The sequence below is a fragment of the Nicotiana tabacum genome, chromosome 23 (genome assembly GCF_000715075.1).
Source record: "Nicotiana tabacum cultivar K326 chromosome 23, ASM71507v2, whole genome shotgun sequence".
Taxonomy (NCBI): domain Eukaryota; kingdom Viridiplantae; phylum Streptophyta; class Magnoliopsida; order Solanales; family Solanaceae; genus Nicotiana; species Nicotiana tabacum.
In genome coordinates, this window is record NC_134102.1 from 145,639,995 (window position 1) to 145,712,083 (window position 72,089).

The following is a 72,089-nucleotide window of genomic DNA, read 5'->3' on the forward strand; positions in this document are numbered from 1 at the left end:
CAAAGTGGAAGGAAATTGCACGCCTAATATTTTGTTGTATTCAAATGGTTGTATTAATTGCATATTTTATATTGATAATACATGTTGCTATAGCTGTATTTCATTAGTTTAATTCAATGGTTTCATTTTGTATAGATAAACTTCACTGTATTTCATTGTTTTTCACATATAAATGTATTAATCTATTCACCTACTGCCTGCCTTTTTTATAGTAATACTAGTGCATGTATTCAGTTGTATCAAACGGCTGTTTTTAATGCATATTATATATTGATAATACATGTTGCTACAGCTGTATTTCATTGGTTATATTCAATGGTTTTATTTTTGTATTGACAGTATTTTAGTGTATTTCATTGTATTGCACAAATATATGTATCACTTTAATATTCTATCAGATAAATAGCATTTTTATTTAGTGTATTTTAAATAATTTTTTCTCGTATACATGTATAGTGTATTTAATACGTTTAGTCATTGACAGATACACGACTTGTACCAATGTCCACAACCTATATTTCTCTATTTAATATAGGTTGTACCATCGACTGAACACTTGCACATGGTGAATGATGAAGGAAGGCATTACACCGTTTGCCTCCTACAAAAAATTTCCAGTTGTGGACGATTCCAAGTTGACGAATTACCATGCCCACATACTTGGGCTGTCTTGAAAAGTAAGTTTCTAATGCTGGAAGATTATTGCTTGGACTATGTGTAACGACCCGGTCGGTCGTTTTGAGAGTAAAAGTCCCGATCCCCTATTAACTACTTTTCCCAAATCTTTTTCTGCTATTGTGACTTGCCGGGATGATTGGATTTGAGTTTCGGAGTGTTTTGGGACACTTAGTCCCTAAATGAGACCTTAAGCCTTAGGATTTGGATCGTAGTCGAAACTTTGTGAAGACGACTCCGGAATGGAATTCTGTCAGTTTCATTAGCTCCGTTAGGTGATTTTGGGTTTAGCAGCGTATCCGGATTGTATTTTGGAGGTTCGTAGCTCATTTAGGCTTGAAATGATAAAAGTCAAATTTTTGGAATTTTGTGCCGGTAGTGGAATTTTTGATATCGGGGTCGTTTTCTGATTCCAAAAGTTGGAGTAGGTCCGTAATGTTGATTATGACTTGTGCGCAAACTTTGAGGTCAATCAGACGTGATTTGATAGGTTTCAGCATCGGTTGTAGAATTTTGAAGTTTCAAGTTCTTTAAGTTTGAATTGGAGGGTGATTCGTGATTTTAGCATTGTTTGATGGGATTTGAGAGCTCGACTAAGATCGTATGGTATTTTAGGATTGGTTGGTATGTTTGGTCGAGGTCCCGGGGGCCTCGGGTGTGTTTCGGATGCTCAACGAGTCATCTTTGGACTTAGAGAAGTGGCAGATTTCTGGTGTTTTATTGCAGAAAAATCCTTCATCGTGTTCGCGAGAGGTGCCTCGCGATCGCATAGTGCATCTGGGAAAGGCAGCGAAGTTGTTCTTCGCGTTCGCGATGTTGTTCCCACATTCGCGAAGGTGTGGGACCTTAAGCCTACGCGTTCGCGATATGGTCCTCACGTTCGCGTAGAGGAACGAGGCAGAGGAAGCTTCGGGCATTAAGCCTACGCGTTCGCGAAGAGGTTCCCGCATTCGCGAAGGGTCCGTCAGTGGAAGGTATGCATTCGCGAGAGTCCCCTCGCATTTGCGAAGGAGGAATTTTTGGCCAGTGGAAGATTGTTCATCGCGTTCGCGATCGTGATGTCGCGTTCGCGAAGAAGAACGCACCTGGGCATAATTTAAGGTTCAAAAACGAGGGTTGAGTTCATAACATAAACATTTAATTGAGAGATCGGTAGAAGGCGAAATTTGGAGAGATTTTCGGAGGAAGTTTTTGGGTAATGATTCCTAACTCCTTTATGGTTATATTCCACTAATCTATGGTTGATTTCATTGTTTAATTTCGGATTTGGGGTGAGAAATTGAGAAAGATTCTTAGGCCAAATTTTGGGGTTTTGATCGAGATTTTGGTATCGGATTTGAGCAATTTTGGTACGAGTAAACTCGTGAGTGAATATATGTTCATATTTTGCGATTTTTATCCGATTCCGAGACGTGGGCCCGGGGTGACTTTTTAGGCGTTTTTCCTAATTTCACTCTTTAGCTTTGAATTAATTAGCTAAATTAGTTACTCATAGTTATATTTACATTATGCAATTTATTTGAATAGATTCGGGCCATTTGGAGTCGGATACTCGTGGCAAGAACGTGTTATCGAGGTGATTTGAGCGGTTCGAGGTAAGTGGTTTGCCTAACCTTGTGTTGGGAACTTCCCCTTTAGGATATCTTGATATTATTTGGTGTGTGGGCACCGTGTACGTGATGTGACGAGTATGTACATGGGCTATTATTGCAAAAATCCTGTTTAACCTTTTTAAATCATAAATTGCTTCTCTTATTAAGTTGTACTAATATGTTTAATTGTGTAGTTTAGACTTAGAAAAGCATGTTTACGTTTTTTAACTGCCTAATTGACATTCTGTGTGTCATGTTTAGCTAAGTCCTTATTTGCCTTATCTATGTCCAGTATAAATTGTATAACTCGATGTCATACCTGTCATTTCATCTTGCATTATATATTTTGTTAGAAATATCTTGAATCAATAAGCTATTCGAGTTTGAATTAGTCAAAAGTTAATCATAAGTCTTCGTGGGAACGATACTTTATTCACTACTTTATTACTTGACGACCACGTATACTTGCGTGAGTGTGTTTGGACCCGACAAGTTTTTGGCGCCGTTGCCGGGGACTTAGAAATTAGCTACTTGACTAAGTTAAGCTTTTATTAGATATTTGTTCAAGTTTTAATTTTCAGTTTGCCTTGTTTATGTTAACGCAGGATCTTCTCTTGAGTGCGGAGGAGTAGAAGTGCAAACAACCTCATTCCTGTTGATCCAGAAATCGAACGAACACTACATAGAGTGAGAAGGGAACTCGAAGCTAGAACGAGAGTAGAAAGAGAGTTGGACATTGTAGTTCAACCACAGCCAATAGAGATGGTAGGTAATGAAGAGCGTCCGGTGATTGAAGCCGCAAGGCCCAATCTTGCGAATATGACTCAGGCTATTGTGAAGCCTGATATCACTGGGCATTTTGAACTCAAACAGTACATGGTACAGCTGATTCAGTCCACAGGACAATATGTGGGTCTATCTCATGAGGACCCGCAGAGGCACATTCAGAACTTCTTGGAAATTACGGACACTTACAATTATCCGAACGTTTCCAAGGACTATGTCAGGCTGACACTATTTCCCTTTTCACTGTTGGGGGAAGCTAAGGAGTGGTTGCAAAAGGAGCCCGCGAACTCAATCCACACTTGGGATGATCTAGCAAGGAAATTCTTAATCAAGTTTTTTCCAACTAAGAAGACAAAGTCCCTGAGGAGCCAAATTCTTGGGTTCCAACAACGGGATGGCGAGACACTTCGTCAAGCTTGGGAAAGATACAAGAAGCTACTCAGAGACTGCCCGCATCATTGTCAGACTGATGAGGTATTGGGTCACACTTTTGTTGATGGGTTAGATGAAGCATCAAAAATGAATCTTGACTCAGCTTGTGGGGGTAGTTGCATGGCGAGGCCGTATAGTGAAATACAACTCTTGCTAAATAACTTCACTGCCAATGACCATAATTGGCAAGGAGAGGGAGATTCAAGAAGGGCAATTAAACAGAAGGCAGCCGGGTTGATTGAGCTTGATGATTTCTCCGCCATGAGAGCCGATATAGCAAAATTGGAAAATCAGATGAATAGAATGACAACGCAACAAACACAACAAATGCAACATGTACAGCAGATGTCTATTTGTTGCGAACTATGTGGTGACAGTCATATGACATGTGCCCCACGAATCCCGAGTCTATATACTATGTGGGACAACAGAGCAGGGGTCCAATGAATCAACATGTGCAATATGGGAATACCTACAATCCAAATTGGAAGAATCATCCTAACTTCTCATTGGGAGGAAATCAACAGAATCAGAACCAGTATAGGCCCCAAGGAAATTTCAATCAACCTCAGAGACCACCCCTACAAATAGAAGAAAGTACGAATGACTTACTGAAGAAGTTTTTGCTTGATAATTAACAACTCAGGACCGATTTCAGAAATCTTGAGAGGCAAATGGGACAGTTAGCAGCAACTCAAAATACTAGACCTGCAGGCGCGCTTCCCAGTGATACAGAGAAGAACCCTCAAGTTAATGCAGTTACACTCAGAAACGGGAGGGAACTAGAAGAAGTGCCAAAGAAGAGAAAGAACAGTCCTATACCTGAGAGGGAACTAATCCCTAAGGCAATACACGAGTCAAAGAAAAATGATGCAAGTTCAGAGCCAGTGGAGGCTGCAAGGCCACCACCACCTTTCCCTCAGAGATTGCAGAAAAAGAATGATGATCGCATGTTCAATAAATTTCTCTCCATGTTAAGCCAAGTGCAATTGAATATTCCGTTGGTGGATGTACTTCGTGAAATACCAAAATATGCTAAGTACATAAAAGATATAGTGGCTCACAAGAGGAAATTGACTGAGTTCGAAATAGTTGCACTTACTGAGGAGTGCACTTCAAGGGTCCAAAACAAGCTTCCTCAAAAGCTTAAGGATCCTGGCAGCTTCACCATCCCTGTACAAATAGGTAATATTAACGTGGGTCGTGCCCTTTGTGATTTGGGGGCAAGCATAAATTTAATGCCCTTGTCATTATGTAAGCAATTGGGTCTGGGAGCTCCAAGACCAACCACTGTGATGTTGCAATTAGCTGATAGGTCCATAGCCTACCCTGAAGGAGTAATTGAAGATGTATTGCTGCAAATTGGGAAATTTATCTTCCCAGCTGACTTCATTATTCTTGATTTTGAGGCTGATGAACAAGTTCCAATCATATTGGGACGACCTCTCTTGGCTACTGGTGATGCAATAATTAAAGTGCGAGAGGGAAAAATGATTATGAGGGTGGACAATGAGGAAGCAGTTTTTAATGTATACAAAGCGATCCAACTTCCCCGCCACTATGAGGAGCTCTCTATGATATCTGTTGTGGAGGTGGATGAGAAACTTCTTGACACGATTGTATATCTAGAAGATTCTCTAGAAAAAGCAATCATGATGTTTGATAGCTTGGAGATTGATGATGAGGTTGAGGATATGATGCATATCCTAAATGCATCATGTGCTTGCATGCAAGGAATAAACCCGTTCGAGCCCCTGAATAGGCCAAGTGGCCCCCTTCCAAAGCCGTCAATTGAAGAAGCTCCAAAATTGGAGCTTAAACCCCTACCCCCTCACCTTCAATATGCTTATTTGGGAAGTTCTGACACTTTACCTGTTATTGTTTCTTCTGACTTGTCTAAATTGCAGGAAGAAAAGTTGTTGAGAGTGCTACGTGAGCACAAGCGAGCAATTGGGTGGACGATGTCTGACATCAAAGGCATTAGTCCAGCTTTCTGCATGCATAAAATCCTCATGGAGGATGGACACAAGCAAAGTGTAGAGCAACAACGCCGCCTAAATCCAATCATGAAAGAGGTGGTAAGAAAAGAAGTGATTAAGTGGCTTGATGCAGGTATTGTATTCCCAATCTCTGATAGCAAATGGGTAAGCCCCGTTCAATGTGTGCCAAAGAAAGGGGGGATGACTGTAGTGGTTAATGAAAATAATAACTTAATTCCTACAAGAACTGTCACTGGGTGGAGAGTTTGCATAGATTATAGAAAATTGAACAAAGCCACCCGAAAGGACCACTTCCCCCTCCCCTTTATTGACCAAATGCTTGATAGGTTAGCAGGAAAGGAATACTACTGTTTCCTAGATGTTTATTCGGGGTATAATCAGATTACTATAGCCCCAGAGGACCAAGAGAAAACCACATTTACATGTTTCTATGGCACGTATGCGTTCAAAAGAATGCCCTTTGGTCTCTGTAATGCACCTGCGACTTTTCAAAGGTGTATGATGGCTATTTTTACTGACATGGTTGAAAGATTTGTAGAAGTATTCATGGATGATTTCTGTGTTTGGATGTTCTTTTGATAATTGTTTAACGAACCTTGATAAAGTGCTAGCTAGGTGTGAAGAGACAAACCTGGTACTCAACTGGGAAAAGTGCCATTTCATGGTACGTGAAGGTATAGTTTTGGGGCACAAGGTGTCAAAAGATGGTTTACAGGTGGACAAAGCAAAGGTGGAGGCAATTGAAAAATTGCCCCCACCGACATCCGTCAAAGGCATTCGCCGTTTCTTGGGCCATGCAGGTTTTTATCGTCGATTCATTAAAGATTTTTCAAAAATTTCTTCTCCATTATGCAGGCTTCTAGAGAAAGATGTCACCTTCATGTTTGATGATGCATGTCTGAAAGCATTTGAGGAGCTGAAGGAGAGGTTGGTGACTGCACCAATTATCATCGCCCCAGATTGGGGACTGCCATATGAGTTGATGTGCGATGCAAGTGACATAGCAATCGGAGCTGTTTTGGGGCAAAGAAGGGATAAAATATTTCACTCCATTTATTATGCGAGCAAAACTATGAATCCAGCTCAGATGAATTATACAGTTACTGAAAAAGAGTTGCTTGCAGTGGTATGGGCGTTTGACAAGTTCAGATCTTATCTAGTGGGAACCAAAGTTGTCGTCTACACAGATCATTCAGCTATCAGGTACTTGTTCGAAAAGAAAGATGCCAAGCCGAGGCTGATTCGTTGGGTCCTCCTCTTGCAAGAATTTGACTTAGAGATCCGAGATCGAAAAGGGATAGAAAATCAAGTGGCTGATCACTTGTCCAGATTAGAAAGTCAGAACCATATAGCTGAAAGAGAGTCAATCAAAGAAACATTTCCTGATTAGCAGCTATTAGCAATCACCTCAGGTGAAGCCCCATGGTATGCGGATTATGTAAATTTTATTGCAAGTGGGGTGACACCACTAGAATTAACACCTGATAATAGAAGAAGATTCTTACATGATGTGAGGCTCTACATATGGGATGAGCCATTCTTATATAGGCAATGCGTAGATCAGTTGGTGCGAAGGTGTGTTCCTGAAGAAGAGATGAATGCAATATTGCATGGCTGTCATGCTTCGCCATATGGAGGTCATCACGGTGGGGATAGAACCGCCCAAAAAGTGCTACAATCAGGTTTCTATTGGCCAAAATTATTTAAGGATGCACATGCCTTTGTTAAAAATTATGACAGATGCCAAAGAACCGGAACTATCACAAGGAAGCACGAGATGCCCTTGCAAAATATTCTGACAGTAGAGCTTCTTGATGTTTGGGGGATTGATTTCATGGGACCGTTCCCATACTCTAATGGTCACAGGTACATTTTGATGGCGGTCGACTATGTTTCTAAGTGGGCGGAGGCCATTGCTATGCCTACTAATAACGCAAAGGTAGTGGTAAGTTTTGTAAAGAAGCACATCTTCACGCACTTTGGGACTCCAAGAGTGTTGATAAGCGACGGAGGAACTCACTTTTGTAACAAATTGCTGAATAATATTCTTGCAAAATATGGAGTTAAGCACAAAGTTTCCACTGCTTATCACCCCCAAACGAGTGGTCAAGTAGAAGTTTCAAACAGAGAAGTAAAGTAGATTCTGGAGAAAACAGTAAGTGGAAATAGAAAAGACTGGGCAGGAAAGCTGGACGATGCATTATGGGCATATCGAACTGCATACAAGACTCCCATAGGTACTTCTCCGTACAGGTTAGTTTATGGGAAAGCATGTCACTTGCCAGTCGAGCTTGAACATAAAGCTTATTGGGCGATCAAAAAGCTAAATATGGATATGGACTCAGCTGGTGAGAATAGGCTGCTGCAACTCAACGAGCTTGATGAGTTTCGATTGCATGCATATGAAAATGCCAAATTATATAAAGAAAAGACGAAGAGGTGGCATGACAAACACATTCAACATCGAGAGTTTGAGCCGGGTCAAGAAGTTCTTTTGTTCAATTCAAGGTTGAAGCTATTCCCTAGAAAGCTTAAGTCCCGTTGGGCAGGTCCTTTTGTTGTGGTAAGTGTGAGGCCTCACGGAGCGGTGGAACTACGTGATAAGAGCTCAAGTGGTACCTTCTTGGTAAATGGCCAGAGAATAAAACATTATTGGGGTGGTGACATTGCACGTCACAAGACCTCAGTGAACTTAGCTGATGCTTAAACATGTGTTGAGTCGTGCCGCGACATTAAATTAGGCGCTTGTTGGGAGGCAACCCAAGTTTTTTTACCGCTTTAGCAGCATAGTTTTTTTTTTAAAAAAAAAAAAAAAATTCGCCGAAGTGAGCGCCTAGGCCAGCGCCCCACGCTGCCTGGGGCACACTTTATAGTGTCCTCAATGCTCCAGCGCCAGCCCCAGCGTGGGGCGCTGGGCTGGCGGTCCAGGTAAATTTTATTTTATTTTATTTTTCGTTTTCTTTATTTAATTAAAAATACCCTACCCAATTACCCAATTACCCATATACACTAACATCCCAACCCATACCCAATAACCCAAACCCACTCCCCCACCTAAATACACACTCACAACCGAAAAACAAACCCCATTCTTCAGCACTCACGCTTTCACCTTCTTCTTCTCCTTTTCTCTCAAAAATTTCAATATTCTTCAATAAATCTTGCTCAATTCCATCTCAAGAATCTAAGGTATGTTCTTCTTCTTATCTCTTTTCTTGTATTTTGGAAGTTCTTAGAGTAGTGTAGTCTTATCTCTCTCCCCCCCTTTCTTCCAACACCCTAAGTTCTTAAACATATTTGGATGGTATGGTAGGTGGAATGATTATACACGAAAAATTGGTGCAAAACGTTGGTTGAGCATTTGTGATTGAAGTAGTAAACTATAATTCCCTCTACTTCATGTAAATTTGGGAGGCCCACCTTTTCCCACCATTGTTGAAATAGAAGAGCAAAATTAATGCCCACAAGGTGTTTGCTAAAAAGCTTAAGAGAGTAAATTTGAACACCGGTGAAGTCTAAGTAGCCGAGTGTAGTTATATATGAGTTTGGGTGAAGTGTGGGGTGTTGTGGGGGTATTGTCTCTTGTTGTAAACTTTTGTAAGTGTAGTTAGTGTAGTAATGTAGATTTTAACTTTGTTATGTTTGCACTATAGTTAAGTTACGGCCATGATAAGCTAATTGAATTTTATGGCATAGGGAAGTCTAATTACCTATAGTCTTGTGATGACACAATGGTGCACATTGGATCAATATTATGATTCGCTTATACATAACCTTCGGTTTTAAGTGTGGGGTCATCTTTCCTCTCACGATGACCTTAGGCAATGTCTCTTGATTCATTCTCATCTTTGTGTTTATCATGTGTAGGTTGCTATGGCTCGTGACGATGCCGCTAAAGGAAAAGGGGTAGGGAAATCCTCCACTACTACTCCCCCTCAAAAGAAACGCAGGCAAGGCGAGAGCTCCTCCCGACAAGCCAAAGGAAAGCAACAGGCTAGTGGGTCTGAAAGGCCACCACGACCTCGAGTGGAACTTGTTCGGGAGGACGCCATCAAATGGCATGATACTTTTGTTCCATATGGGCGATATGTATCTGAAATGGGGATAAATGTGAAAGCTTTAGAACGGAACTTCCCAGATATACTTTCTACATTGATTGCAAAGAAGATGGATAAGCTCCTCGAATGTCCGGGCCCGGCAAATCTCAGCATGGTAAGAGAGTTGTATGCTAACTGGAACGAGAAAAATGACATATCGTGGGTCAGAGGTCAGGAAATTCCAATGGATAGGGAAGCCTTATGTCAATTTTTGGGAATGGATAGTCCTAATCCACGAAGGTTTCGAAAGTTCGTCAAAAGTCCAAACTACCAAGCAATATGGGACCAATGGCTTTGGTACCCTTTGGGGATGATGATGCGCACATTGCCGCCGCTGGTTGGCATCCTGATGAGGCAGACTCCGACTAACAGGGAGTTCTTTCTTTCCACCTTACTTTATTTTTGAATTTATTTAGCATTGGGGACTATGCTTTTTTTTAAGTGTGGGGTGGAAGATTCTCTATTCTTTCTATAGTATTATATTAGTATATTGTTAGTTTCTTATCTTTTTATAGTTAGCTAGCTTCTTATTTTTAATAGCATAGTTAGTAGAATTAATGGTGTAGATAGTAGTAGTAGTAATTAAAAATAAAAAATAAAAAAACAGAAAAAAATTGAGAAAAAAAATTGAAATTTTGTTTTGGACTTTTCCCGACGATGGATCTGTTGGACAATTTTCTTGAGGGATTAAAGTCCGTTTTATTTTTGATAGTTAGGTAGTATCCCTTGGTTTTTCTTTGGACGCCGGTTCTTTTCCAAAGGTGTAGCTCGAACCGGGTGTTCTGTTTTATTTCTTTTTAGAAGTAGGATAAGGGAGAAAACTGAGATTGATCTGAGGTACCCGTTGACATCTTTGGTGTTGGTAAATTAAGTTAGGGCATGCGCTCTGTCTTCCTGCGTATATGATTTGAATTGTAATGCCCAAGTAAATTAAAGTAGCTTACTCTTTGACGGCGTTTTCTCAGTTGATTGACTTGTATACCACCTAGCGCAGTGTTGCTTAAAGATCCTCAACTTGATATGCTTGCTTGACTTGAGAGTCGCACAAAACCATCTTGAGTGAGTCAAGTGCCATGTGTGTGTAAGGATTGTTAATATTCTGTGCTACCCTGTGTAGTTTAGAACTTGCCCTGTGTGTTAATCAATGCGAAATCATTAAGTTGTGCTAGTCTAGGAGATGACATAGGCATTTCTTGCTTGACCATAAAAGTGCTTGTCACTGACAGATAAAATCTTCCCATTGCTAGCCCCTTTGAGCCTATAGACCGTTTCCTTGGCAACCACATTACAAGCCGTAATCCTAATTGTTCTTAAGGTGAGATTGTTGAACCTTAACCTCCTAAGGCACTTAGTCGCTAAAAGTAGTAAGGTGAGAGATTAGGAAGTGGCTTCCGAGTGGAACCATGAAAGGGTCCCTAAGGTGCACTAAAATTGTGAATAAAGGTCACTAGTTTATGAACTTCAATGTATGGAGTGTGTTATTTAAATAAAAAAAAAAGGGGTTCAAATAATGAAGAAAGATACACACCTCCTAATCTCTCTCACTAGTGCTAGTGAATCTATAGAGATGCCTGATGGAAAAGAGGCTATGTTATTTATGGTGTATGACAAGTGAATGGGTTGAGAAGATATGGCGCTTGAATTATGAGTATAGTGTATTAAAGTGCTTAGGAGGGTTAGTCACTACTCCCAAATATATCCTACCCGTCCCTTAGCCTACATTACAACCTTAAAGTCCTAATTGATCCTAGAGTTAGCTAACTTAGATTAGTAGAGATGTACACTACGGGCAAGCTTATGGTACGACCACGGGATGCACATGAATTCTTTGGGAGAGTGAGTGAATGTTGTTCAATTGTGTGATGTCCTTAATTTATGTTCAATGACATATTTAAATTTGTGGACTACTTTGATATTCACTATTTTGCTTGTGGTGAGGGCACTTGATCTCATGACGGATTGGTGATATTGTACACTTTCTTGTGTTGGGTGAGTGCGTGAGTTGAGGATGCTTAGTGGTAACGATTCATCTCTTGAGGTAAGGTGGTTGTGGAGAGGTTGCTTGAGTTGATTGAGTTGGTTGAAAAACATTGAGTATATTTGGGCTATTTAAAAACGGGAAGAATGTAAAATTTGTGTGTTCATGCTTAATTGCCGAAATCGATCATAGTCAAAAGGTAGGGTGTTTGATTGAATTAATTGTGAAGTCCTCTTTCATAGTGCTAAGTACGTTTTGGGGGTGCTAATATAGTTCCATTGCTCGAGGACGAGCAAGAGTCTAAGTGTGGGGTGTTGATAATCGGCTTAATGTATGCATATTTTGATATATACCGCCTCACATTTTGCTCATGTCTCGACGATTTGAGGTGTTTAATATGATTGTTTGTGCTAAATTTTGGTATTTCTATGTGTAGGAATCATTCGGATGCAATTTGGGACGAAAGGGCGCGAATTGGAGCGAAATCGGAACAAAATTGCAGAAATGGAAGTTGAGCGCCACAGCCAGCGTGGGGCGCTCGCTGTGGCGCACTTTACAGAAGCAAAGAAGTTTGAGCGCCAGGTCCAGCGCCCCACGCTGGCCTGGACGCTCACAACGGGAATTCTCCTTTTTGACTAGGACTCGGTTATTTCGACCCCTAGACGCCCCCAACTCATATAAAAGCCAACCTAAACCTATTTTGAAGGGGAGAAACGGATTTAAAGGAAGAGGAGAGGCACAAAACACTAAAAAAGCGAGGATTTGATCAATTCTTCCATCCCTTTCCTAGTATTCATTGATTTCATGTTTGAAAATACAATTTTTGATGATTGTATGAACATGAATGGCTAAGAACCCTATTGTTCTAGAGTCATGGGTATACATAAATGTTGATGTTTGAAGTTTAAATTGACGAAGTTGATTTTATCATATTGGGTTGTTTATTTAATTCTATTTTAAATTATTTTGCTGAGTAGCTAACAGTGAAATACTATCTACGAATCTAGAGTTGAACTCGAAAGTGGGAACTATAGATTGCATATAGAATTAAATAGAGTAAGTTCTTAAACCCGGGCATCGGGGAATGGATTCGCAATTAGGATAGACATATACCTAATTGCCTTACTCGGTTGCAATACAGGAATTGTAAATGCGTTCTTGTTAAACTTAATTCCATAGACATATAGGTATTAAGTTAGCTTGAATAGGCGAGTAAGGACTCGACAGATGCTTACGAGCAATATCAACCCTGTGAATCAACAATCCAGATAAATCAATTAGTTACTTTAACTTAAGAATGCAACATGATTGTTAGATAACCCGTGACCCTGGAATATTATACCCTATTGATTTTTATTCAAAACTATTTACGTGTTGTGTTTGATTCTTAGCAATTCATTACTTGATAGCCTTTAGGTAGTAATTTAGAAAATTATATATTTTGTCAGAAATATTTTGAATCGATAAGCTATTCGAGTTTGAATTAGTCAAAAGTTAATCATAAGTCTTCGTGGGAACGATACTTTATTCACTACTTTATTACTTGACGACCACGTATACTTGCGTGAGTGTGTTTGGACCCGACACCCCCTTGTATTGCATATTTATTTTGGGACTACAGACGTATTCCGGGAGATCCCCATGTACTACATATTTACTTTGGGACTACAGATGTATTCCGGGAGATCCCCATGTACTGCATATTCATTTGAAACTACGGGACGGTATCCCAAGAGATTTCCCACTATGTGTTACCTTGTTTTGAGCCGAGGGCTCCCTTAACTGTTAAATTTTCGAGAATTTCTTTGACTGTGTTACCGTAAATTCTACTTATATCTTTTACTGTTTAATTTATTACATTTACTCCGGTAGGTCCTTGACCTGACCTCGTCACTACTCGACCGAGGTTAGACTTGGCACTTACTGGGTACCATTGTGGTGTACTCATGCCCTTCCTTGCACATGTTTTTGTGTGCAGATCCCGGTGCGAGCTATCAGCCTCGGGGTTAGTACGTGCTGCTGATTTTAGGAGACTTCAAGGTACTACTGCTTGCGTCCGAATATCTTCGGAGTCCCCTTCTACTCCCTCGCCTAGAGACTTTCTTTATTATCTTCAGACTTTTGTATAGATCTACATAGATTATAGCAGCTTGTGACTTAGTGATATTCTGGGTCTTGAAAAATTATTTTGTATATGCCGAGTGGTACTACTCTTGGCTATTTATAATATGTTGTTCATCTTTAAAATGTTGTGTCTCTTTATAGTTTTCGTAATATTAGGCTTACCTAGTCGTAAAGACTAGGTACCATCACGACACTTTACGGAGAGATAATTTGGGTTGTGATATGTTGGTATCATAACACTAGGTTCATAGGAGTCGCGAGTCACAAGATGGTTTATTAGAGTCTCACGGATCGGTGCGGAGACGTCCGTACTTATCTTCGGGAGGCTATGTAACTGTTAAGAACAATCATATTTCTTTGATTTCCTTGTCATGCGAGTTATTGACAACAAAAAAAAAATTCTAAGATTCTATTCTATTCTTTCTCATAGATGGTGAGGACCCGCAATGGGAGGACCAAGGCACCCGAGCTCCCTGCCAGAGCCGCCAGAGGCCGGGGTCGGGGTAGAGGACGACCACGTGGTGCAACCCGAGCACCTACGAGACCTGCGTCAGAGAAGCCCCCAACAGCTCTAGCTGGAGGGCCAGCACCGGAGATCCCTATTCCTACCCCAGCTCTCCAGGAGACTTTAGCTCAGTTTTTGAGCATATTCAGCACTTTGGCTCAGGCTGGACTATTTTTGATAGCTCCCGCTACATCTCAGGCCGGGGGAGGGGCACAGATTCCTGCAGCCCGCACCCCTGAGCAGAGGGTCCAGGTTGATCAGGCCCAAAAGTATATTCCTATGCCCCTAGTGGTTCAGGTTCAGCATGAGATCAGGGTAGCTGCTTCTGAGGCAGAGCAGCTCAAACTTGAGAGGTACACGAAATACCACCCACCTACTTTCAACAGACTAGCTTCAGATGATGCTCTGGGTTTTCTTGAGGAGTGTCATCGTATTCTCTGCACTATGGGCATTGTGGAGATGAGTGGGGTTTCTTTCATCGCTTTCTAGCTGAGGGGAGCAGCATATTAGTGGTGGCATGCCTATGAGTTGAGTAGTCCGGACGAGGCAGCCTCACTCACTTTGACTTAATTTTCAGAGATGTTCTTGCGTGAGTATGTTTCTTAGAGCCTCAGGGATGCTTGGAGTAGAGTTCGAGTAGTTGCGTCAGGGTTCTATGACTGTGTTGGAGTATGCAGTCCGTTTTAGTGGGTTAGCTCGCCATGCACCGACTCTGGTTGCTACAGTCAAAGAGAGGGTTCGTCACTTCATTGAGGGACTCCACCCCAGTATTCGGACCAATATGGCCAGGGAGTTGGAGATGGACATCGCTTATCAGCAGGCAGTGAGCATTGCCAGGAGGGTTGAGGGCATGTTTGCCCGGGATAGAGAGGAGAGAGATGCCAAGAGGTCTCGAGAGACTGGTCATTATTCAGGAGCTCGTGCACCAGCAACACGCAATGGTAGGGGTTTTGTGAGTCTCCCTATTCATTCAGCTCTTCCAGCAGCCAGCGGTGTTCTAGCTCCTCCTAGACCTCAGGAGCCCTATTATGCACCGCTAGTATCCAGTATGCCTCCTACTCGAGGTGCTATTACCGGCGAGTCCAGCAGGGCAGGTCCGAGTCAGTCTCAGCCGCCGCATCCTCCGAGAGGTTATTTTGAGTGTGGTGACACTCGTCACCTGGTTAGCAATTGCCCCAGAGCCAGGAGGGGTGCACCTCTATAGACTTATCAGTCTCCACATGCTCTACCGGGTCCTATGGCCATTCTTCCAACACCAGCTGCTACCCCACCTCCTCAGCCAGCTCGAGGTGGAGGTTAGGGAGGTCGAGGTCACCCTAGAGGGGGAGGCTAGGCCAGGTACTATGCCCTTCCAGCCCGTTCAGAGGTTTTTGCTTTAGATTCAGTCATCACAAGTATTGTCCTTGTCTGTCATAGGAATGCATCATTATTATTTGACCCAGGCTCTACGTATTCATATGTGTTTTCTTATTTTGCTCCACATTTGGGGATATCTCGGGATTCTTTGAGTTCCCTTGTTTATGTATCTACTCCTGTGGGAGATTCTCTCATTGTGGACCGCGTATATCGGTCGTGTTTGATTGCTCTTAGTGGTTTTGAGACCAGATCAGATTTGTTATTACTCAGTATGGTAGATTTTGATATTATCTTGGGCATGGACTGGTTGTCGCCTCGTTATGCTATTCTTGATTATCACGCTAAGACCGTGACGCTGGCTATGCCAGGTTTGCCGAGATTAGAGTGGAGAGGTACCTTAGAGTATACTCCCCGCAGGGTCATTTCATTTCTTAAGGCTCATTGAATGGTTGAGAAGGGGTGTGATGTGTATTTGTCCTATGTGAGAGACGTCAGTATTGATACCCCTACAGTCGAGTCAGTTCCAGTAGTGAGGGACTTCCCAGATGTGTTTCCAGCTGATCTTTCGGGCATGCCGCCCGATAGAGATATTGATTTTGGCATTGATTTTTTGCCGGGCACTCAGCCCATCTCTATTCCTCCATATCGTATGGCTCTTCCTGAATTAAAGGAGTTGAAGGAGCAGTTGTAGGAGTTGCTTGATAAGGGCTTCATTCGGCCCAGTGTGTCACCTTCGGGTGCTCCGGTCTTATTTGTGAAGAAGAAGGATGGTTCTATGCGTATGTGTATTGATTATCGGCAGCTGAACAAGGTTACAGTGAAGAACAAGTATCCTTTGTCTCGCATTGATGATTTATTTGATCAGTTACAGGGTGCCAGGGTGTTTTTCAAGATTGACTTGCATTCTGGCTATCATCAGTTGAAGATTCGGGAGCCGGATATCCCGTAGACTGCTTTCAGGACCAGAACTATGAGTTTCTTGTCATGTTATTTGGGCTAACCAATGCCCCAGCAGTCTTCATGCATTTGATGCATAGTGTATTATGGCCTTATCTTGATTCCTTCGTCATTGTGTTTATTGACGACATCCTGGTATATTCCCGGTCTCGGGAAGATCATGAGCAGTACCTGAGGACCGTGCTTCAGACTTTGAGGGAGAAGAGGTTACATGCAAAATTTTCTAAGTGTGAATTCTGGCTTGATTCAATGACATTCTTGGGCCACATAGTGTCTTGTGATGGGATCAAGGTGTATCCGAAGAAGGTGGAGGTAGTGCAGAGTTAGCCTAGACCGTCATCAGCTACGGAGATCCACAGTTTCCTTGGTTTGGCAGGGTATTACCATCGCTTTGTGGAGGGATTTTCATCCATTGCAGCACCTATGACCAAGCTGACCCAGAAGGGCACTCCGTTCAGGTGGACCGAGGAGTGTGAGCAGAGCTTTCAGAAGCTCAAGACAACTTTGACTACAACCCCAATTTTAGTATTGCCTATAGGTTCAGGGTCCTACACTGTCTATTGTGATGCCTCGAGGATTGGCCTTGGAGCAGTATTGATGCAGGATGGTAGGGTGATTGCCTACGCGTCTAGACAGTTGAAGGTGCATGAGAATAATTATCCAGTTCATGATCTCGAGTTAGCAGCTATTGTTCACGCCCTGAAGATCTGGCATCATTATTTGTACGGTGTTCCCTGTGAGATTTACACTGACCACCAGAGTTTGCAGTACTTGTCCAGGCAGAAGGACCTTAATTTGCATCAGCGGAGGTGGTTGGAGCTACTTAAAGACTATGATATCAAACATTATACCACCCGGGGAAGGCCAACGTAGTGGCCAATGCCTTGAGTCACCGGGCAGAGAGTTTGGGGAGTTTGGCATATCTTCCGGTAGCTGAGAGGCCCTTAGCCTTGGATGTTCAGGCCTTAGCCAACCAGTTCGTGAGATTGGATATTTCAGAGCCTAACCGGGTATTAGCTTTTATGGTTGCTCGGTCTTATCTTTATAACCGTATCACGGAGAGCCAATATGATGATCCTCATCTTCTAGTTCTTCAGGACAGGGTTCGGCGAGGTGATGCCAGAGATGTAACTATTGGTGATGATGGTGTGATGAGGATGCAGGGCCAGATTTGTGTGCCCAATGTAGATAGGCTTCGGGAGTTGATTCTCGAGGAGGCCCACAGCTCGCGGTACTCCATTTATCCCGGTGCCGCGAAGATGTACCAGGATTTGAGACAGCACTACTGGTGGAGGAGGATGAAGAAGGATATAGTTGGGTTTGTGGCCAAGTGTCTCAACTGTCAGCAGGTCAAATATGAGCACCAGAGGCCGGGTGGATTACTTCAGAGGTTAGATATCCCAGAGTGGAAGTGGGAGCGGATCACCATGGACTTTGTAGTTGGACTTCCACGGACTTTGAGAAGGTTCGATGCTATCTGGGTGATCGTGGATCGGCTGACCAAGTCAGCTCATTTTATTCCAGTGTTGACCAATTATTATTCTGAGAGGTTGGCTGAGATTTATATCAGAGAGATTGTCTGCCTTCATGGTATTCCAGTATCCATCATTTCAGACAGAGGTACATAGTTCACATCACGGTTTTGGAGAGCCGTACAGCAGGAGTTGGGTACTAGGGTGGAGTTGAGCACATCCTTTTACCCTCAGACGGACGGGCAGTCCGAGCGCAAGATTCAGATTCTTGGTGATATTCTTTGTGCCTGTGTGATGGAGTTCGGAGGGTCATGGGACCAATACTTGCCACTTGCAGAGTTCTCTTACAATAACAGTTACCAGTCCAGTATTCAGATGGCACCGTATGGGGCATTGTATGGTAGGCGGTGTCGGTCCCTAGTGGGATGGTTTGAGCCGGGCGAGGCTCGATTGTTAGGTACAGATTTGGTCCAGGATGCCCTGGATAAGGTGAAGGTGATTCAGGAGAGACTTCGCACAGTCCAGTCCAGGCAGAAGAGTTATGCAGACCGTAAGGTTCGTGATTTGGCATTTATGGTTGGTGAGCGGGTCTTGCTTTGGGTATCGCCTATGAAGGGTGTCATGAGGTTCGGGAAGAAGGGCAAGCTGAGCCCGAGGTTCATTGGTCCTTTTGAGATATTGCGGTGAGTTGGGGAGGTTGCTTATGAGCTTGCCTTGCCTCCCAGCCTAGCACGAGTTCACCCGGTATTCCACGTGTCTATGCTCCGGAAGTATCACAGTGATCTGACTCATGTATTGGATTTCAGCTCAGTCCAGTTGGACAAAGATCTATCTTATGTTGAGGAGCCAGTAGCCATTTTGGACAGGCAGGTCAGAAATCTCAGGTCAAAGAACATTGCTTCAGTAAAAGTCCAATGGAGGGGTCAGCCGGTCGAGGAGGCGACTTGGGAGACCGAGCAGGATATGCGCAGCCAGTACCCTCATCTTTTCACAGTTTCAAGTATGTCTTTATACTCGTTCGAGGACGAACGATTGTTTTAAGAGGGGGAAGATGTAACGACCTGGCCGGTCGTTTTGAGAGTAATATCCCTGATCCCCTATTAACTGCTTTCCCCAAATCTTTTTCTGCTATTGTGACTTGCCGGGATGATTGGTTTTGAGTTTCGGAGTGTTTTGGGATACTTAGTCCCTAAATGAGAGCTTAAGCCTTAGGATTTGGACCGTAGTCAGAACTTTGTGAAGACGACTCTGGAATAGAATTCTATCTATTCCGTTAGCTCTGTTAGGTGATTTTGGGTTTAGGAGCATGTCCGGATTGTGTTTTGGAGGTTCGTAGCTCATTTAGGCTTAAAATGGCGAAAGTCGAATTTTTGGAGTTTTGGGCCGGTAGTGGAATTTTTGATATCGGGGTCATTTTCCGATTCCGGAAGTTGAAGTAGGTCCGTAATGTTGATTATGACTAGTGCGCAAAATTTGAGGTCAATCGGACGTGATTTGATTGGTTTCGGTATCGGTTGTAGAGTTTTGAAGTTTCAAGTTCTTTAAGTTTGAATTGGAGGGTGATTCGTGATTTTAGCATTGTTTGATGGGATTTGAGAGCTCAACTAAGTTTGTATGGTGTTTTAGGATTGGTTGGTATGTTTGGTCGAGTTCCCGGGGGCCTCGGGTGTGTTTCGGATGCTCAACGAGTCATCTTTGGACTTAGAGAAGTGCAGATTTCTGGTGTTTTATTGCAGAAGAATCCTTCATCGCATTCGCGAGAGGTGCCTTGCGATCACGTAGAGCATCTGGGAAAGGCAGCAAAGTTGTTCTTCACGTTCGCAAAGGTGTGGGACCTTAAGCCTATGCGTTCACGATATGGTCCTCGTGTTCGCGTAAAGGAACGGGGCAGAGGAAGCTTCGGGCATTAAGCCTACGCATTCGCGAAGAGGTTCCCGCGTTCGCGAAGGGTCTGTCAGTGGAAGGTACGCATTCGCAAGAGTTCCCTCGCATTTGCGAAGGAGGAATTTTGGGCCAGTGGAAGATTGTTCATCGCGTTCGCGATCGCGATGTCGCGTTCGTGATCGCGATGTCACGTTCGCGAAGAAGAACGCACCTGGGAAGAATTTAAGGTTCAAAAACGAGGGTTAAGTTCATAACAAAAAAATTTGATTGAGAGCTCGGTAGAAGACGAAATTTGGAGAGATTTTTGGAGGAAGATTTTGGGCAATGATTCTTAACTCCTTTATGGTTATATTCCACTAATCTATGGTTGATTTCATCGTTTAATTTCGGATTTGGAGTGAGAAATTGAGAAAGATTCTTAGGCCAAATTTTGGGGTTTTGATCGAGATTTTGGTATCGGATTTGAGCAATTTTGGTACGAGTAAACTCGTGAGTGAATGGGTGTTCGTATTTTGTGACTTTTATCCGATTCCGAGACGTGAGCCCGGGGTGACTTTTTGGGCGTTTTTCCTAATTTTATGCTTTAGCTTCGAATTAATTAGCTAAATTAGTTACTCGTAGTTATATTTACATTATGTAATTTATTTGAATAGATTTGGGCCATTTGGAGTCGGATACTCGTGGCAAGAACGTGTTATCGAGGTGATTTGAGCGGTTCGAGGTAAGTGGCTTGCCTAACCTTGTGTTGGAGATTTCCCCCTTAGGATATCTTGATATTATTTGGTGTGTGGGCGCCGTGTACGTGAGGTGACGAGTACGTACATGAGCTATTATTGCAAAAATCCTATTTAACCATTTTAAATCATAAATTGCTTCTCTTATTAAGTTATACTAATATGTTTAATTGTGTAGTTTAGACTAGAAAAGCATGTTTACGTGTTTCAACTGCCTAATTGACATTCTGTGAGTCATGTTTAGCTAAGTCCTTATTTGCCTTATCTATGTCCAGTATAAACTATATAACTCGATGTCATACCTGTCATTTCATCTTGTGTTGCACATTTACTTTGGGACTACGGACGTATTCCGGGAGATCCCCCTGTAATGCATATTTACTTTGGGACTACGGACGTATTTCGGGAGATCCCCCAGCACTGCATATTTACTTTGGGACTACGGACGTATTTCGGGAGATCTCCCTGTACTGCATATTTATTTTGGGACTACGGACATATTCCGGGAGATCCCCCTGTACTGCATATTTACATTGGGATAATGGACGTATTCCGGAAGATCCCCATGTACTGCATATTTATTTGAAACTACGAGACGGTATCCCGAGAGATTTCCCACTATGTTTACCTTGTTTTGAGCCGAGGGCTCCCTTAACTGTTAATTTTTGAGAATTTCTTTAAATGTGTTACCGTAAATTCTACTTATATCTTTTACTGTTTAATTTATTATATTTACTCTGGTAGGGCCTTGACCTGACCTCATCACTACTCGACTGAGGTTAGGCTTGGCACTTACTGGGTACCATTGTGGTGTACTCATGCCCTTCCTTGCACATGTTTTCGTGTGCAGATCCAGGTGCCAGCTATCAGCCTCGGGGTTAGTACGTGCTGCTGATTTTAGGAGACTTCAAGGTACTACTGCTTGCGTCCGCAGATCTTCGGAGTCCCCTTGTACTCCCTCGCCTAGAGACTTTCTTTATTATCTTCAAACTTTTGTATAGAGCTACATAGATTATAGCAGCTTGTGACTTAGTGATATTCTGGGTCTTGGGAAATTATTTTGTATATGCCGAGTGGTACTACTCTTGGCTATTTATAATATGTTGTTTATCTTTAAAATGTTGTGTTTCTTTATAGTTTTCGCAATATTAGGCTTACCTAATCGTAAAGATTTGGTGCCATCACGACACCTTACGGAGGGATTATTTGGGTCGTGACACTATGACAAGCCAAAGTCTGTTGTAATGACATACGAGGTGCCGATGTATCCACTGCTTGACCGAAGTGAATGGAATATAGCAGCACATATATCAGAGGAAATTGTCTTACCACCCAAATGGAAAAGACCTCCTGGAAGGCCAAAGAAGAAGCGCGATAAGCCGTTAAGTGAATTGCTTCAGAAGAAAAATTAACATTCGTGTAGTATATGTGGGCAGGGAGGACATAATAAGCGTAGTTGTAGAAATGCTCCACGTAGGAATTAGTTCATGTTCTAATTTTAATTACTACAATAACTATATGTCATAGATTTGTTCAATATTTTCTATTACATATTGATTTATTGGTGTATTGGTTGCTTACTGGATGAATTTTTAAAGTTTAGATTACTAATTTGAATGCTATTATGTTTCGTGGTATCTTTACAAAATGATTCATATACAGGTATGTGGTATAACATTTCATGTAATCATAAAATACATGAATGTACATTCAAAAAGAATTGAATACATATGTAATTCAATTCCAAACAAACACTAAAAAAATAATACAACTATGTGGAAGATTATACTAATACATAAATACAGTAGAATACAAACGTTTGGAAATAAAAAAAATAGAATATAATCACTGAACATAGCTAAGTCTGAAAATATAATAAATACAGTAAAATACAATGAATACAACATAATGAATACAACACTGTCTATCATTTAAATACATTGAAATACAATAAAACAAAAATATGCAGTTAATACAACACTGACTGTCATTTAAATACACTGAAATCCAGTAAAACAAAAATACATACAAGTTAGATTAACATAAAATATGGTGTTTTGACTTTTTAATATAGCTTCAAATAAAACTATGTGGAAGATTATACTAATACGTAAATACAGTAGAATACAAACGTTAGGAAATAAAAACAGAATATGATGAATACAACATTGTCTATCATTTAAATACACTGAAATATAGTAAAATAAAAATACATACATGTTAGATTAACATTAAATATGATGTTTTGAGTTTTTAATATAGCTTGAATGATATTTTTTGTATCTGTATGCAATTGAATTATGCTGAATATAATAGAACATGTATATAAGAGGACACTTATACAACTATTGAATACAACACTGTCTATCATTGAAATTTAATAAATACAGTAAAATACAATTGAATACACTACTGCCTATCATTCAAATATTGCAGAATATAGCAGGGATTTAAAATTATTGAATTATGCTGAATATAGCAGGGATATGTATCAGCATAATATAACTATATATATACATAATAGAAGTATGTGGATGATTATTAATACATAAATACAACATAATATATGAATTAATAGCATAACTTAAAGGCTGTTATGGTTTCATTCATTAACACCTTAAAGACAAAATACATTCATGATGACCTAAAATATCATCTTTAAATTTAATAATTAATTATATGTTTTAAGACTTCGAAAAGTACTATTTATTATTTCTCGACTTGCGTGCGCAATCCGTAAAAGTTCATGGAAAGTTTTTATGTGAAAAATGGATTTAAAATGTGGATTAAAGCTTTAAAACTCAATTGAGTTGACTTTGGTCAACATTTTGAGCAAACAGACTCGGATCAGTGTTTTGACAGTTCTGGTAGGTCTATATCGTGATTTGGGATTTGGGCGTATGCCCGAAATCAAATTCCGAGGTCCCTAGCCCGAGATATGGAATTTTGAAGAAAAATTAAAATGTTTAAGTTCCAATAGTGACCGGATGCCTAATTATGTGAAAACGACCCCTGAATAGAATATTTGATGATTCCAACAGCTCCGTATGGTGATTTTGGACTTAGGAGCATGTTCGAAATTTTATTTGGAAGTCCGTAGTTAAATTAGGCTTGAAATGGCTAAAAATAAGAATTTAAGTTTGAAAGTTTGACCGATGAGTTGATATTTTGATACCGGAGTCGGAATCCAGTTTTGAAAATTTTCATAGCTCCATTATGTCATTTATGACTTGTGTGTAAAATTTGAGGTCAATTGGAGTTGATTTGATAGGTTCCGACATCAAATGTAGAAGTTGAAAACTCTTAGTTTCATTAAGCTTGAATTGGGGTATGATTCATGGTTTTAGCATTTGTTTGATGTGATTTAGAGGTTCGACTAAGTTCGTATGATACTTTAGGACTTATTGGTATATTTGGTTGAGGTCTCGAGGGCCTCGGGTGAGTTTCGGATGGTTAACGGATCAAAAATATTGGACTTAAAAGCTGCTGTAGTGTTGTTTCCTCTTCTATTGGATATTCTGTTTTGATATCTTGCCCAGATATCGAGCTCAGGGTTGACGAGGCTTAGGCTCGAGCTTGAGATCGAAGCCACGATCGAAGATCCAGCTCGAGGCCATGATCGAAGGTAAGGCTCGAGGGCTAGGATCGAGACCCATGCTCGATGCCCTAATCGAAGGCCCATGCTCGATGCCCTGATCGAAGGCACATGCTTGATGCCCTGATCGAAGGCCCAACCTCGAAGTCCTGATCGAGGTCCAGGCTCGAGCCTGTGATCGGAGCCGCGATCGAGGCCCAGTTCGAGAACCAGTTCCGAAGGCTGCTGGGCAGTTTTATAAAAATAGGGCATTCGTCCCATTCGCCATTTTTAATAAATTGGAGCTTGATCAGAGGCGATTTTTGATAGATTTTCAAGAAAAAGGCATTGGGGTAAGTGATTCTAACTTGGATTTGGTTTATAAACATAAATATATCATTATTTTCACAATTTAATTAGTGTTTTGAGATTGAAATTTGGAAAAGTTTAGAAATCTCATAGAAACAAAATTTTGAGATTTCGGTATCGATACAGAGTCGGATTTGAGTGAAACTGGTATGGTTGGACTCGTAATTGAATGGGTTGTCAGATTTCATAACTTTCGCCGGATTCTGAGATGTGGGCCCCGCGTAATTGATTCCATAAATTTCATAAATTTAATGGGTTGTCAGATTTCATAAATTTCATAACTCGTAATTGATTCCTATAATATTTAGTGATTGTATCAAATTATTTTGGCTAGATTCGAGCCAAACGGAGTTGGATAATCGTGGAAAAGACTTTATAGTGGATTAAATTGGAGCAAGACGAGGTAAGTCTCTTGTCTAATCTTGTGAGGGGAAAATTACCTCATAGGTGATTAAAATTAAATAATTGTTGCTAATTATGGGGGACTACGTACGCACGAGGTGACGAGAGTCCGTGCGTAGCTACTATTAATGCTAAAGTCCGGGTAGTTTAGGACTCAAAGCATGCCTTACTTGTGTAAATTATATTCTTTGATTTATTTATATTAATTGATATCTATATGAATATATTGTGAATTGTTAGATAAAGATATTAAAGGATGAAAATCTCATAGGCTTTATTGTCTGTTTAAATCAATTAATTATTAAAAGAAATTGTTCTCCTCCCGAATTTACCTTATAATAAATATACTCTCCTTCCGGAGGCACATAAAAAATATCCTCCTTTCTTGTGGAGCGGGCCGAACGCCTCGGCAGGATAGATGCATCTATGGATCGCGCCGCACGTCCCTCGGCAATATACACGACACTCTGGATCGGGCCGTACGTCCTCGGCAGAAATTGTGCTTAATAATAATAATTACACGATGCTTTAATAATTTATTTCAGCTTGTGAAGCTAATTAATAAATTAAAAAATCCTTGGAATTTAATGAATTATTATTCTTGTTTGTTAAGGAATTAATTGCTACTCCTGTAAATGAGGTTTAATCGATAAATTAAAAACTATTTGAATTGAAGGAATTTAATTAATATATTGAGAATTATTACATTTGAAGGAATTTGATTATTTCTACTGATTAAATAAATTATTATGAATTCTGTAAATCATGCTGATTTAAATATCCTAGTTTTATTTAAGTTATTATTATTGACCCGTAGTGAGTGTCAAAGTCGGCCATTTCGTCTCTACCACTTCGAGATTAGGCTTGATACATACTGGGTACACGTTGTTTACGTACTCATACTACACTTGCTGCACTTTTTGTGCAGGATCTGAGACAGGTACTAGTGGAGGACCTATCATCACATACCACGTCATCCCAAGGCATAGTGGTGAGCTGCCTTTCTGAGCTGTTCTGCAGCTACCAGTGTCTCTTCTTATATTTATATTCTATCTATTTCATTTCAGATAGTATTTGGAGTTTTGTATAATCTACTAGATGCTCATGCACTTGTGACACCGGGTCTTGGCACACACATTGGTAGAAATTGGTATTTTATTATTTTCTTGGAATAAAAGTTTAACCAATGTACGTTTGACTTATTAGTTGGCTTGCCTAGCTGTAGTGTTGGGCGCCATCATGACCTATAGGTGAAATTGGGTCGTGACAACATGATCCCAAAAAGATTGAGGCAGTTCAGAATTGGCATTGTCCCACTTCGGCGACGGAGATTAGGAGTTTTCTGGGTTTGGCAGGTTATTATCGTCGGTTCGTGGAAGGTTTTTCATCTATTGCAGCACCTTTGACCAAATTAACCCAGAAGGGTGCTCCATTCCGATGGTCCGGTGATTGTGAGGTGAGCTTTCAGAAGCTCAAGACATCATTGACTACAACACCAGTGTTAGTGTTGCCTTCCGGTTCTGGGATGTATACAGTGTATTGCGACGCTTTGCGTGTTGGCTTGGGTTGTGTATTGATGCAGAAAGGACAAGTTATTGCATATGCTTCACGTCAGCTGAAGCCCCACGAAAAGAATTATCCGGTACATGATTTGGAGTTAGCTGTGATTGTTCACGCTCTTAAGATTTGGAGGCATTATCTTTATGGAGTGTCTTGTGAAGTTTACACTGATTATCGCAGTTTGCAGCATTTGTTCAAGCAGAGGGACCTAAATTTGAGATAACGCAGATGGCTGGAGTTACTAAAAGATTATGATATTACTATCCTGTATCATCCGGGCAAAGCAAATGTGGTTGCAGATGCCTTGAGCAGAAAGGCGGAGAGTATAGGTAGTTTGGCTTTCATTTCAGTAGAGGAAAGGCCATTAGCCTCAGATATTTAGTTCTTGGCTAACAGACTTGTGAGGATGGATATTTCAGAGCCCAGCCGAGTTCTTGCATGTGTTGTGGCCTAATCTTCACTATTTGAGCAGATCAAGGCTCGCTAGTATGATGACCCACACCTGGTGGTTCTTCGTGAAACGGTACTATGAGGTGGTGTCAAGGAAGTCACTATTGGTGTAGATGGTGTTCTACGACTCCAAGATCGTCTGTGTGTTCCTAATGTGGATGAACTGAGGAAAAAGATCCTGGAGGAGGCACAAAGTTCTCGATATTCTATTCATCCAGGTGCTACGAAGATGTATTGTGACTTGAGGCAGCATTATTGGTGGTGACGAATGAAAAAGGACATAGTTGAGTATGTAGCTCGGTGTCTAAATTGCCAGCAAGTTAAATATGAGCACCAGAGGCCAGGTGGCTTACTTCAGCAGATGACCATACCAGAGTGGAAATGGGAACGAATTACTATGGATTTTGTAGTTGGGTTGCCGCGGACCTTGAGGAAGTTTGATGCAGTTTGGGTGATTGTTGACAGGTTGACTAAGTCGGCACATTTTATTCCTGTTATGACTACGTATACTTCAGAGAGGTTGGCCTAGATTTATATTCAGGAGATAGTTCAGTTGCACGGTGTTCCGATTTCCATCATATCAGATAGAGGTCCTCAGTTTACTTCACATTTCTGGAGAGCAGTACAGAGTGAGTTGGGGACTCGTGTAGAGCTCAGCACAGCCTTTCATCCACAGACCGATGGACAGTCAGAGAGGACAATTCAGATTTTGGAGGATATGCTCAGGGCATATGTGATTGACTTTGGAGGTCAGTGGGATCGTTTCCTGCCTTTGGCCGAGTTTGCTTATAATAACAGTTACCAATCCAGCATCGAGATGGCGCCATTTGAGGCTTTATATGGTCGGCGATGTCGTTCACCTATCAGATGGTTTGAGCTAGGTGAGGCTAAGTTATATGGTACTGATTTGGTAAGGGATGCCTTGGAAAAGGTAAAGTTGATTCAGGAGCGACTTCTTACAGCACAGTCCAGGCAGAAGAGTTACGCAGATCAGAAAGCGCGTGATTTATCATTTTTGGTAGGCGAAAGAGTTCTCTTGAAGGTTTCGCCGATGAAGGGAATTATGAGATTCGGAAAGAAGGGCAAGTTGAGCCCAAGGTTTATAGGCCCATTTGAGGTGTTGAAACGAGTTTGGGAGGTTGCTTATGAGCTTGTATTGCCTCCCAGCCTATCAGGAGTTCATTCGGTTTTCCACGTAACTATGCTCCGGAAGTATCATGCCGACCTATCACATGTGTTAGACTTCAGCACAGTTCAGCTAGATAATAGCTTGGGTTATGAAGAGGATCCAATTGCCATTGTTGATAAACAGGTTTGCCAGTTGAGGTCCAAGAGGGTTTCTGCAGTAAAAGTCCAGTGGAGGGGCTAACCAGTCGAGGAAGCGACTTGGGAGGCCGAGGAAAACATGCGTAGAAGATATCTAGACTTATTCAGCACTTCAGGTATAATTCTAAACCCGTTCGAGGACGAACGTTTGTTTAAGAGGTGGAGAATATGATGACCCAAAATGTCATCTTTAAATTTAATAATTAATTATATGTTCTAAGACCTCAAAAAGTACTATTTATCATTCCTCGACTTGCGTGCGCAATCCGTAAAATTTTATGGAAAGTTTTTATGTGAAAAATAGATTTAAAATATGAATTAGAGCTTTAAAGCTCAATTGAGTTGACTTTGGTCAACATTTTGAGCAAACAGACTCGGATCAGTGTTTTAACAGTTCCGGTAGGTCTGTATCGTGATTTGGGACTTGGGCATATGCCCGGAATCAAATTCCGAGGTCCCTAGCCTGAGATATGGAATTTTGAAGAAAAATTAAAATGCTTAAGTTCGAATAGTGACCGGATACCTAATTATGTGAAAACGACCCTTGAATAGACAGCTCCGTATGGTGATTTTGGACTTAGGAGCGTGTTCGAAATTTTATTTAGAAGTCCGTAGTTAAATTAGTCTTGAAATGGCTAAAAACAAGAATTTAAGTTTGGAAGTTTGACCGATGAGTTGACATTTTGATACCGGAGTCGGAATCCAGTTCCGAAAATTTTCATAGCTCCGTTATGTCATTTATGACGTGTGTCAAATTTGAGGTCAATCGAAGTTGATTTGATAGGTTCCGACATCGAATGTAGAAGTTGAAAACTCTTAGTTTCATTAAGCTTGAATTGGGGCATGATTCATGGTTTTAGCATTTGTTTGATGTGATTTAGAGGTTCGACTAAGTTCGTATGATATTTTGGGACTTGTTGGTATATTTAGCTGAGGTTCCGAGGGCCTCGGGTGAGTTTCGGATGGTTAACGGATCAAAACAATTGGACTTAAAAGCTGTTGCAGTGTAGTTTCCTCTTCTGTTGGATATTCTATGTTGATATCTTGCCCAGGTATCGAGCCCAGGGTTGACAAGGCTTAGGCTCGAGCTTGAGATCGAAGCCACGATCGAAGGTCCAGCTCGAGGCCATGATCGAAGGTAAGGCTCGAGGGCTAGGATCGAGACCCATGCTCGATGCCCTGATCGAAGGCCCATGCTCGATGCCCTGATCGAAGTCCCATTCTCGATGCTCTGATCGAAGGCCCAACCTCGATGCCCTGATCGAGGCCATAACCGAGGTCCAGGCTCGAGCCTGTGATTGGAGCCGCGATCGGGGCCCAGTTCAAGGACCAGTTTCGAAGGCTGCTGGGCAGTTTTATAAAAAGAGGGCATTCGTCCCATTCGCCATTTTTAACAAATTGAAGCTTGAGCAGAGGCAATTTTTGATAGATTTTCAAGGAAAAGACATTGGGGTAAGTGATTCTAACTTGGATTTGGTCTATAAACATAAATATATCATTATTTTCACAATTTAATTAGTGTTTTGAGATTGAAATTTGAAAAAGTTTAGAAATCTCATAGAAACGAAAATTTGAGATTTCGGTAGCGATACAGAGTCGGATTTGAATGAAACTTGTATGGTTGGACTCGTAATTGAATGGGTTGTGAGATTTCATAACTTTGTCCGGATTCCGAGATGTGGTACCCGCGGGCGAAGTTTTAATTAATTTTGGGATCTTTTCTTAAAAATGTAGTATTTTCTTATAGAATTGATTCCCATAATATTTAGTGATTCGAGCTAGACGGAGTTGGATAATCGTGGAAAAGACCTTATAGTGGATTAAATTGGAGCAAGACGAGGTAAGTCTCTTGTCTAATCTTGTGAGAGAAAAATTACCTCATAGGTGATTAAAATTAAATAATTATTGCTAATTGTGGGGGGCTACGTACGCACGAGGTGACGAGAGTCCGTGCGTAGCTACTATTAATGCTAAAGTCCGGGTAGTTTAGGACTCAAAGCATGCCTTACTTGTGTAAATTGTATTCTTTGATTTATTTATATTAATTGATATCTATATGAATATATTGTGAATTGTTAGATAAAGATATTAAAGGATGGAAATCTCATAGGCTTGATTTTCTGTTTAAATCAATTAATTGTTAAAAGAAATTGTTCTCCTCCCGAATTTACCTTATAATAAATATACTCTCCTTCCCGAGGTACATAAGAAAATGTCCTCCTTTCTTGTGAAGCGGGCCGAACGCCTCGACAGGATAGATGCATCTATGGATCGCGTCGCACGTCCCTCGGCAGTGTACACGACACTCTGGTTCGGGCCGTACGTCCTCGGCAGAAATCGTGCTTAATAATAATAATAATAATTATACGATGCTTTAATAATTTATTTCAGCTTGTGAAGCTAATTAATAAATTGAAAAATCCTTGAAATTTAATGAATTATTATTCTTGCTTGTTAAGGAATTAATTGTTACTCCTGTAAATGAGGTTTAATCGATAAATTGAAAACTATTTGAATTGAAGGAATTTAATTAATATATTGAGAATTGTTATATTTGAAGGAATTTGATTATTTCTGCTGATTAAATAAATTATTGTGAATTCTGTAAATCATGCAGATTTAAATATCCTAGTTTTATTTCAGTTATTATTATTGACCCATAGTGAGTGTCAAAGTCGGCCATCTCATCTCTACCACTTCGAGATTAGGCTTGATACTTACTGGGTACATGTTGTTTACGTACTCATACTACACTTGCTGCACTTTTTGTGCAGGATCTGAGACAGGTACTAGTGGAGGACCTATCATCACATACCCACGTCATCCCGAGGCATAGTGGTGAGCTGCCTTTCTGCAGCTGTTCTGCAGCTACCAGTGTCTCTTCTTATATTTATATTCTGTCTATTTCATTTCAGACAGTATTTGGAGTTTTGTATAATCTACTAGATGCCCATGCACTTGTGACACCGGGTCTTGGCACACACATTGGTAGAAATTGGTATTTTATTATTTTCTTGGAATAAAAGTTTAAGCAATGTACGTTTGACTTATTAGTTGGCTTGCCTAACTGTACTATTGGTCATGTATTTAAAAACAATAAATGTTGAGTAAAACCATGATGTATTCAGTAATAAGCTGCAAATACAATCTGATTTACAGAAAACAATTCTAAAACTATCTTCACAGAAGTATCTGAAGTTGTGATTTGCCTAACAATCTTTGCGGGTGCTTCATTATCGCTTATGTCATCGACTTCTATCTTCCGCATAAGCATAGTCCCAAAGGAGGGCAGCATATCTTTGACGGAGTAAATTAGCATCAAAGGTTATTTGTGGAACCAATCCATAAGTGCTCAAATACTCCGTGTATGTTGTGACATACAACCCACAATCCCTGAAAAAAGAAGATTGACACAGTTAAATACAATTCATATATATAAGATTATAAAGTTATGTTGAATACATAACTCAGTCATGAAATACAACATAATACACTGATATTTACCACAAAAATTGTGAGTTATGGCAATGACTGTTGTTTTAAATACAACAGAATACGGTTGGCTTGAGAATACATATGAATATACATTTAGGGTGAATACAAAACTAAATATAGAACAACTAGTGTATTTAAAAATGTTGTTGAATGAACTAAAATACATATAAATACATGTAACTACAACAGTCCAAAATCACTGTAAAAAGTAAAAATCAGTGTAGAAAATATCGAATACGTATAAATATATCTACATACAAGAAGAGACAACCACTGTACCAGCTAATAATCAATGTATGAGGACTCGAATATATATAAATACATCTACAATTATCTTGTCGTTCTGTGTTTCCGAGCTAGTTCCTTTAGCGACCTCTTTTCCCTTACTCCCTGAAGTATCACCCATGAGTTTTCTTCTCTTTTCCACATCAGGAAGTGTTGATTTTTTTGAAAGATTTCTCAGACCTTGTTTCATAGGGTCATTTGTGTATTTTTGTTCTCCTTTCGCCTTCAATGGTTACTAATGAACTTGCAAATACTGGTCGCTTGAGTGATTTGCAAATCGAAAGATGGCCCATCGAAATTTAGTGCTTTGGTGGGTATACCTCTAGTAACCCTCTTCTGGGTTGTTGAATCAACCATTGAAGAGGAAATTTCAAGTTTTCTGGTGAAAATTAAATAATGGTGAATATTTTTTAAAAAAAATATTAAAGAGAAAAAGAAGAAGCTTTAACCGGCCAAAAACTAAAAACTTTAACACTTACCATAACTTTTTGGAGCAAAAAAATTGAAAATTGAGGAAGAAAATGGCGCTAATAAAGGAGAATCGTGCTTCAACAATGGGAAGGACAATGCTGTGAGAGAGAGAACGTGGAGAGAGAATTAAGAATTTTGTGAGAGAATTTTGTGGAGAGAGAATTGTGCAGAAATTTAGTGAGAGAATAAACTGAAAGAATGTGAGAGAAAAATATCAAACACTGTATTTTATGGCTTAACCATAGGGAGTGACCATAATTACATATTTTGCTATAAAAACTAAAAGATAGCTATATAAAATAATATTTTAAAAGGGTTTTTATTTATAATAAATAGGGTGTAAAGTTTTGTTATAGGAGGTAAAATATCCTTTATTTATCTACCTATCAAACTAATTACCATTCATAGCCATTGTAATTTTTGTACACTATTGCCTCTTTTCTCTCCTTTTCTTTTTTCTCGTTTTTCTATATTCTTTTTTTTTATTTATCCTTTTATGTTTATTTTCCAATCATATTATTCTTTGTTTTCTTTTTCAATCATAATCTGATTCCATGCTCAAATTTGGCTCCCTTTTTTTCTTTTGTTCATTTTCTTTATTTCTTATTCCTTTTCTAATTTTATTTAAATCTTTTTTTCTTTTATTTTCGTTTTTCTACATAATCTAATTTTATTCACTTTTTTGTTCCTTTTCTTTATTTTTTCCTATGCAATAATAAAAAGATAACTAATATAGTAAATATTCGTTCGTCTTTTTTTAATATAACTGATATAATATATCTTTGTCTTACTTTTTCTCATTTTCTTTTTATATAGATCATTTTTTGTAGATCAGTTACAAGAACAACTTATACATTATACTTATTTTTTCTTCTCCTTTTTTCTTTTTTTCTTTTTTTTTTGTTTTCTAATTGCTATTATTATTATTATTATTATTATTTTCTTTTAATATTTTTCATAATGTAATTATACACATCTTTTTTATTCCTTTTTATCTTTTCTCTATTTTTTTAACTATATCAAAAATAGTGTAATACTGTATATATATATATATATATATATATATATATATATATATATATATATATATATATATATATTATTAGAAAATGACTTTTTATAGCATGTAGTATACTAAAAATAATATATTAGGAGTAGTTGAAGTATGTTATTGCAATATACTATGATACCCATGTGGTATATATCATATACTGACATGGTATCATAGAGGACTAGTCATTTCTTCAAAAAACAAAATACTCATCAGTCCTCTATGATACTCATATGTTGTATATATCATATACTAACAAAGTATCACAGAGGTCTGGTTCATTCCTTCCAGAAACACACTCAATCCTCTATGATACCCACTGTAACGACCCGACTTGTTATTTTAAGAATTAACGCCTTGTTCAGTGACTTAAGGTCTCGAGCATCTTTATAATATATATTATGACCCGCGGATATGGACGAGTTTGATATTCGAAAGATTCAAAATTTAATTAAAAGAACAATTCTCATTTTTGAAGTTTAAATGAAAAGAGTTGATTAGAGATTTGACTTATGTGTAAACGACCTCGGATTCGAATTCTGATGATTCCAGTAGCTCCGTATGGTGATTTTGGACGTAGGAACATGTCCGAAAAATTATTTGGAAGTCCGTAGTAGAATTTGGCTTGAAATGGCGAAAATTAAATTTTTGGGAAGTTTGACCGAGGAATTGACTTTTTGATATCGGGGTCGGAATCCAGTTTGATAGGTTTCGACATTGAAGGTAGAAATTGGAATTTCTTAGTTTCATTAAGCTTGAATTGGGGTATGATTCATGGTTCTAGCATTGTTTGATGTAATTTGAAGTTTTAACTAAGTTCGTATGATATTTTAAGACTTGTTGGTATAATTTAACGGGTTCCGAGGGGCTTGGGTGTATTTTTGGATCATTGGTTGAGAGACTAGTAAAGTTAAGAAATTTAAGAGTTTGGCCATGATCATTATCGGGTCAAGACGACCTCTTTTTAATATTTTGAGTGCGCGAACAGGTCCGTAGCATGCTTTATGATTGAAATTCATATATGGTTTGTGTCCGGGAGGTTCCGGATGAGTTTCAGGGTGGTTTCGGATCATTTTAGAGAAATTTGAGTTTGTTGGTTTCTGGTGAGGTACTGTTCATTCGCAATTGCGAACCATTTATCGCAATTGCTAATACACTATTCATTCGCAATTGCGAACCATTTATCGCAATTGCGAAAATACTGTTCATTCGCAATTGCGAACCATTTATCACAATTGAGAAAACACTGTTCATGGGAGGTACTGTTCATTCGCAAATGCGAAGTTTTTGTCCGCAAATGCGAACCTATGCAGAAACTTAAGGATTGAAAATCTGTCATTTCTTCATTTTCGATTGGGATTTTTAGAGCTCGGTTTTTGGGCAATTTTGAGGATTTTTTCACGACTTCGACTAGGGTAAGTGTTGTATATCCTAAAGTGATTATATTTCACGAATCTATGGTTATATTCATCATTTATTTCAGATTTAAATGGAAGAAATCAAGATTTTTGAAAAATCTTCAAAAAAAAAAAAGATTTGGAGGACGATTTGTTGTTGGAATTTGATAAAATTGGTATGGTTGAACTCGTATCGGAATGGGTATTCGAATTTCGTAAAAATTATGTCGGATTTTGAGAGGCGGGTCCCGCGTTGATTTTTATTGACTTTTAAGAATAAATTTTTAAGTCGGTGTTTTATTATCCGAAATTATTTTCGATGAATTTTAATGAAGTTATACAATTAATTTGGTTAGATTTGAGCAGTCCGGAGGTCAATTCAAGCAAGAAAGCGATTTTGGAATATCGACATAACTTCAAAAGGTAAGTATCTTGCCTAACCTTGAGTGGAAAAAATTCCCCTTAGGCATTGAGTCTTATGTGCAATTTGTGTAATTGAAAACCATGTATGCGAGGTGACAAGTACGCACTTGGTTTATATGTGCAAATTACATTGGTTAAAATCCTTAGATGCCCTTATGTATTAAATTGGAAATTATTGGCACTTATTAAATCCTTTAATTGTCTTACCTAAATCCTTGTTTTGTTGGATTTATTTTTATTTGATGATTTGGTGTGATTGCCATCTTGATTTTTATATGAAATATTATTTTGCTGAGTTGTTCACTCCCGAATATATTTGTTAAGATTTTGTGCACATTATGGTCGAGCCATGGGCTCCTTATTGTGAAAAATAATATATTATTAAATTTGGTGGCGAGTTATAATATTTGAGTACTTGATGTGCAATCTGTGATAAATTGTAATGTTTGAGCACTTGATGTGCAATCTGTAATAAATTATAATATCTGAGCACTTGATGTGCAAATCTGTGATATGTTGTAATATTTGAGCGCTTAAGGTGCAATTTATGAGATGTGATCTTGGCACGTTATATTGTTGGAAAATTTTGTTCGGGTATTTGCACGAGGTTTCTGCCGTGCTATTATTATTATTATTGATTTATGCACATGCGGCGTGACTCTCTCTCTCTCTCTCTCTCTCTCTCTCTCTCTCTCTCTCTCTCTCTATATATATATATATATATATATATATATATATATATATATATATATATATATATATATATATATATGTGTGTGTGTGTGTGTGTGTGTGTGTGTGTGTGTGTGTGTATTTGAGCACCTGAGATGCAATTTATGAGATGTGATATTGATGGAAAATTTTGTTCGGGTGTTTGCACGAGGTTTCTGCCGTGCTATTATTACTATTGATTTATGCACATGCGGCGTGACAAGGCGGGCTATATATATATATATATATATATATATATATATATGTGGGTTTGCGCATGTGGCGAGACAAGGTGAGAATATTATTATGCGCGTGCGGCGTGACAAGGTGGGCATTTACATTATTATTGCGCATGTGGCGAGACAAGGTGGGCTATGTCAGGAATTGAATTCTGATGTCTTGTGATAGCCTGGGGGAATTGTTGTTGTTGTTGCATATTTACTTTAGGACTACTAGGCGGTACCTCGGGAGATCCCCATATTATGCATATTTACTTTTGATACTATGAGGCGGTACCTCGGGAGATCCTCCTGTCTTGCATATTTACTTTTGGGACTACGAGACGGTACTTCAGGAGATTCCCTGTTGAGCATTTACTTTGGGACTACGAGACGATATCTCGGGAGTGCCCTTTTGTTGACATCTCTCTGTGGTTGCACTTTCCTTTGGTTATTTTATATTTTCGTGATAGGAAATTTCTTGTGATCTGTCGTGATGTATTATTTGATTTTACTATGTGTTTGTATTCCTTGTTGTATTGTGTTGGCTTGGGCTTTTTAGTACGAGATTCTGAAGATTTATATTCCCGATTTTATCAATTTTTGATGACTGAGTTGTTTTAAATAAAAGAAGTTACTATCATGTTTTGAATTAATAAATTTTACTTTCGAAGCAATAAATTATCTGATCTTTTATTTATATTGAAATGTCATTTTTCTTCACTCCAACTATTTCTAAAATAAACTCATTTCTTTGTTGAATTCTTAATTGGTTTAAAACTGATAACCTTACTTTATTGAAAATAAATTAATCGTGCGGATTTTATGTATAGGCATATTTGGCACGAGAGTTATCCATGCGGTTGTGATAGAGATATGGGTACGAGGTGCCGTGAAAATATGAAAGTGGGTTGAGACCCGTAGTTTTATGATTATGAGATGAGGTGTCACAATATGACTTTTATTTGAAAGGATTATATTCAAAATATTATTGGAAAGAATTATATTCGAACGATATCTATTTGAAGGAATTATATTAGAAAGAGATTTATTTGAAAGAATTTTATTCTGAAGAGTATTATTTGAGAAGCATATAGGCGAAAGATTTATATTTGAAGGACTTGATTTAATTGGATGTACTTATATTTATTATTTGTTGAGCAATATTAATGGTGTTCTTGTTGCCCTGATATGCATATCACTGGTTGATTTGTGTTGCCCTTATTGTTTCTTATTATTTTGTATACTATATTGCACAGGTTATTAGACTAGTGAGTGTCTTGACTGTACCTCGTCTCTACTCTACTGAGGTTAGTCTTGATACTTACTGGGTACCGACTGTGGTGTACTCATACTACACTTTTGTATATTTTTGTGCAAAGCCAGGTAATGAAGATATCGGACTCGGACAGAGTTAGAGTGTGATCGCAAGGATTCAAGGTAGAGCTGCTTGGTCGTCACAGTACCTTGGAGTCTTTCCATTTTATTGTACTGTTAATTATTAATCAAATAGTATTGAGTATTCAATCCTTGAGATCATTTCATGTATTCAGTTAGAGTTCGTGACTCAGTATTACCAGTCTTGGGAGGTTGTTTGTAATTATTTTTGCTGTTGGTTTCTATAAAAATAAAAATTGACTTGAATTGTAATTATAATCGGCTTATTTAGTCTTAGAGACTTAGTGCCATCACGATGCCTGTGGTGAATTTTGGGTCGTGACACCCACATGATATATATCATATACTAATAGGGTATCATAGAGGTATGGTTCATTCCTTTTTGAAAGACACTCAGTCCTCTATGATACTAACCTGATATATATCATATATTGACAGGGTATCATAGAGGACTGATTCATTATTTTTTTAAAAACAATTAGTCCTCTATGATACCCATATGGTATATATTATATACCGTCAGTGTATCATATAGTACTAGTTCATTCTTTCAAGAAGATTAGAAGTATATTGTTATAATTAATTATATACTTTTGAATTAGTTATTACATTCCAAAATAACATAAAGTATATAACATGTTGGTATACAATACAACTTTGTGTTCTTTGCTAGTTCTACTTAATTTTGGCCAAAAATCCAAAAATCTACTTAAAATATCTCCACCAAATTGTCACGACCCAAAATCCGCGTGTCGTGATGGCGCCTATCTCAATACAAGGCAAGCCGACAACCTCAATAAGCCACATTTTCTTTTAAGTTTGAAAATATAATATTTGAATTCAATAGAAAACCTCACAATTACAGATACAAAATACCCCCAGAAATCGGTGTCACTGAGTACATGAGCATCTAAAAAATAACAAAGTCTGACTAATAACAACACTGTCTGAAACTATAGAACAGTACAATAACTGAAAGGAAAAGAGTTAAGGTCAGCGAATGCCAAGCAACTACCTTGATAGTCTCCAACTAGTAACACTCTGAGATTAACAGTTGCCGTATCCGGAAGTACCTGGATCTGTACACGAGGTGCAGAGTGTAGTATGAGTACAACCAACTTAATAAGCGATAAGACTAACTTTTGGGCCGAAAGTAGTGACGAGCTCGGCAGGTACAGTCCAATATAGAAATAACAATACAGAAATATAGGCATGCTTTCAAGTTCAACAGTTAATCTCAATACAAGTAAAATAGATCAATACTGAATGATATGAGGAATATGACATCTCAGTGGAAAACCTCGTGTACTCATGATCACTAATCGCTCGGTCACTCGGTACTGTTTATGGCCAATCTAGCCCAGGGATATTTCATCCCGTATACATATACATATCGACTGACAGTATATATATATAACTTAGTACCGTATAAGGCCAAATCTAGCCCAGGGGTAAATTTATCCCCAAGTTATAATGATTCGGATAAGATCCATGTTCAGAGAAATTCATCACAAATATAAATAAGTAAGGCAAGTCCATGCCTTGGGAAGTCCATCCCGAGCATATATAAATAAATAAGGCAAGTTCATGCCCTGGAAAGTCCATCCCGAATATAAACCATCTACGCTCACTGTGGGGGTGCAGACTCTGGAGGGGCTCCTTCAGCCCAAGCGTGATATAAAGTCAATATGGCCTGTTGCAGGCGGGCAACCCCGATCCATATAAAAATAAAGCCTATAAGGCCTGTTGCAGGCGGGCAGCCCCGATCCATAGAATAATAATATATATACAACCGATATGGCCTGCTGCGGCGAGCAACTCGATCTCATCAATATCCTCACAATGGATGAACATGATTAAGTATGAAGTGTATAATTTTAAACAATTAAATTCAACAGTAACGCGACCCAATAGGTCCAAAAATATCGGTATGTAGTCTAAACATGATCTTTAATACAAGTCTCAACTCAATTTCTCTAACACGTAGATAATATGCGGATAATAACATGATTCTTTAATTTACAACTCCACGGAATTTATTTAAGTCACAGTTTCTATGGTGCACGCCCACACGCTCGTTACCTTGTATGTGTGTCACCTCCAAACAATTTATATAACACCAAATTCGGCGATTCACAATTAATTCGATTCAGTCAATACAAATTATTAGAACAAATTCCGTATGAAAATACTAATTTTCTAACAAAATCCGAAATTTAACTCAAACATTGCCCATGGAGCCCACGTATCAGAATCCGACAAAGGTTACAAAATATGAATGCCAATTCAATCACCACTCCAAACATACCAAATTCCGACATCAACTCGACCTCCAAATCTTAAATTCTTATTTTGAAATCCCTAGGCCCAAATCCTCTAATTTCACCTCAAAAATACATAATCTAGTCTAAATACTCAATGATAATCCAATATTATTGACTAACAATGATCACAAGTGACTTGCCTCAAGATTTCCCGTGAATTCTCTCTGAACATTCGCCCAAAACCGTGTTGAAAATGTCCAAAATGACAAAAATGTCGAAACCCTCTGTTTTTGTACACTGTCCAAAGGTTCCGCTTCCGCAAAACTTTTAACCGCATCTGCGGTTCCGCTTTTGCAATGAAGAAACCGCTTCTGTGACTGCCTTCACTTTTGCGGACAAGAAGACCGCTTCTGCGGTGCCAGTCCCCCTTAGCCCAGGCCGCATCTGCGACCATTTTGTCGCTTCTGCGGCCGCGCTTCTGCAAGGCTTCGTCCGCTTTTGCAGACCTCACGTTTTTGCAATGCCAGGGTCGCTTCTGCGAGCTCGCACCTGCAAGCCAATTTCCACAGGTGTGATTGCATCAGTAGGCAGTAGCAAGTTTCAATTGTTCTAACTCCAAATTTGATCCGTTAACCATCCGAAATCACCATACAGAGCTATTGGAATCATCCAAACTTTATTCCGAGGTCGTTTACACACGACATCCATCCAACCTTTTAAACTTAAGTTTTAAACTTTGAAACTAAGTGTTCCAATTCATTCCAAGACCTCGCCGGATCCAAACCAATTACCCCAGCAAGTCATATAACAATTGTAAACACAAATTGAGCAGTAAATGGAGGAACATGACTGTAATACTCAAAATGACAGACCGGTTCATTACATTCTCCCCCTCTTAAACATACGTTCATCCTCGAACGGGTTTAGAATCATACCTGGAGCCTCAAATAGGTTTGGATATTTGCTCCGCATCTCCTGCTCAGTCTCCCAAGTAGCTTCTCCGACTAGCTGGCCTCTCCACTGTACTTCACTAAAGCTATGTCTTTGATCTCAACTTTTGAACCTGCCGGTCTAAAATGGCCACTGACTCCACATCATAAGTCAAATTACCATCCAACTGCATTGTGCTGAAATTCAATACATGAGATGGATCTCCGACATACTTCCGGAGCATAGATACATGAAATACTGGATGAACACCCGATAGATTAGGTGGCAATACAAGTTCATAAGCCACCCCTCCAATATTCTTAAGTATTTCAAAAGGTCCAATATACCTAGGACTCAACTTGTCCTTCTTTCCAAACCTCATAACACCCTTCATAGGCAAAACTCGGAGTAGTACCTTCTCTCCTACCATGTAAGCAACATCGTGAACCTTCCTGTCGGCATAACTTTTCTGTCTAGACCGCACCGTACGAAGTCATTCCTGAATCAATTTAACATTTTCCAAAGCATCCTGAACTAAATCAGTACCCAATATTCTAGCCTCACCCTGCTCAAACCAACCCACCGAAGACCGACACCGTCTCCCAGATAAATCCTCCTACAGAGTCATCTGAATGCTCGATTGGTAAATGTTATTGTAAGTAAGCTTTGCAAGTGGCAAAAATTGACCCCAAAAACATCCAAAATCTATAACATAAGCACGTAGCATATCTTCCAATATCTGCGCTTGGACTGGCCGTCTGTCTGAGGGTGAAATGTTGTACTCAGCTAAACCTGTGTACCTAATTCCCGTTGCACTGCTCTCCAAAACTGTGATGTAAACTGCGTGCCCCGATCTGAAATGATGGACACTGGCACACCGTGTAGGCGAACAATCTCACGGATATAAATCTCAGCCAACCGCTCTGAAGAAAAAGTAGTACCAAGTGGAATAAAATACGCGGACTTGGTCAACCGATCTACAATCACCCAAACAGCATCAAACTTTCTCAAAGTTAGTGGGAGTCCAACTACGAAGTCCATGGTAATATGTTCCCACTTCCACTCCGAAATTTTAAGTCTCTGAAGTAATCCGTCGGGTTTATGATGCTCGTACTTTACCTACTGACAATTTAAACACCAAGCTACAAACCCAACTATATCTTTCTACATTTTTCTCCACCAATAGTGTTGTCTCAAGTCCTGGTACATCTTAGTGGCACTCGGAGGAATGGAATACCGCGAGTTGTGGGCTTCTTCAAGAATCAATTCACACTGTCTATCTATATTTGGCACACAAATCCGACCATGCATCCTCAATACCCCATCATTACCAATAGTAACATCTCTAGCATCATCATACTGAACTGTGTCCTTAAGGACAAGCAAATGAGGATCATCATAGTAGCGCTCTCTGATGAGATCATATAAAGAAGACCATGAAACTACACAAGCTAGAACCCAACTGGGCTCAGAAACATCTAACCTAACGAACTGATTAGCCAAGGTCTGAACATCAAGTGCAAAAGGTCTTTCACCAACCGGAATGAATGCAAGGCTACACGTACTCACCGCTTTTCTACTCAAGGCATAGGCCAACATATTGGCCTTCCCGGGATGATACAGAATAGTAATATCATAATCTTTAAGTAGCTCCAACCATCTCCGTTGCCTCAAATTTAGATCTTTCTATTTGAATAAGTGTTGAAGACTCCGATGAGCTGTAAATACCTCACAAGACACACCATAAAGATAGTGCCTCCAAATCTTCAATGCATGAACAATGGCTACCAATTCTAAATTATGAACATGGTAGTTATTTTCATGTGGCTTCAACTGGCGCGAAGCATAAGCAATCACTCTACCCTCCTGCATTAAGACACACCCAATACCAATCTGATAAGCATCACAATACACTGTATATGAACTAAAAGCTGAAGGCAAAACTAAAATTAGAGTTGTGGTCAAGGAAATCTTGAGCTTATGAAAACTCTCTTCACACACGTCAGACCACCTGAATGGAGCACCCTTTTGGGTCAATTTAGTCAAAGGCGATGCAATAGATGAGAAGCCCTCTACAAAGTGACGATAATAACCGGCAAAGCCGAGAAAACTCCGAATCTCAGTAGCTGAAGATGGCGTAGGCCAACTCTGAACCGCCTCTATCTTCTTCGGATCCACCTTAATTCCTTCACTAGACATTATGTGTCCCAAGAATGCCAACAAACTAAGCCAGAATTCACACTTAGAGAATTTGACATAAAGTTTCTCCTTTCTTAGCCTCTGTAGTACAATACTCAAGTGTCGTGCATGCTCCTCCTGGCTAGGTGAGTACACCAGGATATCGTCAATAAATACTATGACAACCGAGTCAAGATATGACTAGAATACACTATTTATCAAGTGCATAAATGTTGTTGGGGCATTGGTCAGCCCAAAAGACATCACGAGAAATTCATAGTGACCATAACAGGTCCTGAATGCTATCTTTTGAATATCCAAATCTCGAATTTTTAACTGGTGATACCTAGATCTCAAATCAATTTTAGAGAACACCCCTCCCTCAGGTTAGTCAAATAAATCATCAATACGCGGCAAAGGATACTTGTTCTTGATTGTAACTTTGTTCATCTGCTTGTAGTCGATGCACATCCGCATAGTACCATCTTTATTTTTCACAAACAGAACTAGTGCACCCCAAGGCGACACACTAAATCTAATAAACCCCTTATCAAAAAGTTCTTGAAGTTACTCTTTCAATTCTCTCAATTCAGCTAGTGCCATACGATACGGAGGAATAGAAATCGGCTGAGTACCCGACACCATGTCAATGCTGAAATCAATATCCCTGTCAGGTGGCATACTCAGCAGGTCTGCAGGAAATACATCCGGAAAGTCTCGCACTACCAATACAGAATCAATAGTAGGAGTATCTGCATCAGCATCTCTTATAAAGGCCAAATATGACAAACACCCATTCCCAACCATACATTGAGTCTTCAAGTAAGAAATTACCCTGCTGGGAACATAATCTGGAGAACCTCTCCACTCGACCTACGGCAATCCCGGTATAGCCAACGTCACCATTTTTGCATGACAGTCCAGAATAGCATGAAATGGAGACAACCAATCCATACTCAAGATTACATCGAAATCAACCATACTAAGCAATAAGAGATCAACTCTAGTCTCCAGTCCCCCAATAGTTACCACACACGATCGATACACACGGTCCACAATAATAGTATCGCCCACCAGCATAGATACATGAACAGGTGAAACTAAGGACTCACAGGGCATATCCAAATAATGAGTAAAGTACGCTGATACATACGAATAAGTGGAACCAGGGTCAAATAATATAGAAGTTTTCCTATGGCACACTGAGACAATACCTGTGATCACTGCATCAGAAGTAACGATATCTGGCATGGCAGGAAAAGCATAGAATTGGGCCTGACCGCCACCTGATCGGCCTCCCCCTCTTGGGCGACCCCTAGCTGACTGAGCCCCACCCCGAGCTGGCTGGGCGGGTGGTGGAGCAACTGGTGCAGGAGTCGTAGCCTGACTCCTCTGCTGAACTGGACCTCGCGAAAAGCAGGGACAATATTTCCTCACATGACCCATCTCTCCACCCTCATAGCAATCCCTCTCAAAAAATGGTGGCAAGCTCTAAGCGGACCTCGAGAACCATAATAACTACCAGAAGAACCTGGTACAGATGGACCCTGAACTAATGGTGCACGAGATAAACTCTAAGCTGGAAGTGCACCAAGAGAAGACTGACTCTGTCGAGCACTATATGAACCATGGCTAGCCGATGCGCCACGATGAGCTGAACGAGCCATCTGAGCGGGCCTATAAGAACAACCGATGCTGTGATAGGGCTGTTCCCCTAGAAGGAACACCGCTGGAATTACTTAGACCATGAGGCCTCTTGGCCTCCCTCTCCTCACTCTCTTGAGTACGGACCATCTCTAGCCTTCGAGCATTGTCGACCACATCATCGAATTTAGCACCTGCTACATTCCCTAGAGTCGTAACAAAATAGAACTGCTGGTTGAGGCCATTAATGAACCTCCTGATCTTCTCCCTCTCAGTGGGAACCAACCAAACTACATGACGAGCCAATTCTAAAAATCACATCTCATACTGAGTCACGGACAAGTCATCCTGACGTAAATACTCGAACTGTCTACGCAGTTCCTCTCTGCGGGTCTGTAGCACAAACGTTTCCAGAAATAATACAGAGAAATCATGCCATGATAGTGGTGCTGCACCCACTGGCATGCTCCTCTCATAAGTCTCCCACCATCGGAAGGCTACCCTAGAAAACTGAAAAGTAGTGAACGAGACCCTATTAGTCTCCAGAATACCCGCTGTCCAAAGCATCAACTGGCACTTATCCAGGATACCCTGAGCATCCTCTGACTCAACACCACTAAATGATAGAGGTCAAAGACTCCCAAATATCTCAAGTCTCCTCTTCTCATCATCGACCATAACGAGGATCACCTGGACCTGAGCAGCTGCAACCGACTAGACTGGTGGTGCCCCTAATATCCGAAGTCCCTGCACTACCTACTCTGGATTACGAGCAACATGGATATGAGTACCTCACCCGACCTGAGAAATGGCAGGTGCGACCTGAGCCGAAACCACCTGAGCAAGGCCAGTGCAAACAATCAAAATTAGAGCTAAAGCCTCATGAAGGCCTGGAATCACAATAGGCATAGCTGGTGCCTGAGCTAGTCCTCTCGGCTCAGCTATATCTAGAATCTTCTCCTGATCTAGAGCAACTGGTGGTGCTACAGGTGCTGCTCCAACTGCTGTACTAACTACACCTCAACCTCTACCTCGGACCCGGCCTCTACCACGAGCCCGACCTCTCGTGACCCTCACTGGTGGCACTGGTGGCTGACCGTCCGATCCGATAGTATGTGTCCTCACCATCTGTGAGAGAATAGAATAACAGGAATTTAGTTTCCAGAATCAACAAGTTCGCACGACATAACACAATAAAGTGAAAGTTTCCTAAGGGTACGACAACCCCTCGAAGATAAGTGCAGACGTCTCCGTACCGATCTGCAAGACTCTACTAAACCTGCTTATGACTCGTGAGACCTATGTAACCTAGGCTCTGATACCGACTTGTCACGACCCAAAATCTACGTGTTGTGATGGCGCCTATCTCAATACTAGGAAAGCCGATAACCTCAATAAGCCACATTTTCTTTTAAGTTTGAAAACATAATATTTGAATTCAATAGAAAACCTCACAGTTACAGACACAAAACACTCCCAAAAACAGGTGTCAATGAGTACATGAACATCTAAATGATAACAAAGTCTGACTGATAAAAACACTATATGAAACTATAGAATAGTACAATAACTGAAAGGAAAAGACTCAAGGTCAGCGGATGCCAAACAGCTACCTTGATAGTCTCTAACTGTTAATACTCTGAGATCTCACAGTCGTCTTATCCGGAAGCACCTGGATCTGCACACAAGGTGCAAAGTGTAGTATGAGTACAACCAACTCAATAAGTAACAAGACTTACCTTTGGGTTAAAAGTAGTAACGAGCTCGTCAGGTACAATTCAGTATAGAAATAACAGTACAGAAATGTAGGCATGCTTACAAGTTCAACAGTTAAACTTAGTACAAGTAAAATAGATCAATACTGAATGATATAAGGAATATGACATCTCAGTGGAAAACCTCGTGTACTCACGATCACAAATTAGTCGGTCACTCAGTACTGTATATAGCCAATCCATCCCCAGGAAGTTCCATCCCGTATATATATATATATATACACACATCAACTGACAGTCAGTGACTCAGTACCGTATAAGGCCAAATCTATCCTAGCGGTAATTTTATCCCCAAATTATAATGATTCAGACAAGATCCATGTACAGAGAAATTCATCACAAATATAAATAAATAAGGTAAGTCTATGCCCTAGGAAGTCCATCCCAAATATAAACCATCTACGCTCACTGTGGGGGGTGCAGACTTCGGAGGGGCTCCTTCAGCCCAAGCGTGATATAAAGCCGATATGGCCATCTGCAGGCGGGTAACCCCGATCCATAGAATATATATATATATATATATATATAGTCGATATGGACTACTGCGGCGCACAACTCGATCCCATCAATATCCTTAAAATGGATGAACATGACTCTATATATATATATATATATATATATATGTATAATAATAAAGTCTATAAGGCCTGCTGCAGGCGGGCAGCCCCGATCCCATCAATATTCTCACAATGGATGAACATGACTGAGTATGAAATGTATATTTTTAAACAATTAAATTCAACAGCAACACGACCCTATGGGTCCAAAACTATCAGCACGTAGCCTAAATATGATCTTTAATACAAGTCTCAGATCAATTCCTCTAACACATGGAGAATATGTGGATAATAACATGATTCTTTAATTTACAACTCCACAGAATTTATTTAAGTCATAGTTTCTATGGTACACGCCCACACGCTCGTCACCTAGTATGTGCGTCACCTCCAAACAATTTATATAACATCAAATTCGGGGGTTCATACCCTCAGAACCAAGTTTAGAAATATTACTTACCTCAAACCGTGTAATTCTTTACTCCGCAATACCCTCGTCTCACGAATTAGCCTCTGAACGCCTTGAATCTAGTCATAATTAATTCGATTCAGTCAATACAAATTATTAGAATTAATTCCATATGAAAATACTAATTTTCCAACAAAATTTGAAAAACTTAACTCAAAAATCACCCGTGGGGCCCACGTCTCAGAACTCGACAAAAGTTATAAAATATGAATGCCCATTCAACCACGAGTCCAACCATATCAAATTTACCAAATTCCGACATCAACTCAACCTCCAAATCTTAAATTCTTATTTTGAAATCCCTAGGCCCAAATCCTCTAATTTCACCTCAAAAACACGTAATCTAGTTGAAATACTCAATGATAATCCAATATTATTGACTAACAATGATCACAAGTGACTTACCTCAAGATTTTCCGTGAATTCTCTCTGAAACATCGCCCAAAACCATGTTGAAAATGTCCAAAATGACAAAAATATCGGAACCCTCTGTTTTTGTACACTGTCCAGAGGTTCTGCTTCTGCGGAACTTTTAACTGCATCTGCGGTTCCGCTTTTGCGATGAAGCAACCGCATCTGCGGCCATTTTGTCGCTTCTGCGGTCGCGCTTTTGCGAGGCTTCGTCCACTTCTACGGACCTCAAGCTTCGGTGATGCCAGGGTCTCTTCTGCGAACTCGCACCTGCAAGATAATTTTCGTAGGTGCGATTGCATCAGTAGGCAACAACAAGTTTCAATTGTTCTAAGTCCAAATTTGATCCGTTAACCATCCGAAACTCACCCGACGCTCCTGAGACCTTAACCAAATATACCGACAAGTCCTAAAATATCATACGAACTTAGTCGAGGCCTCAAATCACATCAAACAACGCTAAAACCACGAATCATACCCCAATTCAAGCTTAATGAAACTAAGAACTTTCAACTTCTACATTCGATGCCGAAACCTACCAAATCAAGTCCGATTGACCTCAAATTTTTCACACAAGTCATAAATGACACAACAGACCTATTCAAATTTCCAGAATCATATTACGATCCTGATATCAAAAAGTCAACTCCCCGGTCAAACTTCCAAACTTAAATTTCTAATTTCGTCATTTCAAGCATAATTTAGCTACGAACTTCCAAATAATTTTTTGGGCACGCTCCAAAGTCCAAAATCACCATACGGGACTATTGAAATCATCCAAACTTTATTCCGGGGTCGTTTACACATAGGTCAATATCTAGCCAGCCTTTTCAACTTAAGTTTTAAACTTTGGAACTAAGTGTTCCAATTCATTCCAAGACCTCACCGGACCCAAACCAATTGCCTCGACAAGTCATATAACAATTATAAAGCACAAATTGAGTAGTAAATAGAGGAACAAGGTTGTAATACTCAAAACGACCGGCCGGGTTGTTACACAAATTTACTCAAATAGCCATAGCCTTCAATCAACATTTCGAACACGACGTAGTAAAAATCGAATCCATACAACTATAAAGTAAGATTTTCCCTATATTTTCATGCAAATCCATCAAAAAATTTATTTAAGAAAATATTTGCAAGGGCCTATTTGGAAAATTTTTTAAAAAAAACTAAAAATGATTTATTTATTATTGTATACTATTATATTAAATTGTATACTATAACAGTATAATGTTACTGTAACCATGACTTTATCTTTTCACAATAGCACCTAGATGATTCAACAAAATATCAGTCGAAGTATACTATTATAGTATACTGTATACTATTAATATACTATTACAGTATATTGCATATTACTATAATATAATGCTACAGTATATTATATACTATAATAATATATTATCGTAGTATAGCTATATACTTCTACAGTATAGTATATGCCATAGCGGTATTCGGTTAGGTAACTGTGTTCTTCTTCGATTATTACAATATACTGTTGCACTATATTGTATACTATTATAGTATAGCTATATAGTCCTAGCATATCGTAGCGATATACTGTTGATAATTGTGTCTTCTTCGATTTTCAGCTGAAAAGGTCGATCTCAATCACCTAAAGTAAGCTCCAAATGCGATCAAATTTCAGTATGGACTTCCATAAGGTACTATAAGCAATATTTAATAACATCCACTTTGAATCAAACAAGAAATCTTCAAAATAAAAAATTTAAATTTAAAAGCTTCAAGCCCAACAATGGTGGATTTTCAAATAAACATAAAAATTCAGATCCGGGAAGCTTACTCGAAGGTACTATAAGCAATATAAACCTACTTCAAATCTTATATTAAAGTCTTCAAGTTGAAGAATTTTAATTTTGAAATTTTGGAAAAAAGATTTAAGAAAATCTATAAAAATTTAATTCCAGCAAAAAATACGAAGCGCAAAATCCGAGCAAGCATGAGATTTTGACAGAAAAGTGATGAGACTACATGAAAAATAACGGGGTCAACTGGATTTCATAGTCTATTAAAAGAGAAAGCTTTGGGATTTTGCAATTCAAAGGGGGAATAGAATGTTTTTGTCACGCCCCGAACCTAGGAGCGATACAAGCACCCGGTGCCTCACCTAACCTGGCGTACCAAATTGCGACTAAAGGACTCTGAGCACATAATGTCATACTTTGGCCATGGGGCCACCTTGCAAGACAATTTGCGAAGCAAAATATAAAACTGAATGGAAACTAGCGCTAACTAAACATCAATATAAAGCTAGGCTGAAAAGGCCGTCATAGCTATTACAGCTGACAAACCACCAAATTATACATACCAGGCCTACAAACCCAACATACTGCACTAACCAACAGGATATGTCTACAAGCCTCTACTGATAGATGTACTATGATCGGAACAGGGCCCCGACCTACCCATAACATATATACAGATATACATAAGATGTACACAAAAACTCTAGACCTGGCAACTCCGAAAGACGTGGAGCTTACCGATCAGGCTGAACTCGGGAAACACCTACTGAGAAGGTCTACCCGTCTGTCTGTCTGAACTTGCACGCATGAAATGCAGCGCCCCTAGAAAAGGGACGTCAGTACGAAATAATGTACCGAGTATGTAAGGCAATAAAATAACTGAAAGCTGAAACTGAACTGATAATATGATAACTGAAATTAACTGGGAGTCAAAGATGGTCTGGAGGTATACTTACCTGCTGATACTGACTCAACTCTCTCAATATATTAAGTAAAATAAATGTCCGGCCCTATAAGGTTCGGTACGTGTAAATGCTCGGCCGTAGTAGGCTCGCTCATAGGCGCTCGGCCATACTGGGCTCTGTATCTCGGCCATCCTGGGCTCGCTCATAGGAGCTCGGCCACAGTAGGCTCGGTATATGTAACTTACCATCTGATCAGAGGTAGCCCAATAGGGGCCTGCCCACCGATTATAGCTCGATGGTGGTGAAATATATATATATAGCTCGATGGTGGTGAAAATAGTGTAATACTGTATATATATATATATATACCCTCTGCTCTCTTGACTGAATAAAGACAAAACTAAACTGAATATGAAGTCCCGATAAGGAATAATATTGTAACTTATGAGACTAGAATAATGTGAATAAATTCATGAATACGAACTTCTCTTTATGTCTCATTATTAACACATGTAGCTACGAGATCATGCCAAAATGAAGGAAGGGCTTAGCCTTAACATACCTTATCACAATCTTTCCAATCACCAAGTTGAACTCACCTCTTTGCACCTTAATCTACAAGAATGATAATAATACTATCATTAAGTTACGAAAGGTACAACTATCGCACAACGAACGACAAACTTATTTTGTATTAAAACGGGCAGCATCTCCTCTATAATCCTTACTTCCTCCAAATTCAAGATAACACTAACAATACAAGAACAGAACAATAACAACATATATACATCATTTTCCAGCCCTATATACACCATCAAATACTACAAAACAACCCAACACACCCCAATCTCTTCGTATACAAAACGACCACTGTAGTAGTGTCAAACGACCCGAAAATATTATGACGAACGACCAGCCAACCACCCTTCATTTATATGGTGTTTATAAACCCCCTTCCTCCTCCAAAACTCCACAAAATAGTAGTAAAACATGCAGCCCAACAGCAACACAAAACAGTCCACAAAACAGTCCGCTACAAGTGAATAACTCGAACTCACGGCTTCCGATCACCATCCCGTGAGTTCTTACAAGTATAGAACGACTTACCATGAATTTACAAAAGAAAAATTGGATTAAAGAGAGCAGTAAACTCACCTTATTTGTTGGATAACTCAGCTCTTATCTTGGTTCTTCAAACTCTAGGTTTTATCTCCAATTAGAACTTGAAAGGGAGAGAAAATCAATTAGGGTTTGTGAGAAATTTTTGGGAGGATTCTTTGCAGAGCTTATGTCTGGTTATTATGCTCTATTTTAAGTCTAATATATGAAGAAAATAGGCCCTTAAAAGGCCTCTTTGGACGACCCAAAATGGCCCATTTTTGGGCTTTCATTTAAGCAAGTAGGTGACACACCTACTTGTCACCTAGTAGCTTGCGCAATATCGCACAAATGCCCATATCTTTCTACTCCAATATTGTATTGACAAACGGTTTAATGCGTTGGAAAATAGACTCATAGATCTTTAATTTGATGGGTGGAACACCCCATAAATCTAAGTATATTGGGAGAAAATCGCAGTTACATTTGACCCAAAGTTTCAGTAAAACTTATGAATGTAACTTGTGATGACTTTCATCGACTTTTGTTCCACAACTCGCTTGACTTCAAAACATAACACACGGATGTCATACAACTAATATAAATCATAACATAATCTCCTTATCATGTTAATCACCCTAGTCTCACCCCAAAGGTACATGTTATAACATTTCCAACTTGTCGACTTTCGACGAAACATTGTTTTATTTAATTGCTTTAGCTTCTGAACTGTCCAACCCTCTTTGTACTTGTTGTTCATGATCTTCAATATTTGTAACCTCAGAGGTAACATGATTAACTTACTTTATATACTTTTAAATATTATCTCATTTTTTGTCCTACATTAGTTTGCTTACGACGCATTTTTACGTACGAAAATATAGGGTGTAACATCACTCCCCCTTGGGAACATTCGTCCTCGAATGTTTACTCTTAGAGACTTTGGAAAATTTTGCCAAAGTATCCTTCGTACACTAGGTTAAAACCAACCTGCACGTAGCCAGAAACATACTATGCATGCCACACATGGCCAATCTTTATAAATAGCAGCAATTTGGCTCACCGACCGTAAATCATAAATATTGAAAGTGAAAAATAAAAGCTTACCTGATGACCTGCTAGCCTACATAGAGCTATGTTGTAGCATCCCATCTCGAACCATATCTTCATTTTGAAATAGGTGGGGGTATTTAGACTTCATTTCTTCCTCTGATTCCCACGTCATCTCTTCTACATTCTTGCTCCTCCATAAAACCTTTACGGAAGCTACCTCCTTATTTTGTAGATTGCGGATTTGTCGGTCTAGGATGGCAACTGGAATTTCCTCGTATGACAAGTCCTCTGTAATCTGTACATCATCCGTGGGCACCACTCGGGTAGGATCGCCAATGCACTTTCGTAGCATAGATACGTGAAAAACTGGATGGACAGACTCCAATTCTGAGGGCAACTCTAACTCATAAGCTACTTGGCCCACTCTCCGAATGATCCTATAAGGCCCAATATACCATGGGCTAAGCTTGCCTTTCTTGCCAAACATCATCACACCCTTCATAGGTGATACCTTTAAGAATACCCAGTCATTAATCCTGAACTCTAAGTCTCGTCGCCGCACGTCAGAAAATGACTTCTGACGACTCTGAGCTGTCAACAGTCGCTCCCGGATAACCTTTACTTTCTCTATGGCCTGCTGAATCAGGTCTGGCCCATGTAACCCAGATTCTCCAACATCAAACCACCCTATAGGAGATCTGCACTTACGCCCATACAAAGCCTCGTACGGAGCCATCTGGATACTGGAGTGGTAACTGTTATTATATGAAAACTCGATAAGAGGTAGATGTTCATCCCAACTTCTTTTAAAATCCAACACACATACTCGTAACATATCCTCGAGCGTCTGAATTGTGTTCTCGGCTTGTCCATCAGTCTGTGGATGAAAAGCTGTGCTGAGATTCACCTGAGTCCCTAGACCTCTCTGAAATGACCTCCAAAAATGTGCTGTAAACTGAGCCCCACGGTCAGATATAATAGAAACTGGTACTCCGTGTAGCCGCACTATCTCCTTAATATATAACTTTGCATAATCTTCTGCTATATATGTAGATCTGACCGGTAGGAAGTGAGCTGATTTCGTGAGCCTATCGACTATCACCCATATGGAATCGAACTTACGATTAGAACGAGGTAAACCCGTGATAAAGTCCATGTTTATCGCCTCCCATTTCCATGTCGGGATCTCTATAGTCTGCATTAGCCCTCCAGGCTTCTGGTGCTCTACCTTCACTTGCTGGCAACTAGTACATTGGGCGACAAACTCAGAAATGTTCTTCTTCATATCGTTCCACCAGTACACATCCTTAATGTCATGATACATCTTCGTCGACCTAGGATGGATGGAATACCATGAATAATGTGCCTCTGACATAATCCTGTCTCGTAGCCCTGCTACATCTGGAACACACAAACGACCCCTATATCTGAGAACCCCATCTCCCTTTAGCTCTAACAGTGGATTCTTCTGCTGCGGAACTCGCTCTCTCAGCTCGACCAACTCTGGGTCCTCGTACTGCCTTTCCTTGACTTCCGCTATGAGGGATAATTTTGTAGTGTTTTGGAGTACAACTCTACCATCCTCAGAATCTACTAACCGAACCCCCAACGAAGACAATTGATGAATCTCTCTAGCTAATTGTCTTTTCTTGGGCTCTACATGTGCTAAGCTACCCATAGATCGGCGACTTAAGGCATCTGCTACAACATTAGCTTTCCCTGGATGGTAGAGAATGTTAACATCGTAATCTTTCAATAAATCAAGCCATCGCCTCTGTCGCAAATTCAACTCTTTCTGCTTGAAGATATATTGTAGGCTTTTATGATCAGTAAATACATCAACATGAACACCATATAAATAATGCCGCCATATCTTAAGTGCATGGACAACCGCAGCTAACTCGAGGTCGTGGGTCGGATAATTCCTCTCGTGCTTCCTCAACTGCCTTGAAGCATACGCAATTACCTTCCCATGTTGCATCAGGACACATCCTAACCCGACACCTGATGCATCATAATACACGGCATAACCCTCTAGACCCTCTGGAAGTGTTAGAACTGGAGCTGAGGTCAACCTGTTCTTAAGTTCTTGGAAACTACGCTCGCAAGCCTCTGTCCATTGAAACTTAGTTTCTTTCTGTGTCAACTTCGTCAATGGTGCCGAAAGGGAAGAAAAACCCTCTACGAACCTCCGATAGTATCCTGCTAAGCCTAGAAAGCTATGAACCTCTGTCGGAGTGGTAGGTCTAGGCCAAGATTTCACGGCCTCAATCTTCTGAGTGTCCACCTTTATCCCTTCATCTGATACAATATGCCCCAAGAATGCTACAGACTTCAACCAGAACTCACATTTAGAAAACTTAGCATACAACTTACGATCACGGAGGGTTTGGAGTACCGCTCGTAGGTGGTCCGCATGCTCATCCTCTGAACGGGAATAAACCAGAATATCATCAATAAATACTATCACGAACAGATCTAAAAATGGCCGGAATAGGCTATTCATCAAGTCCATAAATACAGCGGGTGCATTAGTCAACCCGAAGGACATGACAAGGAACTCGAAGTGGCCATATCGGGTCCTGAAGGCTGTCTTCGGAATATCTTTTTCCCGAACTCTGACCTGGTGGTACCCCGACCTCAAATCTATCTTTGAAAAGCATCTAGCCCCCTGCAACTGATCAAACAAGTCATCGATCCTTGGAAGTGGATACTTATTCTTAATAGTTACCTTGTTCAACTGCCTATAATCGATACACATCCTCAGCGAGCCGTCTTTCTTCCGCACAAATAGTACTGGTGCACCCCAAGGTGAGGTACTGGGCCTGATGTAACCTTTCTCCAGCAAATCTTTTAACTGCTCCTTCATCTCCTTCAATTCGCCAGGTGCCATTCTATACGAAGGGACGGATATTGGTTGAGTTCCTGGAAGCAAATCGATGCTAAAATCAATCTCTCGCTCTGGAGGAATACCTGAAAGCTCATCTGGAAACACATCTGCATACTCTTTGACTACGGGAATAGACTGAAGTGTAGGTATCTCAGCATCTGCATCTCTAACTCGCACAATATGATAAATGCACCCTTTTGCGATCATTTTCCTCGCCTTCAGATAGGAAATAAACCTACCTCTGGGTGTTGGTGTATTACCTACCCATTCAAGGACTAGCTCACCCGGAAAATGAAATCTGGCTGCCTTTGCTAGGCAATCAACTGTGGCATAGCAAGCTGCCAACCAGTCCATGCCCATGATAGCATCAAAATCCATCATCTCTAGCTCAACTAGGTCAGCTGAGGTCTGACGACTACAAATTGTCACCGTACAACCTCGGTAAACCCGTCTAGCAATAATCGATTCTCTGACCGGTGTAGATACCGCAAAAGGATCACTTAGTATTTCAGGCACTATACCATACTTCCTCGCGACAAATGGGGTAATATACGATAAAGTAGATCCTGGGTCTATCAAAGCATAAGCATCGTGAGAGCAAATGGTTAATATACCTGTCACAACGTCTGGTGAAGACTCCTGGTCCTGTCGACCCGCTAAAGCATAGATACGGTTCTGATTACCACTTGAACTGGAACCTCTACCTCTGCCCCGACCTCTACCAGCCGAAGATTGAGACTCGCGCCCTGAAGGATGCACGGACATAGATGATCCTGTTGCTGAACTCGCTGGTTGTGCCATTCCCCCCGAATCTCTATTTGGGCAATCTCGCATCATATGCCCTGGACGCCCACATGTATAACAAGCATCAGAACCTGCTCGGCATTGGCCCAAGTGTCCTCTACCACAGATGTCACACCGTGGAGAAAATGACCATGTCTGCGCAGATCCTCGCTGTCGCTGCAAACCCGACGCCCGTGAGCTCTCACCTGGTCCTGACTGATTATAGCGGTCATACCTGTAACCCTGTAACTGAGGTAGCGGAGGCCTAGGTGGCCGTCCGAAGTACTGGGTCCTATAACTACCCTGATATTGCTCCTGAGACCTGGGAAATCTCATCCTCTTACGTTGCCCTTGCTCAGCCCTTTCTGTACCCTGCTGCCGACGCCTACCCCTTTCTATATTCTGGGCGAATGCCTGAATCCGGGAGATATCCATACTATCCTGCAATGCAGCGGTGGCACATGCCTCGGTTAACTCTGGGGCTAACCCTGCTATAAACCTGTGAATCCTGTCCCGCATAGTAGCAACTATGGATGGTGCATATCTGGCCAATGAGTCAAAACGGAGACTATACTCTCGAACACTCATATTACCCTGCTTGAGGGCTAGAAACTGATCGACTCGAGCCTGTCGGATCTCCCGTGGTAAGTACTGGTCAAGGAAAGGCATCTGAAAAATTCTCCCAAATAGCTAGAGGTGCATCACGTCCCCTGGACCTCTCCGATCCCTCACACCAAAGGATGGCTATATCTCGGAGTCGAAAAGCTGCTAGCTCAACTGCCTCTTTCTCCGTGGCATGCATAACACGAAAGATCCTGTGAAGCTGATCTATGAAATCCTGCGGGTCCTCCCTCTGATCTGTCCCCATGAACTCTGGGGGACTCAAAGCAATAAACTCTCGGACCCTTGAACTCCCAGACCCCTCAGAAGTTCCTGCACTAGCTGATGCCCTAGCCTGTTACTGGGTAGCTACCAACTGTGTCAACAAATGCACCGCACTCCTTAAGTCCTGATCTAATGGAAGTGGAGGGGGAACTGTATGTACGGTTTCCCTAGGAATCTCCGTAGTTGGTGGAGGAGCCGGTAATGGCTGAGTAGGGGTCTCACCTTGAGCCTCAGACTGGGCCCCATCTACTGGGGGTACCGTGCTGGTCCCCTCACCTACTGCTGTATCTCTCCTCTGGCTAGCCGTAGTCTTCCTAGTCACCGTCATCTGTGCATGCAAACACCAACACATAAGTTTAATTCAAATTTCCTATAACTCAGTTCTGTAGCACGATTTAGATTTCAAAGAAGGGTAACCAACTCCTAAATGCCCTGTAGTGCCCTGCTTATATAATGTGGTGCACAACACATCTATAAACAAGACCCTACTAGACACGGCTTGTAGACTCCCTAGGACAGAACTGCTCTGATACCAAGTTTGTCACGCCCCGAACCTAGGAGCGATACAAGCACCCGGTGCCTCACCTAACCTGGCGTACCAAATTGCGACTAAGGGACTCTGAGCACATAATGTCATACTTTGGCCATGGGGCCACCTTGCAAGACAATTTGCGAAGCAAAATATAAAACTGAATGGAAACTAGCGCTAACTAAACATCAATATAAAGCTAGGCTGAAAAGGCCGTCATAGCTATTACAGCTGACAAACCACCAAATTATACATACCAGGCCTACAAACCCAACATACTGCACTAACCAACAGGATATGTCTACAAGCCTCTACTGATAGATGTACTATGATCGGAACAGGGCCCCGACCTACCCATAACATATATACAGATATACATAAGATGTACACAAAAACTCTAGACCTGGCAACTCCGAAAGACGTGGAGCTTACCGATCAGGCTGAACTCAGGAAATACCTACTGAGGAGGTCTACCCGTCTGTCTGTCTGAACTTGCACGCATGAAATGCAGCGCCCCCAGAAAAGGGACGTCAGTACGAAATAATGTACCGAGTATGTAAGGCAATAAAATAACTGAAAGCTGAAACTGAACTGATAATATGATAACTGAAATTAACTGGGAGTCAAAGATGGTCTGGAGGTATACTTACCTGCTGATACTGACTCAACTCTCTCAATATATTAAGTAAAATAAATGTCCGGCCCTATAAGGTTCGGTACGTGTAAATGCTCGGCCGTAGTAGGCTCGCTCATAGGCGCTCGGCCATACTGGGCTCTGTATCTCGGCCATCCTGGGCTCGCTCATAGGAGCTCGGCCACAGTAGGCTCGGTATATGTAACTTACCATCTGATCAGAGGTAGCCCAATAGGGGCCTGCCCACCGATTATAGCTCGATGGTGGTGAAAATAGTGTAATACTGTATAATATATATATATATATATATATATATATATATATATATATATATATATATATATATATATATATATATATATATACCCTCTGCTCTCTTGACTGAATAAAGACAAAACTAAACTGAATATGAAGTCCCGATAAGGAATAATATTGTAACTTATGAGACTAGAATAATGTGAATAAATTCATGAATACGAACTTCTCTTTATGTCTCATTATTAACACATGTAGCTACGAGATCATGCCAAAATGAAGGAAGGGCTTAGCCTTAACATACCTTATCACAATCTTTCCAATCACCAAGTTGAACTCACCTCTTTGCACCTTAATCTACAAGAATGATAATAATACTATCGTTAAGTTACGAAAGGTACAACTATCGCACAACGAACGACAAACTTATTTTGTATTAAAACGGGCAGCATCTCCCCTATAATCCTTACTTCCTCCAAATTCAAGATAACACCAACAATACAAGAACAGAACAATAACAACATATATACATTATTTTCCAGCCCTATATACACCATCAAATACTACAAAACAACCCAACACACCCCAATCTCTTCGTACACAAAACAACCACCGTAGTAGTGTCAAACGACCCGAAAATGTTATGAAGAACGACCAGCCAACCACCCTACATTTATATGGTGTTTATAAACCCCCTTCCTCCTCCAAAACTCCACAAAATAGTAGTAAAACACGCATCCCAACAGCAACACAAAACAGTCCACAAAACAGTCCGCTACAAGTGAATAACTCGAACTCACGGCTTCCGATCACCGTCCCGTGAGTTCTTACAAGTATAGAATGACTTACCATGAATTTACAGAAGAAAAATTGGATGAAAGAGAGCAGTAAACTCACCTTATTTGTTGGATAACTCAGCTCTTATCTTGGTTCTTCAAACTCTAGGTTTTACCTCCAATTAGAACTTGAAAGGGAGAGAAAATCAATTAGGGTTTGTGAGAAATTTTTGAGAGGATTCTTTGCAGAGCTTATGTCTGGTTATTATGCTCTATTTAAAGTCTAATATATGAAGAAAATAGGCCCTTAAAAGGCCTCTTTGGACGACCTGAAATGGCCCATTTTTGGGCTTTCATTTAAGCAAGTAGGTGACACACCTACTTGTCACCTAGCAGCTTGCGCAATATCGCACAAATACCCATATCTTTCTACTCCAATGTCGTATTGACAAACGGTTTAATGCGTTGGAAAATAGACTCATATATCTTTAATTTGATGAGTGAAACACCCCATAACTCTAAGTATATTTGGAGAAAATCGCAGTTACATTTGACCCAAAGTTTCAATAAAACTTATGAATGTAACTTGTGATGACTTTCATCGACTTTTGTTCCACAACTCGCTTGACTTCAAAACATAACACACGGATGTCATACAACTAATATAAATTATAACATAATCTCCTTATCATGTTAATCACCCTAGTCTCACCTCAAAGGTACATGTTATAATATTTCCAACTTGTCGATTTTCGACGAAACATTATTTTATCTAATTGCTTTAGCTTCTGAACTGTCCAACCCTCTTTGTACTTGTTGTTCATGATCTTCAATATTTGTAACCTCAGAGGTAATATGATTAACTTACTTTATATACTTTTAAATATTATCTCATTTTTGGTCCTACATTAGTTTGCTTACGACGCATTTTTACGTACGAAAATATAGGGTGTAACAGTTTTCCACTAGATTAAGCTAGCGTTGAGAAAACAAATCAAAAGGCAATGGGGAATAGGTAGGCTAGGTAAAATGTCTCGGCCGAATAGGTAGTTTTTGTAACAGACATTCATATGGGTAATTACGGGTAATTATTTTGGGTTGTGTGGGCATTTAATATAGTTTCCCGAACAGTTCCAAACTTAGGGAAGCCCAACGCCAGGCGAAGTCCATTATTTGGGCCAATAGATTTGGATTTGGGCAAAAAATATAAATAGACATAATTTAAGAAAAATTTACAGAAACATAACAACAATAGCTATTTTACACACATGACAACTAAATAATTATAGTTCTAGCAGACATTTTAAAACTATGTACCTATAATCACGCACCCAATGCATTTATTTCCTTAATGAAAATGCTCCTAGTACTTTTTAACATTTTTTCCTATTTTTTCTCTTGAAAATAATCCCTAACATATTTAAATGATAATATGTTTTCCTATTTTTTTTGTTGGAAACTAATTTATTCCATAACAGATTTTCTACATTCCATACATGGATCTTTTTACTGGAAAAAGTATATGTACTTTTTTATACAACATTATCTAGCGAAAGTATACATCTTTATATTATTCGAAAAAATAAATAAATATGTTTCAAGAAAAATGTACTGTATATTTGAGATATATATACATTATAAACCATATATCATGATTATACCAAGGAGTACTTTCTTATTAAGAAGATCAAATGTATATTATTACCTTAGTATACACAGTATTTCTCATTAAATGGTATATTCTTAAAAAGGTCACAGAAGGTATATTCTTACATTAATATTTATATACATGGCGTTTCTTATAAAAAAAAATATTATAGCATATATATGTAATATAATACTTTAATACCATTATAACATATATTGAATTATACTATGTATATTAATACATTAGTATACCTCTAAAAATGAATTATACCAAGAATATATAATATTATACTTCAATAAAAATATAATTGAATTGAGTTATACCATGTATATTACTTTTCCCCCTATATTAATACAATAGTATACACAAAATTCCTCTAAAACGTTATACTAAATATATATAATGAATAATTGAATTTGTAGTATTAGTTTCATAATGACTAAATGAATATATTGGGGGTAACGGTTAAAGAAGAGATAGAAATGTAATAAAAAATGTGAGAATATAACTGAATCCCTAATTTAAAATAGGAGAAAGAGTGTGAAAAAATAAATATTCCATAATTTATGCATTTTGGATGCTCATTAATTATGTGCATAATCTCTATCTGCCATTAGCGTAAAAACAATTATCATTTATGGAATAAATAAAGAATAGTATTATTTTCTTAAATATGTTTTAAAAAATGATCAGCTGTGTATTTTTTTCCTTTGGATTTCTGCACTAAACAAACTGAAGAAGCCCAAATACACTAAAAGACATAAGTTGCTCTTGTCAAACGCTCAATCACGATTTAAGGCCCATTCCTTATTTCAGCCGGTGAATGCATGAGTGTATGATGGCATTGGGACCGCCGACCGGAGTTTAATCTCATAAAAGAAAAGAAAAACTGAAATTGGTGAAAGAAAATGCTGACAAGTCACCCTACAACTAGGGGTGTTCAAAACCGAACCGAAACTGAAAATCGAACCGAAATCGAAGTTTAATAGCTTATTGGTATCGGTTTAACGGTTTAACGGACGGGGAACAGATTGAAATTTTTTTATTAACGGCTTATCGGTTTGGGGGCGGATTATTCAATTTTCTTAATGGATAATCCGTTAACCCGTTAAGAATATATATATATATATATTAAATATAAAAAACCCTTCCACTTCTTCCAGTACTTTTATCCATATATATATATATTAAATAATCAAAAACCCTTCTTCCACTTCCAATACTCTATCTATTACTAATTTACTATTAGACATTTAGTTATAATTTACTATTCCAGTTAGTTACTATTAGATAATTTTGATGTCATGTGTTATACCCAGTGTTCTCTTCTATTTCTTCTGATAGTTATAAGTTGTTAATAGGCTCATCCCCAGAGATGATTCTACTGGGAAATACGCTGGAATGTAGCTCTATATTTCTTCTATTTAGCTCTCTTCTTAGGTGCCATATTCTATAGACTGGAATGTAGTCTGCTGAGCATAGGAATTTTATTTTAAGTCACAGCGGTCAGCAAACAATCCGATAAATCGCCTGATAACTGCCCGATAAGAGCTAAACCGATACTAATCCGCCCGATATCTTATCGGGTGGCTAGCGGATTAATACATTTAAAAGCCGATAACCGATAAGCCAAACCATTAAGAGTAAATAACCGTCCAATCCGCTCGATATGCATCCCTACCTACAACGACTTGGCAATTTTGTCAAGTGGCTCATAATAAATGAGTTCGGCTTGCCAAACATTTTAAGTCAATTGACGAGTACTTATCTTTGAGGGGTAGGTCTACTTTGATCACTCAAATATAACCCTCAGCGTATTTAGTCCCTTAAATATGCTAAAGTGGGACACCTTTAGTTTCACTGACACAATATGTTCAAAAACTAACGGTGTTACCCAACTCTGATTCATGAAGCAAATCTTCTGCTCTAAAGTAAAATGTTTCCTCTCCTTTTATTAGATAACGCAAATTATCACTTTAATTTCTTATTTTTAGATAATGTCTTCTAAAATTTTGACCTTGAAAATATCCCCTTTTGTGTCAGTTTTCAATGAGAAAATGATATTGTATAGCCGCTGTAAAAATAATAGCCAAAAAATGTATAAATTTATATATTTGTTTTTGTATATATATACATTTAAAAATTTCGGTTGATTTTTTCAAAAAGAAAAGTTAAAAGTTGAAAAACATAGAGCTGCCAGGATCACTTCTAGGCATATTATTAAAGCAAACGAATAATCAGATTGTATTATCACTTTTAGCCCATATCAAAAACTGTTTACATTTGATAGCGGAAAAAGTATATAAAATTTGTATAATTTTTGTATATTAACATACAATATATATATATATATATATATATATATATATATATATATATATATATATATATATATATATATATATATATATACATTTTTCGGCTATTATTTTTACAGCGGCTATACAATGTCATTTTCTCATTGAAAACTGGCACATAAGGGGATATTTTCAATGTCAAAATTTTAGAAGACATTATCTAAAAATGAGGAATTAAAGTGATAATTTACGTTATCCAATAAAATGAGGGAAAATATTTTGCTTCAGAGCAGAAGATTTGTTTCATGAATCAGAGTTGGGTAACACCATTAGTTTTTTAGCACATTATGTCAGTGAGACTAAAAGTGCTCCACTTTAGTATACTTAAGGGACTAAATATGCTCAACATTATATTTTAGGGACAAAAATAGACCTACCCTCAAAGATAAGGGACAATATTGGCAAAAAACTCTCAATTGACAATTGGAACAAATCATAAAAATAAAAAATAAAAAAAAACAAAAAAGGAAGACACTTGCAATTGACTATAAGCACCGACGTCGTTTTCATATAGGAGAGTGATACTACTATCTGACGAGAAGACAAGGTTCCCATGATTTGCATTTTTTAGGGGTTTTATACAAGACACGACTCCTGGGATTAAGTAATATAGCACAGAGTACTATACAATAAAATAGGAATAGTGCATGCACCTGCAAACAGTTTGGAAATGGTTATTTAAGTAATTATATACAGGTGTATGGTTGAAATATAAGTATTAAAGAAGCATGATTTGAACATGTGACAGTACAATATTAATGAGATAATATATACCTGGCGTAATACGACAAATGAGCCCATTAGATGGACGGCTCAAGAGTCAAGACTGGCCTTGCTTTGGATATGCTAAAGTATTCTTTTCAATTCGTGAGAGCGACTGGCTTTCGATGTCCAAATTTGTTAACTTCCACATTTCATGTTCCAAATTATTGAATTTGATTATTGATCGCTTCAAGTTTTCTTTTGTTAAAAATACAATATGATTTCCTGTACCGATACAAGCATATATACATCAGCAGCCCCTGGGCTAATGACGACAGCTTTTCCGCCTTTGCTCCATATATTGAGTATTATAATTAATCTTTATTCATATTATGCATATAGCACTTATAACGACATTAAATTGATCAACAATAAGATATGTCTTTGACTTTACCGCAAGTGAGAGCTGTCCAGCCTCTTAGACACGTTGCTTAGGAATTGAACAACTAATTTTAAGCTCGTTATTTCAAATTTTACGTAGATTTACTAATTCAATTTTTATATTGATTATTTAATCAAGAGAAAGGCTATATATAGAGAAAGTTAAAGTATAAAGAAAAAGAGCATAAATTTAACCTATGTTATATAGATGAATGACATAATCATATTCAGAAAGCATAAAGGTAAAAGATATTAGTTGCATGTCATGAGGCACAGCAATAGTGAAACCCTAAAAGATATATTAAACAGGCGCGTATGTGTATTGCCATGCACCAAATACATCTTTTGTGGAAGCAAACCAGCCATGTGAAGTCAGAACAGAACATGGGATGCTTTTGAACGGTGGCTGAGACTTTTTTGCTTTTTTCTTATTTCTACATCCCTATGAACTTGTTATTTCATATATTACTAACTGTTATGCTCCAAAAGAATAAAGATAATAAAAAGAAATTAATAAATAAATAATGATAGACAAAGAGGACTGAATTTGCAGTACTAAAAGTAAAAGTAAATGGGAAGGTAGTAGTTCTCATGTGTATGAACCTAAAGGGCTAGGCAATTCCTATAAGCAAGTAATGCGAGTAGCACACAATTCAACAAGGAAAAGCCTAAGATCGATGCTAATAGCAGCTTGTTTTGCGGCTAATGAGGCACCTTGCACAGTGTGCCATATCGTTTCTTTTTTTAAAAAGTCAAGAGCAACCTTAATTAAGTAGATATATATTCCCACATGCATGTGGACTTCACAGGGCATGTGGCAATTGGCAACCTCAATTAATTAATTAAATAAAGACGGAAGAAGATGAGATCGAGCTGAGGGGTAGGTAAACTTCGTCAATCTGTTGTAGTATCTATCTACCCAACCTTTTTGTTAGAAAATGCGCAGCAAGCCAGCATACAATCAGGCATCAAATACATATAAACTAAATAATAATATAATTGATAGATTAAAAGTATTGACTTCTTGAAATCGTTACAAAGGTTCTTTACACAGCAAGAATTCAGGGCTACAACCTTTTGCTATGATCTTGGTAATACCTTGGACGAATATGCTTTGAGTAGGCAAGAACAATACAACTCTAAAAGGTAAGTTATTGGGTGAAAATTATCTTCCTTAAGTAGACACGTTTTCAGCCAAAATAAGGCTCTCAAAAATGTGTAGGATTCTACTTACACAAGTAAAATTCTACTCTAACTCTACCGGATGACTTTTCTCACAAGTCACTTTTTACCCAAGTCAGTCCAGGTTTTTACTAGACATAGCAGGGACCACAAAAATAATAAGAGGCTACTAATTATAGTATTAATTTGAAATTTTGCATGAATTAATTCTTACTATAATTAATTGCAGTTTATTCTACTAAAAAACTGCAATTGAACTCCTCAATATGAATTTTGAAAATTCACTAACATTTATTTTAACTCCCCATGTTAAGATCTCAAATATCAGTTAATTAAATTAAATTACTGAAAATTTAATTTAATCAACTAATTAAATCCTTTATAATTCCTCTTAAACTATTCCATGTGACGGATACAAAATTCACCGGTCGGGTTTTCACATGAAAACTTATAAGCTTACATGAAAGAGGTATCATCAAACTCAAAATTGAATCATGGATTCTATCAACTAATTATTATTTTACAAATGTTATTCGTTATTGTCCAATCTATTAGGCATACACTAACTCTGAATAGAGTTGTACCTTTTGATAAATCAAAACAATAAATAAATCACATTGATCATAATAATTATATCAAGATTAGGAGTATAAGCTCATTTTAATGAATTAGAGAAAATATTTTATATATATTCAGTACAAAAATATCTTTTCTCTATTTGGTCCGTTCAATATACACTAAGTGTACTAGCACAAGAAGTTGGAGTAAAACCATTCCCATAATCAAGACAAATTATACTATAATCTTGTGCTACAATCATCAAGATATTTTGTCCAATGATATCTTTGATTGTGAACATAATTTATTAATTACGTGAACCGACAATTTAATCTTCTGTGCATGAGCTAAAACTCCATACACTAAATTGTCTACTACATAACTAAAAGGACACACATATAACAAATAATCTATTTAAAAAGGTTCTTTATTGAATTGAATAAATTAAATAAATAATTATTCCATAAAGAATTAAATAAAATACTATGTCTAAACCGCATGATTAACAGTATATCCCAACAATCTCCCACTTAGACTCATAACCATACGCCTACTACTCTAACACCCATTCCTTCTACATGCTTGTCAACAATCTTCTGTGGCAAGCTCTTTGTAATCGGGTTTGCCAAATTGTCCTCTGACGCAATCTTCAACACTCTTGCATCACCTCTCTGAGTTATATCCCGAATTAAGTGATATTTACGCTCAATATGCTTACTTCTTTTATGGCTTCTTGATTCCTTCGAGTTTGCAACTGCACCACTATTGTCACAATAAAGTACAATCGATGCTTGAACCGAACGAACTACATTAAGCTCTTTTAGAAAGTTCCCGAGCCAAACAACCTCTTTAGCTGCCTCAGATGCAGCCACATATTCAGCTTCCATGGTGGAATCAGCAACACATGATTGTTTGATGCTCCTCTAACTTATGGCTCTACCTCCTAGGGTAAAAACATATCCTGAGGTAGATTTTCTTGAATCTCTATCTGACTGAAAATCTGAATCAGTATAGCCAATGGGTGCAAGATCACCCGAGTGATAAACCAACATATAATCCCTAGTCCTTTTCAAGTACTTGATTATATGTTTAACGTCAGTCCAATATTCTCGTCTAGGGTTAGACTGAAATCTACTTACCATGCCAATAGCAAAGCAGATATCAGGTCTAGTGCATAGCATAGTATACATGGGACTCCCTACAATAGAAGCATAAGGGACCGCCTTCATCTTTTCTATCTCATCAGTCATTTTTTGGGACTGATCTTTCGACAGAGAGATTCCATGTCTAAAAGGGAGAAACTCTTTCTTGGAATCTTGCATGCTAAACCTGGTGAGAATAGTATCAATATAAAGTACTTAGGATAAGCCTAATATCCTCCGCTTACGATCTCGCATAAACTTGATCCCAAGTATATGTGCCGCTTGTCCCAAGTCTTTCATATCGAAACGTGAGGACAACCATTCCTTTACTGAATTCAATATGCTCACATTATTTCCTATGAGCAAAATATCATCTACGTACAAAACCAAAAATATAACTTTATCTCCATCCCACTTCTTATAGACACAAGACTCATTTTCATATTGATCAAAACCGAAGGTTTTAATTGATGCGTCAAAACAAGTATTCCATGCTCTACAAGCTTGTTTCAATCCATAAATGAATTTTTTTAATTTATACAACATGTGCTCATTGCCACTTTTTATGAAACCAACTGGTTGTGCCATATAGATGCACTCATCAAGACTTCCATTAAGAAAAGCCGTCTTGACATCCACTTGTCAAATCTCAAAATCGTAATGAGCAGCAATGGATAAGAGAATCCTAATGGATTTAAGCATGGCTACTGGCGAAAAGGTTTTCTCATAATCGATCCCTTCTTTTTGAGTAAACCCTTTTACAACAAGCCTAGCTTTAAAAGTTTGCACTTTTCCATCCACTCCTCTCTTTTTCTTATAGATCCATCTACAACCAATGGGTTTGACTCTAGTAGGTGATTCTACAAGATCCCAGACTTGATTGGAGCATATGGACTCCATTTCAAATTTCATAGCAGCAACCTATTTATCAGCATCTGTATCCTATAGTGCTTCGTCGTAATTAATAGGTTCTGTGTTAGTCTTTTCAGGGATTCTATCATAAGATTCTCCCAAGAGCGTAAAACGGAGAGGTTTTCTAATAATTCTCCCACTACGACTAGTCACTACAGGTGCAATATTTTGTTATTGTTGAATCACAACATCATTTTCCGGAACTTAAGTTTCAATGTTATCCTCCACACCTTGCGGTGCTGGGATATCATTAACTTTTACCTGGATTGCAGGCTGCAGAACAATTTCAGGTTGCTCAACAATCTGAGGTTGTTCAACATTACTCCCACTACTTTGGGGTAGTGAGATATGAGGCAATTGTTGTTGTGCATTCTGCTGCCTATTGATATTTTTTCCACTACGATAATGCAGTGGTATGTCAATACTGGCTTTCAGGATACGTTCCAGAGATGAGTCATTAGTTACTCCATTACTTAATTCCTGTAAAACTAGTTTACTTCTAGGAATATGGTTCATTAAATAGTCCTCTTCTAAAATTCTGGCATTTGTTGTAACAATTACCTTCTTTTCTTTGGGACAATAAAATAAATCGCCTTTAGTTCCTTTTGGATATCCAATAAAAATGCATACTTCTGTCCTCGATTCCAATTTATCCGTTTTCCCTTTCAGCACATGTGCTGGACAACCCCAAACCCGAATGTGCCGTAAACCTGGCTTGCACCCAGTCCACAATTCTATTAGAGTTGAAGGTACTGACTTTGAAGGAACCAAAATTTAGAATGTAATTTGCTATTTCTAAAGCAAATCCCCAAAAAGAAGAAGGCAAATTGGAATAACTTAACATTGATCTAACCATTTCCATAAGGGTCCTATTTCTTCTTTCTGCCACACCATTTTGTTGTGGTGTTCCTAGAGCAGATAATTGAGATGTAATTCCACTATCTGATAAGTATTTAATGAATTCGGCAGAAAGGTATTCACCACCACGATCAGTTCGCAATGTTTTGATATATTTATCATGTCGTTTCTCCGTTTCCGTCTTAAATTCTTTAAATTTTGCAAAGCATTCAGACTTACAGTGCAACAGATAAATGTATCCATATTTTGAGTAATCATCTGTGAAAGTCACAAAATACTCAAAATCACCTCTTGCTTGTATATTCATAGGGCCACACAAATCAGAATGAATTAATTCTAACTTATCGCTAGCTCTATTTCCTTTTGAGGAAAAATGTCTCTTGGTCATTTTACCTTCTAAACAAGATTCGCATGTTGGCAGTGACTCCATTTTCAATGAACTCAAAGGTCCATCAGAGACCAATCTCGAAATTCTATTTAGATTTATATGACCTAGACGTAAGTGCCACAAATAAGTTTGGCTCAATTCAGAAATACGTTTTCTTTTATGTGGCAGATTAATGTAATTTAATTTTTTTGGTTGTTGTAGCACATGAGGAGATATATTGTAACGACTCGGCCGGTCGTTTTGAGTATTACGGCCCCGTTCCCCCATTTACTACTCAATTTATGCCTTACAATTAATTCATGACTTATCGGGTTAGTTGGTTTGGGTCCGGAAGGATTTCAAAGTGAAATAAGATACTTAGTCTTATAATTGAAAACTTAAGTTGAAAAAGTTGACCGGATATTGACTTATGTGTAAACGACCTCAGAATTTAATTTTGATGATTCCAATAGCTCTGTATGATGATTTTAGACTTAGTAGCGTGTCTGAAAAATTATTTGAAGGTCCGTAGTAGAATTAGGCTTGATATGCCGAAAGTTGAATTTTTGGGAAGTTTGACCGGGGGGTTGACTTTTTGATATCGAGGTTGAAATCCTATTCTGGAAATTGGAATAGCTTCATTATATCATTTGTGACTTGTGTGCAAATTTTGAGGTCAATCGGACTTGATTCGATAGGTTTCAGCATCGAATGTAGAAGTTGGAAATTTCATAAGAATAAAGTTTCAAGTGAGTTCGCACAAGACCTAACTTCAAATGAGTATAACTCTCATTATACAAAGTTTTATATAGTGTATTATCTATCAAAAGAAAGTACTATGTGTCTAGTTTCCAACGCTTCAAACTGTTTGTCATTTGGACATTCCTACAAGAAGTTATGACCAAATTACCAAAGGCTGAAAAATAAATACGATTCTGCGGTCAGATGTGCGACCGCAGAATCATTATGCGATCGCATAATGACACATTGTGCGATCGCAAAATGGTCACCGATATGCCCAGCGTAGCCCAGTTTTCGGTAGAGATTTTGCGGTCCACTGTGCGACCCGCATACCCATTGTGCGGTCCATTATGCGACCGCATATATGTTTTTGGAGGGGTATATTATGCGGTAGAGATTTATGCGGTCCATTATGAGACCGCATAAATCGATTGTGGGGCATATTTTGGAGCAATTATCTGATGATTTTAAAGAGAAGTGAGAGTGTTCTAGAGAGAGGAAGTAGATAAAGTATCTTGTTCATCAAATTCTTATCCAAGCCTTGAAATCCAACAAGAAATCCCTCAAGTTCTTCATCAAAGAGGTAAGGTTCTAACTCATAATCTTCAATTTCGAGTTTGGGTAATGATGGGTGATTAAGAGTATGATTCATGGGTATAAGAGTATTATTTATACGTATCAATAAGGTTTATGAAAAGAGTGTTGAGTTCAAATGGGTAAAGATTGGGTTGAAAATGATAAAAATCTTCAATGACTTTAATTGAAGATTTGATGGTCGAGTTGATGTCGGAATTTGATGAAATTTATATGGTTAGACTCGTGGTAGAATGGGCTTCCAGATTTTGTAACTTTTCTCGGGTTCCGAGACGTGAGCCCCACAAGCAAATTTTGAGCTAAATTTCGAATTTTATGGGAAATTCGTATTTTCTTATGGAATTAATTCCAATAAATTTTATTGACTGAATCAAATTAATTGTGGATAGATTCGAGTTGTTTGGAGGCCAATTCACGAGGAACGACATAGCAGAGTAAAGAATTACATGGTTTGAGGTAAGTAACACTTCTAAACTTGTTTCTTAGGGTATGAATCCCCAAATTTGTGTTATACAAACTATTTGGAGGTGACGCACACGATAGTTGACGAGCGTGTGGACGTGCACCATAGAAATTATGACTTAAATAAATTCTGTGAAGTTGTAAAGATTAAAGAATCATGTTATTATCTGAACATGTAAGAGAAATTGACCTCAGGCTTTTATTAAAGATCGTGTGTAGGCTACGTGCCGATATTTTGGACCCATGGGGTCGTGCTGTCGTTAAATTAACTATTCAAAAAAATTATACATTTCACACTCAGTAATAATTCTCCATTGTGAGGATATTTATGGGATTGAGCTGTGCAACGCAGCAGGCCATAATGGCTTTATACATCATTACTATATGGATCGGGGCTGCCCGCCTGCAGCAGGCCTTATTGGCTTTACTATTTTATGGATCGGGGCTGCCCGCCTACAGCAGGCCTTATAGGCTTTGTTATTATACGGATCGGGACTGCCCGCCTGCAGTAGACCATATTGGCTTTATATTACGCTTGGGCTGAAGGAGCCTCTCCGGAGTCTGTACACACCCCAGTGACCGTAGATGATCATCGATA